Source organism: Elaeis guineensis, chromosome 13 (assembly GCF_000442705.2).
Source record: "Elaeis guineensis isolate ETL-2024a chromosome 13, EG11, whole genome shotgun sequence".
NCBI classification, from domain to species: domain Eukaryota; kingdom Viridiplantae; phylum Streptophyta; class Magnoliopsida; order Arecales; family Arecaceae; genus Elaeis; species Elaeis guineensis.
The window spans coordinates 9,973,925-10,046,013 of record NC_026005.2 but is presented as its reverse complement, the minus strand read 5'-3'; the positions used below and the strand labels follow the sequence as shown (position 1 = coordinate 10,046,013).

At 36.4% G+C, this 72,089-nt stretch overlaps 6 protein-coding genes across 13 annotated transcripts; 3 read left to right on the top strand and 3 right to left on the bottom strand.

Annotated features, from left to right (window-relative positions):
- The first annotated feature begins 13,686 nt into the window (after positions 1 to 13,686).
- LOC109506540 (mini zinc finger protein 2-like) lies at positions 13,687 to 14,850 on the top strand. The gene has a single exon (XM_019854469.2). It carries the CDS (start codon positions 14,260 to 14,262, stop codon positions 14,563 to 14,565), a length of 306 nt encoding a protein of 101 aa, XP_019710028.1. The 5' UTR covers positions 13,687 to 14,259; the 3' UTR covers positions 14,566 to 14,850.
- A 9,004-nt stretch (positions 14,851 to 23,854) lies between these two features.
- Positions 23,855 to 25,100, bottom strand: LOC105056583 (zinc-finger homeodomain protein 9). The gene has a single exon (XM_010938831.4). The coding sequence runs from the start codon at positions 24,956 to 24,958 to the stop codon at positions 24,035 to 24,037; it is 924 nt and encodes a 307-aa protein (XP_010937133.1). The 5' UTR covers positions 24,959 to 25,100; the 3' UTR covers positions 23,855 to 24,034.
- A 14,170-nt stretch (positions 25,101 to 39,270) lies between these two features.
- On the top strand, positions 39,271 to 40,707 carry LOC105056581 (gibberellin-regulated protein 6). Its single transcript, XM_010938828.4, has 4 exons — positions 39,271 to 39,427; positions 39,600 to 39,650; positions 39,765 to 39,798; positions 40,330 to 40,707. The coding sequence occupies exons 1-4, from the start codon at positions 39,353 to 39,355 to the stop codon at positions 40,509 to 40,511; spliced, it is 342 nt and encodes a 113-aa protein (XP_010937130.1). The 5' UTR covers positions 39,271 to 39,352; the 3' UTR covers positions 40,512 to 40,707.
- On the bottom strand, positions 40,669 to 44,220 carry LOC105056582 (pentatricopeptide repeat-containing protein At3g26782, mitochondrial-like). 2 transcript variants are annotated; one of them, XM_019854346.3, is made up of 2 exons: positions 41,398 to 44,220; positions 40,669 to 41,300 (listed from the first exon to the last, which is right to left on the bottom strand). In XM_019854346.3, exon 1 carries the CDS (start codon positions 44,125 to 44,127, stop codon positions 41,977 to 41,979), a length of 2,151 nt encoding a protein of 716 aa, XP_019709905.1. In that variant the 5' UTR covers positions 44,128 to 44,220; the 3' UTR covers positions 40,669 to 41,300; positions 41,398 to 41,976. The 2 variants fall into 2 exon arrangements, with proteins under 2 accessions (XP_019709905.1, XP_010937131.1); XM_010938829.4 differs by having other exon boundaries at positions 40,669 to 41,123.
- Positions 44,221 to 48,747: 4,527 nt separating this feature from the next.
- Positions 48,748 to 50,995, top strand: LOC105056580 (probable arabinosyltransferase ARAD1). Its single transcript, XM_010938826.4, has 2 exons — positions 48,748 to 49,994; positions 50,308 to 50,995. The coding sequence occupies exons 1-2, from the start codon at positions 49,047 to 49,049 to the stop codon at positions 50,818 to 50,820; spliced, it is 1,461 nt and encodes a 486-aa protein (XP_010937128.1). The 5' UTR covers positions 48,748 to 49,046; the 3' UTR covers positions 50,821 to 50,995.
- A 4,345-nt stretch (positions 50,996 to 55,340) lies between these two features.
- Positions 55,341 to 69,412, bottom strand: LOC105056579 (protease Do-like 8, chloroplastic). 7 transcript variants are annotated; one of them, XM_010938819.3, is made up of 14 exons: positions 69,087 to 69,412; positions 68,070 to 68,197; positions 67,189 to 67,271; positions 66,981 to 67,079; positions 66,686 to 66,752; positions 66,311 to 66,386; positions 66,163 to 66,229; positions 65,071 to 65,288; positions 63,395 to 63,462; positions 61,987 to 62,066; positions 59,664 to 59,750; positions 59,396 to 59,503; positions 59,082 to 59,270; positions 55,341 to 55,666 (listed from the first exon to the last, which is right to left on the bottom strand). In XM_010938819.3, exons 1-13 carry the CDS (start codon positions 69,257 to 69,259, stop codon positions 59,142 to 59,144), a joined length of 1,383 nt encoding a protein of 460 aa, XP_010937121.1. In that variant the 5' UTR covers positions 69,260 to 69,412; the 3' UTR covers positions 55,341 to 55,666; positions 59,082 to 59,141. The 7 variants fall into 7 exon arrangements, with proteins under 7 accessions (XP_010937121.1, XP_029123810.1, XP_029123811.1 ...); XM_029267977.2 differs by having other exon boundaries at positions 55,341 to 55,594; XM_029267978.2 differs by having other exon boundaries at positions 55,341 to 55,578.
- Between the last annotated feature and the right edge of the window lie 2,677 nt (positions 69,413 to 72,089).

Here is a 72,089-nt window from a genome sequence, read left to right as displayed (position 1 = left end):
TCCACTGGGTACAAATTTTTCCCTGTAGCAACTTATAAGTTACCTGTATCTGAACATGGCAAATCATGTATCCATGACACAATGGTGCTTTACTCACTAACAAAACCTGGAATTCCATGCAATGGGCCTGCTCTTGGATATAAATTTAGAAGAAGAAATTGGATTATATGTTACACTTATTTGTGGAGTTGGTATGAACGGCGGGAGAGGTTAGATCTTTGGTCTGAGGAGAAAGTATGTTGATCTGTCAATTGAGCTTAGGCTTTTCCCCTGCTCTCATTAAATTCCATCATAAAGAACTCTGGATCAATAAGGAGAGCATGTGGGAGATTGGCCATGATTGCGCCCTCGGCATCCTGTAATAGAAACAGCAATTACCATGTATAACAGCGATCAACATGTATGTTATCTTCTGAGATTGCATATATGTGCTGCATATGTAGTGGATAGGAGGTGAATTTATATTTGGTTGATCGATTTAATGGTTTGGGTAATCAGATTGTGGGGGGGCTTGTGTACCTGCCATTTATTGTTAGACATCTTGATCCATAAATATATGAACACATGCATGGGTTGCTACTACACATGATCATAGGAAATGGATGATTACAAGCACCTGACATGTCCTATGGGATGACAGGACATAATGGTAGAAGTTGCCTTGGATGCATGGATGGATGCTCTTATTTCAGGATACTGACATTGGAATAGATGGAAGGTTGTAATAGAGCTGATAACCAATTAAGCAAGCAAATTTTTAGTTGCTCTTGTCAGGAAGAGGAAATGTACTGCTATTCTGCTTATCCTTAATGACGGATACATCAGATTGTACCTCATCTCCTGAAATTTCAAAGCTTTCAGGTTTTCATGGACTGTATGCTGTTCCTTGTAGTTCAAACTTTTGTTTATCTTTTTTGGTTTATTCCATTGACAGGTGCATAACATAGGAAGTTTTTTATGTATGTTGAAAATGCGACAAAAGCTTGGCTACTTGATGCTGAGAAGAGCGTTGCTACCATCCTGCATCTTCTGCTACAAAATCTTTATTATTCCCTAATGAAGAATGCAATAGTGTGTGGTTAATGGGAATATTTAGTTCTTGTGCCTAGATGGGAACCATACACTGGCTATTGATGCCGTGGTCTATTCTTAGTCCGAACTGAGGTTTCAATACCAGGGCTGCAGAAGCTGTCTAGGAGTGACATCTCTATTGCTATTGTTAACGAGGAACTAGTCCTTATTTTTGTTTTGATCATCTGACTGAGATTTTGTAGGTCATACACAAGTTGCTTAATTGCTTGGAGAAAGCAAATTGAGCAGTTTAAAACATTGTTGAGGGACTTGGTGTCAAATTATGATACTAGCTGGTCTAGTGTTTCTTATCTAGACCTGATGCTTCTTCCTTAATCACGCAAAGCCTAAAGGAGTGACCTCTTTAAAAAGTAAACTTGGGTCTGTCTGAAAATGAAAAGTCTATGGAGTGACGTACTCTATGGTATGTGTTAGGTAACAATAGGACAAGTATGCTTGTAATTTGTGGGAAGGACCAGTGTTAGATTACTTTCAGTACGTTTTCTTTCTGCTGGCAGCACCTTACATTTCAATGGATGCACATAGACAATTTGTAAAATCTTGACCAAAAAAAAACTTGTAACATCTGGCCTGCAATTTATAAGTTAAGTTACTTGCAGATTTTCCTGGATAACATGATGCATATAACATAATGATATCCAATGATGTCAGTTTATGACCTAATAACTTTTCAGAAAATGGTCTTTTGTGCTATATAAGTTCTATTTGCTCATGTAAACAATACATTTTTTGTTACATTGCAGCTCATGTTGGTACATGTGAACGTTAGCTGTCTGCTTATGTTTCTGATCCTTGTGCCTTGATTTTTCTTACCCATGCTTGGTGTATTCTTTGCTCATGAATTCAGCAGTATCTTGCTCATTCCATTTTTTTTTACTTGTGGGTGATCATAACACATCATAGAGATCTTAAGCAACAGTGACTCTGTGCGCTACTACTATCAGCCTCTTAGCAATTGAAAATGATTAGTGTCACGTCCCAAATTCGGGATATAACATGGTCATGCTATCAAGAGATACAGCCCATGATAACACGAAGCCAACATTCATTTTCTTAAATATAATAACAGATGCATGATAAATAAAAGTAATAATAAAACTTAATTTAAATTCTTAATTAAATCGAAACTGATTCAGAGCATCTAAATTCAAAAATAAATATCAATCCGAGTCTCAAGATTCATAAATAAATAACTACAAGTCCATGATCATAAAATAAATTAAACCTCTAGTACAAAATTTGCAAGCTTGCTTCACAGATCCCCAAGCGTAGATTCTCTTCGTCGGTCTTAATCTTATCTTCTGTATAACAAAAAAAAATAAAAAGAATATGAGCTACACTAGTCCAGTAAATAGAACTTGCGCTTCCTTACCGGATCAAGTATAAGTTTTATTTTTTATGATAATGCAATATTTAGAAAGTAACAGATATTACAAAAATAAACATTTCATAGAGCATATAATAAAATAAGTTATAAACACATCATGCATGCATAAATCATATATATTTTATAATCATTAATCATAAATCATTCTTGTCATGTATTCGTATCATGTTTTAAAATATTGCTCACAAATATTCGTGTTAAGGTTACTATTATATCCGTGACAGAATTATATTTCTTAATCGATAGAGTTCTTGTTTTGTGTGCCAATTTTATATCAGTTGGTGGGGCCTATTTTGTGTGGATGCTAGCTCTGATGTCGACCTTCCTGAAGAAATTCGTTCATAGCTATCTGAGATCTTTTGAAATTTTTATATCTTTTTCTTAAAACATATATATACATAGATGGAAAAACAATAAAATTCATGCTTCATAATCATACTATTTTCATAAAACATATTCATAGAATCAATGCTCATAATAAAACATGATTTTTTATATCATATATGCTGATCTTTATTTCATGAAAAATACGATTTCATCAACAATAATTTTTTGCATGAAAAATATGATTATTTAAAAATAAATAAAGAGCGTAAGATCCACTTATCTTGATCATCCTAGATCTTTAGTCTTTCTTAAATGAATTAGATAACCTTATTTAAAATATTAAATCATGATTAATTTTTTATTTTATATATTCAATAAAATTAAATAATAAAAAAAATGATTGACTGGGTGATCAGTTCGATAGACCATCCGGATACTAAATCGATTAGGGGTCATCTCACCGAAGTCAACATGGATCCCTAAAAGAGGAAAGGATGGCCCAATACAAGATCTATAGATCTTTTTTAGAGAGAGAAAGGAGGAGAGAGAAATTTTAGAGAGAGAAAAAAAGAAAAAATCCTAGAGGGATTTTAAAAGAGAGAGCTTTTCTCTCTCTTCTTCTTCTTCTTCTTTCTTTTTCTTTTCTTTTCTTTTCTTTTTCTTTCTCTTTTCCCTTTCTTGGCCGATCAAAGGAGGAAGGCTTGGTGGTTTGGTGGTTTATGACTGGATGACTGGCAGCGGGTGGCGGGCGTCTAGCCAACGGCGATGGAGCAAGGGAGGGCCGGCGGCAGGCCAAAAGAAAATCAAAAATAATTGGAAAAATAGGGGACCGTCCCTTTCTTGAATTTTCTCCGATCATTGGCCGATCATCAACGGCCATGACCTTCGAAAAAGATAGGTAGGGAGGTGGGGTTCATGCTGCATGGGTGCAGCACCACGAATAGCAGCGCCGGCGATCGAAAACAAGGAAGAGATGGCTCAGTTGAATAGAGAAAAGCTCAGTTTTTATTTTTATGGGATTTTCGATGAACCCGACGACTGACGGGGGTGCGTGATGCCATAAGAAGGAGGGGAAGAAAGAGAGGAAGGAGGGTCGAGACTTACCTCCAACTCCGGTGAGGTCTCCGACGAGAATTTGAGCAGACAAGAATGAGGGCATCGACAGCTTCAATGAGAGAATCCGAGAGAAAGAAGAGGGAGAACTTGGTGCTCGTCATGGCCGGCCATGGAGGAGGAAAGAGGAATTTTATAGGGCTCTTCCTAAGGTTCTTATTGGCCCTAGGAGATCTTATCTTAATCGGGCACGAGGAAGAAGAAGACTCTCGTTGGGAGTCTTTGTTCCAGATTTTTTTTTTCATGTGAGCTTAGTGGGCCAAATCCTGATTGGGGGCTTGTTTATTAGGATCGATTATTACATTCTACCCCTCTTAAAAAAAAATTTTGTCCTCGAAACTTAGCATACCTTTATTATCAAATAAGTGAGGATATTTTGACTTCATATCATTTTCAAGCTCTTAAGTAGCCTCTCTCTTCATGATTGCTCCAATGGATCTTCACATATGGAATTATGCGCCGCCTCAAGACTTGCTCTTTTTTATTAATAATTCGGAAGGAAAACTCTTCATAGGTTAAGTCTTTATGAACTTGCAATGGCTCATACTTTACCACATTATTCGGATCAGGTACAAACTTCCTCAGCAATGAAATATAAAAGATATTTTGCACTTTGGATAATTCTGGTGACAAAGCTAGTTTGTAAGCAACATCTCCTACTCTACTCAAGACTTCAAAAAGTCTAATATAGCGCAGACTTAGCTTGGCATGCCTCCCAAACCTCATAACACCCTTCGTAGGTGATACTTTAAGAAAACATAATCGCTAACTTAAAATTCCAATTCTCTCCTCTTTCTATCAGCTCAACTCTTTTGTCTATCTTGTGCTGTCTTGAGTCTTCTCTTGATCAGATGAATTTTCTCTCTAGCATCTTAAACTAACTCAAAATCCAATAATTTATTTTCACCAACGTCATCCCAATGCAAAAGAGATCTACACTTTCTTCCATATAAGGCTTCATAGGATGCCATCTTGATACTAGAATGAAAACTATTATTATAAGAAAATTCTACTAGAGCCACATGATCATCCCAATGCCCTTCAAAATTGAAAGCACAAGCTCTTAACATATCTTCAAGAGTTTGGATTGTCCTTTCTGATTGGTCATCGGTCTGCGGATGGAAAGCAGTACTAAGCCTCAATTCGGTCCCCATAGCATCTTGAAAATTTTTTCAAAATCTAAATACGAATCATAGATTTTGATTAGACACAATGCTTACCGGAACACCATGCAGGTGCACTATTCTATCAATATACATCGGTGCTAACTTATCAAGTGGAGTACCGCTCGAAAAGATAAATAGTGGATTGATTTAGTAAGTCGATCAACAATCACCCACACTGCATCATTCTTTCTTGCTATCCTTGGAAGTCTTGTGACGAAATCCATCGTAATATGCTCTCATTTTCATTCTGGAATCTCTAATGGTTTTAACAAATCAGTTGGTTTTTGATGTTCGGCCTTCACTTGCTGGCATACTAAGCATCGAGATACAAATTGAGCTATCTCCTGCTTCATTTCGTTCCATCAAAAATATTGTTTTAAATCTCTGTATATCTTTGTACTGTTAGGATGAACAGAGAAGCGAGATTTATAAGCTTCCTCTAAAATTTTCTTCTTCAGTTTGGGATCTCTAAGTATGCATAATCTGTTCTCAAAATATAAAATACCATTTGAATGAATTCTAAGCTCAAGTTGCAACCCTTTCTCCATGTCTTCTTTGAACTGACATAAATGAATATCATTTTGTTGGGCCGCTTTTATCCGTTCAATCAATTTTGGTTGTACCATTAAATTGGCTAACATATTCTTAACATTAGTACTGATTACTTCAATTTGCAAATCTTCAAGATCCTTCAGAATTTGTCGTTGAGTAGAAAGCAAGGCCGTCATATTTGCTATGGATTTCCTACTAAGTGCATTTGCCACCACATTGGCTTTTCCAGAATGATATTTAATATTTAGATCATAATTTTTCAATAGTTCAAGCCACCTTTTTTGCCTCATATTAGCTCTTTTTGAGTAAAAAGTACTTTAAGCTCTTATGGTTGGTAAAACTTTCACATGATTTTTCATATAAATAATATCGCCAAATCTTTAAGGTAAATATTATAGCTGCTAACTCCAAATCGTGTGTTGGATAGTTTTGCTCATAGAATTTCAGTTGTCGAGAAGCATAAGCTACCACTTTATCATTCTGCATCAATACACAGCCTAACCCCTTCTTAAAAGTATCGCTATAAATGATAAATCCTTCATTACTAGAAGGTAAAGTAAGAATTGGGATAGATATCAATCGTTGCTTCAGATCTTGAAAACTCTGTTCACAATCACTGCTTCACTCAAATTTTACTCGTTTCTGGATCAAGTAGCTTAGAGGAATTGTAATTTGAGAAAATTTCTTGACAAATCTTCTATAATAACCAGCCAATCCTAAGAAGCTTCTAACTTCTATCACATTAGTCGGATGAGGCCAATTCACCACGGCTTCTATCTTCTTTGGATCGACTGAGATTTCTTTCTTAGATATTATGTTATCAAGAAAGACGACACTGCCTAACCAGAACTCACCTTTACTAAGCTTGGCAAAGAGCTTCTTTTCCCTTAAGGTTTGTAGCACAATCCTCAAGTGTCTCTTATGTTCCTCTTTACTTTTAGAATAAACTAGAATATCATCAATAAAAACAACAACGAATTGATCCAGAAACGGCTTGAAGATCTTGTTTCTCATATCTTTAAAAGTAGTCGATGCATTGGTTAGTCCAAAAGGCATTACTAAAAATTCATAATGGCCATACTTAGTCCTGAATGTAGTCTTAGGCACATCTTTATCTCTAATTCTTAGTTGATAATAATCTGATCGTAGATCAATTTTGAAGAAAACTTGAGCACCTTGTAGTTGATCAAATAAGTCATCTATTCGAAGAAGAGGATATTTATTCTTCATAGTTATTTTGTTCAACTCTTGATAGTCGATGCATAATCGCATGCTCCCGTCTTTCGTTTTTACAAATAACACAGGAGCTCCCTATGGTGATGTATTTGGTTGAAGAAACTTTTTATCCAAAAAATTCTTATAGTTTAACTTTTAATTCACGTAATTCCATAGGAGCCATCCGATAAGGAGGTTTTGATATAGGTCCGATCTTCAGTGTGATATCAATTTTAAATTCAACCTCATGATCTGGAGGCAGTCCAGATAGCTCATCTGAAAAAACATCAAGATATTCTTTGACAATTGGAATATCGTCCACCTTTATCTTTTTCTTTTGGGCATCCACTACATAGGCCAAAAATGCTTTTCATCTTTTTCTTAAAGCCTTCCTTGCATTCATAACTGAGGTGATACTCGAAGAAGGCTTAAATTATTTGGGTTCCGCATTATGAGCTTCGCCTTGAAAGAAGAACTGCGGCTCATCTAGAATTTAAAATACCACTCTTTTTCCAAAACAATCAATATGGGCATGGTATGAAGATAATCAGTTCATCCTAAGAATAATGTCAAAATCATGCATATTTAATTGAATCAGATCTACTGCTAATGCTCTTTTTTCTATTTGAATTATGCAATTCTTAAAAATAATGTTAGCAATAGCAATGCTCTTAAGAGGTGTGCTAACATATAACGGCTCAATCAATTCTTCAGGTATATAATTCAAAGAAGTAGCAAACTTGAAAGATATAAAAAAGTGAGAAGAATCGGAATCAAATAGCACATGAGCACCTATGAAATTGATTGGGATAGTACCTATCATCACTTGATCACTTGCGTTGGCCTTCTATTGGGTTAAAGCGAACACTCGTGCATTTTCTTTCTATTTTTGGTCGCTGGTCTGGTAGGTCTGGAGTCATCCTTTTTCTTATTTGGACAATCACGAGCCATATGTCCTTTCTCGCCACATGAAAAGCATGTTCCTATCTTCTTGAGATAAGATCCGCTATGATTTTTGCCGCAGTATGAACAGGATATAGATTTTTTCTTCTTATCAGAGTTATTATTTTTGGAATTTTTCTGCTGATCCTTTGAATTTCCTGTTGATCTTAACCTCTTTCTATCTCCTCTTTTCAGATTTGATCTTTTTAATTCTGACTCCACCTTCAAAGCTCGTTCCAGCATGTCTTTGTAATCATTGAAAATATGAGAAGACAGACAAGATTGAATTTCATATTTTAGACATTGTTCAAATCGGTTGGCTTTGCTCCTTTCGAACTCCATAAGCTAGAGGCAGAAGCGGTCTAACTCGTTAAATTTGTTGACATATTCTAATACTGTCATATCATCCTTTTGTTTCAAAATCAGAAACTCATTCTCTTTTACCAATCTTATTGTCTCAGAGAAGTACCGATCATAAAATATTTCTTTGAACTCTTCCCAAGTCAGTTGGTCATCATTATTCCCATAGGCAGCTTTTATTGTAGTCCACCAAAACTCAACGTTCTCTTTTAACATAGGCATGGCTAATCTGACCTTCAGGGTCTCGAGATACTGTAGGACATCGAATATCTTCTCCATCTCTCGAATCTATGTCTCTGCAACTAAAAGATCAGGTTCGCCTTCAAATAGTGGTGGGTTGAGCCTTCTGAATCTCTCATAGTATGACTCCATAAATGATGTAGGTCGAGGAGCAATTTGTGTCTGCTGCTACTGCTGGATAAGCTGGGCCACCATCTGACATACTCCAGCAATGTCTGCTTGAGCGGCCGGTGCATTAAGAGCTCGCTCAATCAGTTGGTTGGCAACTCCCCGCAACGTCATGCTGGCTCCTCTTATCCTAGCAGCCATATTTGCCAAGGTTTCATCCTCCTTATCACTCATCGTTTCCTATCCAAAATTTAACATTATTCCGTATCTATAACAAGGCAGTAGTATAGATAATAAAATTTATCCTTCTTTATTCTATTAAGTCAAAATCTAACTATACGTGATCTAACTATCCACTGCTAGATTTTAAGTTCTACCCATGATCAAACCTATAGCTCTGATACCATAAAATGTCATGTCCCAAATTCGAGATATAATACGGTCATGCTATTAAGGGATATAGCGCATGATAATATGAAGCCAACATTCATCTTTTTAAATATAATAACAGATGCATCATAAATAAAAGAAATAATAAAGTTCAATTCAAATTCTTAATTAAATCGAAACTGGTTCAGAGTATCTAAATTCAAAAGTAAATATCAACCCAAATCTCAAAATTTATAAATAAATAACTTCAAGTCTATGATCATAAAATAAACTAAATCTCTAGTACAAAATTTTCAAGCTTGCTTTACAAATCTCTAAGCTTAGATTTTTTTCATCGATCCTAACCTTATTCTTCTGTATAAGAAAAAAAAATAAAAAAATATGAGCTATACTAATCCAATAAGTAGAATTTGTGCTTCCTTACCGGATCAAGCATAAGTTTTATTTTTCATGATAATGCAATATTTAGAAAGTAACAGATATTATAAAAATAAGTATTTCATAGAGCATATAATAAAATAAGTTATAAACTCATCATGCATGCATAAATTATGTATATTTTATAATCATAAATCATTCTTATCATATATTCGTATCATGTTTCAAAATATTACTCATGGATATTCATGCTAAGATCACTATTATACCCGTAACAGGGTCATGTTTCTTAATTGATAGAGTTCTTATTTTGTGTGCCAATTTTATACCTGTTGGTGGGGTCATGTTTCGTGTGGATGCTAGCTCCGGATGTCGATCTTTCCGAAGAGATTCGTTCATAGCTATCTGAGAGCCTTGAAAATCTTTACATCTTTTTTTTAAAACATACATATACATAGATGAAAAAATAATAAAATTCATGCTTCGTAATCATGCTATTTTTATAAAACATATTCATGGAATCAATACTCACAATAAAACATGCTTTGTTATATCATATATGCTAATTTTTATTTTATAAAAGATATAATTTCATCAATAATAATTTTTTGTATGAAAAATATGATTATTTAAAAATAAATAAAGATTGTAAGATCCATTTATCTCGATCGTCCTAGATCTTTAGTCTTCCTTAAATGAATCAGGTAATCTTATTTAAAATATTAAATCATGATCAATTTTTTATTCCATATATTTAATAAAATTAAATAATAAAAAAATGATTGACTGGGTGATCAATTTGATAGACCATCCAGACACTAAATCGATTAGGGGTCATCTCACCGAGGTCAACATGGATCCCTAAAAGAGGAAAGGATGATCCGATATAAGATCTATAGATCTTTCTTAGAGAGAGAAAGGAGGAAAAAGAAATTCTAGAGAGAGAATCCTAGAGGGACTTTAAGAGAGAGACAGCTTTTCTCTCTTTTCTTCTTTCTTTTTCTTTTCTTTTCTTTTCTTTTTCTTTCTCTTTACCCTTTCTTGGCCGATCAAAGGAGGAAGGCTTGGTGGTTTGGTGGTTCACGGTCGGATGACCATGGCAGGCGTCTAGCTGATGGCGAACAGTAAGGGAGGGCCGGCTGCAGGCAATAGGCCAAAAGAAAATTGAAAATAATTGAAAAAATAGGGGACCGCTCCTTTCTTAAATTTTGTCTGGTCCTTAGCCGATCACCAGTGGCCATGACCTTCGAGAAAGATAGATGAGAGGTGGGGGTCATGCTGCATGGGTGGGGTACCACGAATAGCAGCGTCGGTGATCGAAAACAAGGAAGAGATGGCTCGGTCGAACAAAAAAAAATAGAGTTTTAGTTTTTATGGGATTTCCGACAAATCCGACGGCTCGCAGGGGTGCACGATGCCATAGGAAGGAGGAAAAGAAAGAGAGGAAGGAGGGTGGAGGCTTACCTCCGACTCCGATGAGGTCTCCGGTGAGAATTTGAGCAGACAAGAATAAGGGCATCAGCGGCTTCAATGGGAGAATCCGAGAGAAAGAAGAGGGAGAAATTGATGCTCATCGTGTTCGGCCATGGAGGAGGAAAGAGGGGTTTTATAGGGCTCTTCTTAAGATTTTTATTGATCCTAGGAGATCCTATCCTAATCGGGCACAGAGAAGAACAAGACTCCCGTTGGGAGTCTTTGTTTCATATATATATATATATATTTCATGTGGGTTTGGTGGGCCAAATCCTGATGGGCGGGCTTGTTTATTATGACCGGTTATTATAATTAGCATACTTGTGTTTCAATAGAAGTTCAATATATCCGGGTTCCTTGAAGGAGATTCAGCTACAGTGATTGGGTGGATTTAAAAACAATTTGGATCTACCATGGAATACCCTCTGTTTTTGGACATTTAGAAACAAGAAGACAATTACAACTCCTTTGTTACAACCCATGTCTACAGGGAAGTGAACAATGCAATGGATTTGGGGGCCTCATTTGTTGCTGAGCATAAGTCTTATGGACATCATATTCCAATTTTCTTGTACAATTTAGAGACATTTTATTTTCTAATTTTGTTGGACGTATTCATACTAAGTGAGTATGAGCCTTCTGGTTTATTTCTTTTTTTTTAAAAAAAAAATCCTTGATATATCCTTGAGCACAAAATGCTACTTCTAAATCTTCAGAATCTTGTACTTTTTCTTATACTAATAGCTGGGAATTTTCAGGGCTAAAATGCTAACAAAAAGATAGAAGAATAAATTCCCATGTGCTCTCAGTTACTAGAAGTTGTTCTTGTCAAAAGATTTTTGGACTATTTGCCCTTATTCTTATGTCTCTAATGGTAGGATTTTGTCATTTGATTGTAAGATCTGGCAGTTATCTATAAACATGGATCACCTTATCTATTTTTTGACAATGGATTCAAGGGTTTATACACAAAGCTACTGAAGATGATGCAAATATGCAAATAATTACATACCACCAAAGGCTCTGGAAATTAAGGACAGAAGCTACTGTAAGCTTGAAACAACAGACTTGCTGTGCTGCTTTCTTTAGGCTAGGTTGGCAAACAGCAAAAGGTTTCACCTTCCTTCATCCCTTCCAAAATTGTCCTCCCCTGTGGTCTCCATCAACACCCACCTTATTTTTGAAACTACAAACTCCAAATGGCATCTATTATCTTAGGATAGGACAGCATATGATTTACCTATATCTCTAACAGCTAGGAAAGGACTGTTGTTATTGGATCCTCAGCACATGTGGACGGTCTCATCACTGTCTGCAGCTCCTTTCATGTTCGGCGCAATTGTATGATTTTGGTAGGCTGGCTTAGGTCTTTGTTATGGTCAGTCTACATAATCCTCTCACTGTCTTTGTCGCATGCTCGATTGATCCAGAGACCTGAATCTTGGCATCATATATGGTCTGCCACCATCTGTTCTACATCACCAGTTTTAGTTGGATCGATCTCTGGATGTTTGTAAATGTTTGGATTGATCTCTGCATGTTTGCAAATGTTTCGTAACTTCTGGTATTTTGTTTTGAGTTGGAAGTTTTTTCTGAAGCGTTACAAAAGAGTCTCCCAGCGTGTAGCATTTTTTTCACATTGATCATGCTGAATTAATACATTGGTGAATGGGATTTGTCTGGTGGACGGTTCAATCAGCAATTTATCTCTCTGTTTCAAGCGCAGGTTGTTGCTCCTTAGAAGGGTTAGAAATGCATTGATCCTTGAGGGAGATTGCCAAAAGCCATGAGGTGATTGTACTACTTCAAATTTCCCACGGGCCTCATCTAAAAGTAGCTATTAATTATTATTTGAGTTGGAAGTAGATTGCTTTAGGTTGTCCCATAAAACACTTGCGAATGATGACGCAGCCAAAAAAATGGCGGGCATTAAATGGTTGGTTTCAACAAGGAATGCTTTCAATTATCATTTCTTTCATACTTTTCCAAATCCTGGAACATTCGACTTCACCTAAGAGATTTTGTTGAGCCTGATATACATCGTTAACTCTTTCTCTATGAGCATTAAGGGTTGGTTTCTTCCTCTTCTTCTTCTTCTTCTTCTTCTTCTTCTGCTTCTGCTTCTTTTGAAGGGTGGGTTGACACCTAGCTGTCTGGCCCGTCCTAAAGTTGGGTAGTGAGTGGCGTGGCTTGGGCGAAAGCCTAGATCACGCCACTCCTGAAGTGGAGGGGACCACATGAGGCTAGCTTCACATAGCAGCAAGCATCTCCCACTCTCAACAGTAGAAGGATGTCGGGCCGTTGCACCACACGCTTGGTACCGCCTGCAACCATACTTTGGCAAACAAGTTTCTGGGATCTTTCGGTTAGTTAACATTGTAGTAGAGCTTAGATTTGATTAAATCCCTCCAATTCAGTTATTCATAATTATAACTCTACTTTTTTGTCTATTATTGACTTGGTCGTCTCTCCATATGCATCATCCAAGCCGTTTGTCAAGGGATGTGACCCTTATTAAGCTTTTGGAGCCATTTAGTTAGTTGGAACATCTCTACATAGTAAGATACCAGCCTTTACAAGTTTATTTATTATCAACAATATTCAAATATATAATCCTAATCAATTATGATATGTTTATGGATTTTTTTTTTTTTCTTTCCTTTTTCCCTTTGAAAATGAGGGTGGGGGTGTCACCAATCATTTGATGGGATGATGAAAGGATTATCCATGACTTGGAGAACATTTTCGAGAATCAACATGAAATCTCTTTGAATGGAAGGTGGATGCTATCATTAGGCTATGAGAAAGGTTTGCAAATATCAGTTGGAATTGGGATAAAGCAAATGCCAAAGCCTAGGCGACACTGTAGCAGTTCAATGCACTCCACATTGATCAGTTAACTGAAAAAGACAAAATATTAAAGAGAGAGAGGTAGGGGCGGGGGAGCTCTGTCCCCTCCAACAATTTGGCTAACCAACCTATCGCTCCACATATTTATATCTCTAGACAGCCATTGTTGGTACCTTCCTTTTTCTTTTTTCGAGAGAGTTGGTACCATTTCTTTCAAGGAGCCCACAATGTAGGATAATTTAGGTTTTGGAGGGCCCTTAGCTAGTCATGCCATAACAAACCAATCAAAGTGGGAGGCAAAAGAAAAAGGCTCTCCCATCAATCTAGGGTTACCCTAATGGCCCAAGAATTGTTTCCTTCTGCACTAGTGAGGTGGAATTGGTTGGACCATCAATTCAGTGGCCTTGCCCTAACTCAAGGACATGCATGAAGGGTCATGTGACCCTCACCATAAAAAATAAAGACACTAAGCAAGGAAGAAGGAAAATGTCAATGCAAGCTTTATATATATTCAAGGAAGCCTCATCATTGGGTATAGAACGAGACTAAAAGCACATTTTCTAGCTTCCAAGGATAACCCAATACCACCCATTAGCCATAGGAGCAGCACAGTCCTTGCCAAGCACAAAAACCAGCCACTGAAGAAGTGGATCAAGGGAACTCACCATGAAGAAGCGACTTCTAGTGTTGAGAAGATATGAACCAGTCATTAGAGACCAAGTTGGGGTAGCATGCACAAGGGGAAAAGTAGTGAGATATGGTGAATGCCAAAAGAACCATGCAGCAAGTGTTGGAGGGTATGCTGTCGATGGCTGTAGGGAGTTCATGGCTGAAGGGGAGGAGGGAACCACCGGAGCGCTCAAGTGCGCGGCATGCGGCTGCCACAGGAGCTTCCACCGAAGAGTGCAGGAGTATGAGGGGTTGTGCGACTGCTCTTCCTCAGCCATGGCAAGGCAGTGGGAAGGATGCTGAAAGAGTTCATGTGGTGGAAGCTCACTTTGAAACTTTTCTGCTTTCCAATAGGTGTGTTTTATCTGATGGTTTGGAGATTGTTTGTGTTTGATGGTTGCATTTGATCAGGTTTCAACTATTGTATACTTCTGTTGTATGTGAACTTGTATGCCAAAGCTAGATGGATTCACGCCATCCTTGATACTTTAAGATCTGCAAGGAGTCAGACTTGATTGTTGAGTCTTCATCTCTTTAAAAATACATAGAATGATGGCTTTTGTCAAGTGAAAATGTATGCAATGTGACTGAATATATTAACCCTTTGCTTACCTCACTTCAATTACCAAAAAATAGAAAAGTTTATTCTGTATTTAATTTTTTTTGCACCATATAAAGGCTAGAAAAATCGGATCGTTGCGGATATATAACCAATAATTACCAGATCGCAATAAAATTCTGCTGTAATTTATTTATAATCAAGGTGATAAAATTACAAGATAAACTCTACTACAAAATTAATCTCTAATCAATCTCCTTCTTTAAGCAAAATTGATCGCTAATTGATCTCCTTCTTTAAGCAAAATGGTGGTAAATCTTTTTTCATCAAACAATTGAAATGTAACTAGAGGCCTAATCCCAAGACATATATCCTTGCTAGTCCTTGTGATGAGGGCCCGAGATGAAATAGATGCATACAATAAAAAATGTACTAGAAGATTTTATTTGTGAAAGCTGCTTACATCTTTCAGAGAGAGAATGTCATAACCAAATGTGTGTCTATTAGATTCTATACATAAGTAGATTATAGATACCTTCCTAGATGACCATAGGTATCATACAGGTGCTGACATAGTAGTACAAGTAGATTTATTTTTCAAGATGTCTCCTAATTACTATGCTTTTGTTTTAGTAAGTAACTCTTAATTTTTTTTTTTTTTTTTGACAAGAAGTAACTCTTAATTTGTCTCCCCCTATCTTGCATCTGATTGTTTTATGCCTAGGACAGTAATTGGCCAGTGATAAGTTGGAAAAGGTTAGCAAAAAGAAATGCCATCAAATTGAAGATATGACAAGCTAAGCCAGCATGCTAGAGGCACATCCTAATTAGGATACAAAGTGTTAGCTATTTTTGGTATCGAGAAGGGCATGAAGATTAAATGAAGTTTTCCTTATTATGGTAAATTGAAAGAATAGCCTTCCTACCTTGTTCAAAGGGTTGAAGTATCTTGTTGAGCATAATAAAAGAAGGATAATTAATCTCCACTTCTTTTTTTTTCGGCTCGAACTCAGTCAGTCTGTAGAAAAAGCACATGCAAAAAGGCATCAGATAATTCAATAGAGGGCCCATCTGAATTATGAATGTGAGCTGTCTGAATAATGAAAAGAGGATCAAAACACTGCCACTTTATAAGTACTCTCCATGCAGTGAAGATACTGTAATCAATTGATTTGAATCAGAGTGTCGAACATGCAGTGTGCAAGGCCAAGCAATAGCAAATGCTATTCTTACTGTGATGCTCTCATTACAAAAGAGGCAAGGCTGAGCACAATTTGGTGCAACAACAAATTCATGATGAATTGTTATCCAAGCATGACAATTTGATGAACACTACAATATTTGCACTGAAATGTGTCGAAGAAGAACATCTTTCCAATGATGCTATTGTGGTTCTGGATTGGAACTGAAACAATATTATTGTGCTTCTGGTTGCATCGAATTTTGTTTGACTTTACTTTAAGAAAGGCAAGAATAGAAGGAATAATGGGCCTAATGGGCCTATGGCAGAGGTCATGAGGACAGGGAATATCCTAATTCCAAATATAGTATAATTGATTGCTTTTCTTGTAAGACCACAACATCAAACTTGTACAGATCGGTGCGTGGGTGACGTTAACTTATGATGTTTATTGTTCATTTGTCAAGCTCTTTTAAGCATCGCCCATGGTCGATAAACCTGTGGTTGGAGTAAATGATGATTTCCCATGTTCCAATTGAAGAATGCTAAATAGATTCCTTAGTCTTATGACCATAGAACATTAAGTTACAGGAAAACTTAGGGAGACTAAAATTTATGTTATAGTTGATTGCCTTCTTAGTAACACCATAACATGAAATTTATACATACAACAGGGAGGGTGACATTAACTTACTGCGTTCATTGTTCATTTGTCAAGGACTTTTAAGCATCGCATGGTCATTAAACTTGTGGTTTGAGTAAATAATGACATCCAATGTCCTAGCTGAGGAAGGCTAAACAGCTGATTCTTGGTGTTAAGCCTATAAGTTATGGAAGAAGTTAGGGAGAACAAAATTTATCTTATAGTTGATTGCATTCCTAGTAACACCATAACATGAAATTTATGCAGACCAATGGGAGGGTGACATTAACTTATTAAGCTTATTGTCCATTTATCAAGGACTTCTAAGCATCACGTGGACACTAAACTTGTTGTTGGAGTGAATGATGATGTCCGATATTCTAGCTGAAGAAGAGAATAGATTCGTTGGAGTCAAGACCTTGGAACTTTTAAGTTGTTGGACAATTTAGGGAGACCAAACTTTATCTTGTAGTTGATTGCTTGCGTAGTAACACCACAACATGAAATTTATACAGACCAGTGGGAGGTTGACATTAACTTATTAAATTTATTGTTCATTTTTCAAGGACTTTTAAGCACTGCAATGGTCATTAAACTTGTTGTTGGAGTAAATGATGATGTCCCATGCTCTAGTTGAAGAATATTAAATACATTAATTTATGGGGAAAGTTAGGGAGACTAAAATTTATCCAAAAATCAAATCAAGGCAATCCAATTAAGGTCATGGTTTAGTTGTGAATTAGGTCTTTTACTCGAAAATTAAGAAATGACCTCGGGCTACTCAATGTGGTATGGTGACCAACAAAATGATCTAGAATCCAATCTAGGATTTTCTTGTTCAGCAACCTGCATGGGAGCTAGATCTAGACACATAATGTAGAAATTTGTGAACTGAGCCATAATCCAAATGAGCAAAAAAATATAGGACAAGCAGCAGGCCTAGGGATGGACTGAGGTTAGGAGAGGCCTTAAACTAACCCTCTCAGGTACCCACATTTATAACGGGCGCAACATTTAACTTAACCAAAGGGGCTCAATGCATTCAAACTTTGAAGGTTTGCCTAACCTTAGAGTCCTCAATGGGACAAACTACATGTCAATGTTAGAGCTTTCATGATTTCGATATTATCTTGATCAAGTCTCACTTTTTTTGTTGGACCAGTGATCCATTTGGTATACAGTAGCAAATATGCACTAAGTGTTTATTCCTCCCAAAATAACCTTGAGGTGAAGAATTATGAGAAGGTGAAAATGTGGGCAAGCAAGTACTCGACATGCTCATTGAAGGGAATAATCTATGAGGCTTGTCATATCTGTAATCCTTTATGGCAGGACCTATTGTGTTGCTGACAGACTCGGTGTGCAACCAAAAAAAATGTGCCTCATTCATAGCCTTCAAAGAGAGGACTACGTAGCAGACAATTGTGGGTAAGCTCACAAGCCATTATTGCAATGACATGAATGAGATGTGTTCTTGTTAAGCATCAGATGTTGGAATTGACAATGCTTCCTCCCAAAACCAAGAAATTTCAAGGTATAAGCTGCCAAGTATCACACGCAACCACTATTAAATCTTCAAGCTTATAAATCAAAATTTGTTGTCTTCATATACATCAAATTTGATCATTATTAGTTTTTCAAAGCCAGTATATTAAAATTAGATTAGTTACACTCCAAAAATAAGAATTTTCATATTACTGTAAAGCGTTGCAATTTTGAATTTTTGATGCCTCCGTGCTAGAACTTGGCGAAAAGGAGATTTTATGATTGTCTCATATGTCAAAGGATGAAAAGAAATAGATGAAAGAGAAGCAATCCGACCAACAATTGTGATTCCCTACAAATCATGCCATTAGCAGATGATGCCAAAACAGTAGCATGGAATTCCACTGCAGCCAACTGACAGTGACAAAGAAGTAATAGGTGTCCAATTATCAATCCAACATTGTCATCCTTTGATCACTCTCTCTAATTTGCATCTCCTTGTTCTCAAGGAGCGCTCGATTACCAGTGAGAATAAAGAGGAAAGGGATAGAAAGATAAGTGCACAACCACTTTCGGCATACTTCGATTGGTTTATGGGATAAGATCCTCTCACCTATGCCAATCCTTAGCTTCAATTTCCAGTCTTCATCATCCACCCTAGAAGGAATCTTTTTGCAAAGAGTGTCACTGCTTCAGGACCATGGTGACGAGTGCCACCAATCCATGACTGGAGGCATCAACAAGGAAGTGCACCACTTGTGTGGAATAGACTGTTTGAGATAGTTGTCTACTTGGTTTGATAGGCTCGACAAGGTATCATTGCCACTCTTCTTCACAAAGTGATACTGTCCTCCCATGTGTATGAACACCAACAAGATTCTCAGACTCTTAAAGAATTCTCACATCATTCATGATTTGCTCTTGACCAAATGACCCTAGGAATTAATCATGTGGTTATCAATAAAACCAAGAATTTGAAATAATTTATGAACTTTACAACATTTGGTGAACTTCTTATTATCTATTTCTTCTGAAAAAAAGAGTATGTTGGTAACCTGGCATTATTTAATTTGTTAGATTGTTTCCTAATTTTCAATGATTTAAATTATTTCTGAACTTGCATGCAATGGGTTCTCTGAATTTCCCAGACTTTCTCCAAGCCAAAATTTTCCTGAATGTCAAAATTTTGACTATGGTTTTGTGGGGAAGCAGAAAAGGAGACTGATAAATGTCATTACAAAGAATCAAACACAAATATTCTCAATACCATTTGACAAACCTCTACCTTTTAGTGGTACTCCTCGATTGGCCATTTATGTCCTAATAAATGGACCATGTCCTGTAACACTAAGGGAGCTTTTCATGGTTCACCAGGATGGAGCTCGTCCTCAAAATGGAGGTCCCCTACTTTTTCTACTGCACCGCCGATGTTGATATGAATAGACACTGAACGTGCTAACTTTTAGTCTAATGCTTCCACACATCATCTGAGGATATGTTCTCACTTGTTACTGATGGTTTAAATTGATCTTTTCCAGACAAGGCTTTAAATTGGATTGTTACAGACCTAAAGGCATCATTATGTACCAGCTCAGTATGCTGTCTGCACCACTATGTACTCTGCATTCAAAGGCCCTCTCACAAGGAATGAGGACTGTTAATCATAATAAAGTTAGACCAATGAGAAACATAGGGCCTATTTCATTGTGCTATCTATAATTTTCGATTATTAGAAACAGACACATAAACTAGGATATTATATGTTTGCTTTGTATTGTGCAAAGAGAATTAATTGATCTACTGATAGCCAAGCAAACAAAAAGAGAGGAGAACACATGGATTTATGTGATTTGGCCTATGGCCTAATGGCCTATATGTCCACATGCTGAGATGATCAACAAAGTTTCACTGATAGGAGAGAAGGTATAAACAAGAGAGGCGAAAAAGCCAATAGGAGAGTCCCCAAAACTTACAAGCACTTTAAAGACCCAAGATACAGGCCTAATAAATCCTAGGACAGGCGAATCTTATTTGCGTACCATCTAGCATATAGCGCACATGGGGCTTCTCCTTGTGCCCTTCGGCCGTAGTGTGGGCCTCTGGCCTCTATTATGGGCCTCTGTCCCTGCGCTGAGGGTCTCAAAGCGAGGTCTTTTGGCGGTTTATGCTTTAGGTACAAGACACCATAACAAATTAATCTCCCCACCGTCTTATATTTTAGCAAGCTCTATAGAAGCTCCATGCCCTAATCCATAAGCCCTAGAGGAAATAAATCAGCCACTGAATCACAAATTAAGTCCAACCAATGCTTGATCTTGGCAACAGAGACGGGCTTAATCAACATATATATCCATCGGATTCTCTACTTTAGAGATCTTCTTCACCGTCACATGTCTATTTTCCAAAAGTAATCCAATTAAGTGATATCTAACATTAATATGCTTGATTCTTTCATGATATATATAATTTTTAGTCATATATATGGCACTCTAGCTATAATATTAAACGATTGTCTTATCCTGCTATATATAAACCCAAGTCCCCAACTAAGCCACTCAACCAAATTACCGCCTTCAATTCTATCACTATCTTGTGTTCTAACTCTATAATGGATGCAATAACTATAGCTGTAGTGGCACCTTCTAATTGATAATAGAACCTAAGAGAGTGAAAAGACAGCCTATTAAAGATTTGCTGTCAAGATCACATCAAAATTAAAGCCTGAAACCAATAATTATTTGAGTAGTATCATTGTTCCTAAAATATACGTACATCTGCCATCTATCGAATAGCAAAAAATCCCCTTCATTGCATGCTAATATGCCTTTTCAAAATACTCCATGTACTATTGACTACAATAATTGCATGCAAGTTATTTGCACGGATACATATTGTAGTATACATAATACTTTCAATTGCACTAGCATAAAGAAGACTAAAAATATACCACCTTTCCTCTATCTGTGGTGACAAGTGTACTGAAATACTAAAGTGAGCATCAAGCGGAGAGTTCATAAGTTTTGATTTCTCCATGTCAAAGCATTTAGACGCTTGCCTAATATACTTCTTATATGATAAGTATCTCTTGCTTGCCTTCCTATCTTTAAGAACCACTAAACCTGAAATTTTCTTTCCTGCACCCAAATCCCTCATCCCAAATTCATTGCTATACTGATCCTTCAAACATCTTGAATTCAGGCATGTCCTTGGCTGCAATCAATATATGATTAAAATACAATGGCAAATAAATAAAAAAAAATGTTAATATCACCTACAATGTACTATTATTGGTGACAACCATGTTAATAGTGATTAATCGATAGAGCATTCCATTCAAAAAAGAATAAAAAGGGGAGATGTTGATGAGCGCACACGGACAGGAAGCTTAAACTTGCAATTGTCAACTTCTTCTCACTTAAAAGCTCTTTTAGACTTGTAAATCTATGTTTTGTTACTTGGATTAGCTTTTCTTTTCAGCTTGCAGTGCGGGTTGGATCCAATAGGATGTAGAAATGTTGTTTAAATATGAGAAATGGATGGATTTTTTTCGACCACTGCTTTCTCAAAATGGTAAAAGGAAACATAACTTTTAGTTTCGTGCAGGAACATAATCAATGTTTCCATTATTCTCCAACACCATGATCTTTCATGTTGGAAAATAAATAAAAAGCCCTAAGATCATGCCTTGCCAACCTTTTGTATGGCAAAGCACAGCCCCAAGATAACAATGAGCCGAAGAAAGCATTCAGTTGGGCTACTAATACTGTGGATGGCCATCACCATAACTAAACTTATCTTCTTCACATACAACCAAATTAGCTTGTTGTGGAGTCTAAGCTTCTTATGTCATCTCCTAGGTGAGATAGTTAAGGTGGTGCATAACAACAAAGAATTATTCATGCACACAAATATTCCAGTTCCTTCCCCTTTGGGGAAAGGTTTGGGCATCAAATAGGGGCTGACATCACCTGCCAACCTCCTCATCCCAACCCTAAAGAAGATAACCTTAGAAATAGTACCCCCAGCAATACAAAATAAGGATAAAGCAGAAAGGAACTAAAGCCAAATGCCCTAAACAAACCTTGACCAAAGGCAACCAAAACAGGTGGTGAAGGAAGGAAGAGACAGAAAGGGTAAGTACACCAAGTTTTTAATTAATTTAGCTGACATCACTGGATAACCTTTCTAATTATAGAAAGTTCTTAAATAATATTTTACTCTTCTTGGGCTAGGCAAAAATATTTATAGATACAACTGAGCACTTGGACATTGATTAGAGAGCTCCAAGATAAGCATCTATCTTCGAAGCTCTTATTAATAAACTTATCATGAGAAGAGATGTAATAAGAAAAGAGCAATTATTAAGGTCAAGATATCACATGAACCCCACAAGCCCGGCACAAAAATCGTAAAGAAATATTTTCGCACGCTATCATGAACCAAAGAGAACAGGAGAGACACGAAGCAGCAAAGCAAATGATTGAGCTCTAAAAGCCAAAAGAACCAGCTAAGCAAAGTGGCAGAAAGGATCAGTACCAACACCTACAAAGAAACAATAAAAGGCGATGGCCGATCTTTTTAACTCGATTAGATTACTAGATTAAAAGCAAGATGGTAATGATAGGAATTAGGGAGCCAAAACCATACAAAAGCATCAGAGAACATAAATGCACGGCAGCAGAGGCAAATAATTTAGAAACAAAGCACCACATGATGCTGCTGCGTCACAACAATCCCAACATCAAAAGCTTCAGCGCATGATTCCAGAAAATGTCTACAATAAAGCAAAACCAGCTTGGTACTCACATGAGTTACTCTGTCCTTTTGACGTCATACCAGGGATCCAAGGCAAAATACCCTGGCAAACTCTCCCCACAAAGCTCAACCCGATACACAAGACCCCAACCACATGGCTTCAGCATTCCAAGTTTTGTATGAATACCAATACCAATCAAATCCACTCAAAGGAATAACAGCAATGATCACAGAGAGAGAGAGAGAGAGAGAGAGAGAGAGCTAAGAAAGAATAAATAGTCCATAGAGCTTCCATTTTCTTTACTTTTTCTTTCTTTTTATTCTCTGTTTGAGTTCGATAGAGCTTGGATTTTGTATAGGTTTAAGAGCAAACATACAATGATAAGGATGCGGAAGGTCTAAAACCACCAGCAAAGACCATCATAGAAAAGCCAGAATTTGGGTTCAGTAGATAACTAGGTTCTAACATAACAATTTAAAGCATTACCTATCAACAACAGTAATTATGCTAGATTAATTGATTAAGAGATCAAGAAAAGGGGAATATATAAAACCCAGTAACCCAAGAAGTTAAAGCACCACACAAAACTGGTGTCATTACAATTAAGTACAGTGCCAAACAGCAAACAGATTGCATGAATATACTTAATTACTTGATTAATATTCCAGAGACGACAAGAACTCCAAATCATGACTGGACGTTTAAACTTTAAAGTCCCCAACTATATGTATATATAAAGCTTCATTGGCAACGCAGTGTTGGAATGTGCATGTGTGCTGGCATTAAGGTGTAAGCGAACTACTAAAACTACAGTGCATCTACAGCAGCATTAGACTCACCAAGGTCATCAAAAGACCTTTGAACCTTTCATGTCTAATCTCCTGATACTACGTCGCAATGTAACCGTACTTGGATTATTAAATCATAATCCAACCATATACCAAAAACCAACAATAACTTTATGTCTCATGATAAAAAGTTCCCTTCCAGTTTCCATCGTTTAAAAAGCAGCAGCTTAAAGGTAGTGTACCCATTCATCTCCATCAGGATTAGAAGTTTAATTAAGACCAAAAACACCAAATTAACCATCAACACCAACTGTGACAACTAATAACAACACCAACAACAAAATAATTCTTCTCGGCTCTCTCAAGAGGAAGGAGAAGAACCATTCACCACGTGGCTGTTGCCGCCACCACCGCTGCCAGCGCTGCCATTGCCGCTCCCCTCAATCCCGCCGCTATCTCCACCACCGCCACCACCGCCGCCGCCTCCTCCTCCTCCGCCGCCGCCATTCCTAATTTCCTCCTGTCCTCTCCTTGCCGAGCCCAAAAAGGTGTGCTTGTTGTTGTGCATCCACACCTTGAACACACCCCTTCCGACGCCGATCTCTCGGCAACGCTCCTCCACTAATCCTTCGTCCCTCTTCTGCATCCTCCAACCCAATCTCTCCGAGAGCTCGTGCATCCTCTCCTTCTGCTCCGGGCTGAACTTTGTCCGAAACCTCTTCCTTGGCAACACCGCCACCGTGGACGCCGCCGCCGGCCGCCCCGGAGAGGGCGCCCCGGGCAGCCCAGAGCTGAGGGCGAGCAGCATGTGTGGGACGGAGGAGAAGTAAGGCGGGGGAGAGGTGGAGCTCCGGCCGCGCCGATGGCCATCCGCGCTGCCGTCCTCCTCATCGTCCCGGCCCTCGCGATCCTCATCGCGGCCGCCGGCCATGTCCTCCTCGCCCTCCTGGCCACCGGCGCCGTTGTCGGAGTGGTAGTGGATGAGGAGGGGCTCCGGCAGGCGGCGGTGGAAGTTGCGGTGGCAGCCACAGGCGGCGCACTTGAGGGAGGTGGGGTCGGCCGGGTTGGCCGCCGGCGAGGGCATAAACTCGCCGCAACCATCGAGGGCGTGGCCTCCAAGGCTGGCGGCGTGGTTCTTGAGGCATTCCCGGTACAGGAAGTCCGCCGCGGCGGCGGGCTCCGCCGGCGACGACAGACCGCGGTGGTGGCGCTTCAGAGAGCCGTTGGGGAAGGAGAAGGATTTGGGCTTGGCGTCCGTGCCTAAGATTTTGGTGGAGGGGTCCATTCTTTAGAGGGCCAGGGGAAGGGCTCTTAGGTTGAGGGTTTTGGAGTTAGATTGAGCCATAGAGAGAGCAGCGGAGGGAGAGGGCTAGAAAAAAGAAGGGGTGGGCAGGTGAAGAAGAGTGATGTTGGTGATAATAAGAGGAGATAAAAAAAAAATAGAGAGAGAGAGAGGATTGGGATGAGAGAATGATGAAAGAGAGAGGGTGAAAGAGGGTAAGGGATGACACGTGTCAAAGGGCTCCAGACCACACGTTATGAACCAGGGATTGGGTAATCGCTAGCGTTAGGGTTTGGGAGGGAAGGTTAGAAAGAAGTGCAATAAATTTTTCTCAGCTACTCATTCCTGTCGTGTTCATGTGGTTAGAGGACGACAATTTTAGGGAGGGAAACACGCGCACCAAAACAAAATGGCTCCACCCTGAAAGAAAATTTCGATCATAGTGGCATTTTGTGTGAGTCGATACTGCAAAATCAGGCAAAGATCCTCTTTGCATGATTTATATCATAAAATATTATATAATATCCAATAGTTATCATCAGCAAATGGATGGTCATCAAACAAACAATTTATTTGATGGTTATCTATCACTTGATGGCGGCCATAAAGTACTACAAAGTAGCACAATGCAAACAACGCATCATAGAGGATCTCAAGTCATACATAACCATTACTAACTTTTCTTGTTCTTCTTGTGTGTTGATATAGAAGCTAATTTAATGTTATCATATTATGGATGTTGCTAAAGTTTTGTTTACCATCACCACCATCTATATGTGGCATGATGGTTATGATTAAGCCGATCCACTGTAGCATATGAATGATCAATTGTGTAGATGCTAGTTATTTTCAAGTATTGCACCAAACAAAAATGGTCATGATTGATGAACAAACTTTTTTCCTTTCTGATTTCAAAGACAACCTTCACATGGCAACACTAAGATAAAATGATAACCATAAGGATTGAAATAACATTGTCACAAAGCATCACTTTGAACTCACTCTCTCAATATTTTTAAGCTATACTTAATTAGAAATAAAAAATAATGTACTTTCAATGGCAGCAGGAAAGAGCTTTTGTATGCAATATACATTTCAATATATCGCCTTATCAATCTTACGGGTACTACAGGTATAAAAATTTAAGAAGAGTTCCATTTACAAGATAAATCAGATATATATGATCACTAGTAAGCAAAAGCAAACATTTAAGGATAGTTATAGTCAGCTAGTATATACCGATTAGATACATAAAAGCCAAGGAGGGTAACAGACATCTCTTCATTTACAAATTCTTTATGGCCATGAGGGCATATAACGTGTTGCTCTTGATTGATAACACTACAGCATGTCTGTTTACTCTCTCTTACACTGGTTTATATGTCCAGCTGACTCCGTCTACAAATATTGCACAGAGCTTCATTCCTAATGGTTTTTTGGGCTGGTTCAATTCTACTTATATGTCTATACTTAAATTCTACAGTTACAGCTCAAGCATAGTTGACAGTCTTCATGCTGACAGGCCTGGCGCACTACAGAGTCACACAGGGAAATTATTACAGATGCGGTGCACTAACAGAGTCTTTATACTTCAACTGTCTTTATACTTACAGGGAAATTATTACAGATATATAAATTCAACTGTCTTTGCCTCACATATTCCATTTTGGGAGGATTCATACAGCCATTCAACTAACTGTAGACTAAATACATCATTTTGGGAGATCTCTATTGTTGTTTTTAGTTGTATAGATCATCAGTGTGCACAGGTTTACAGGTTCCCAGTTCCTTGTTATATTTCCTTGAATCAGTCATTTTTGTGTTGGCCTGTATTTATGCAACTTCTTCACAGGCCACTCTTGTACATAAACTGTTTACCATCTGGCTGAGTTAATGGAGCTTACATCCTTCTACCCAAAAAAAAAAAAGAGGGTAAGAGCTTCGACTTTCCTTAATGATTTTGGCCGTTCAGGCATGTCAAATGTTGCACCTTAAGATATAGAGGATGCATATTATTAAACAAAAAGTTGCCATATACAGCCACATATTGCATTAACTAATTTTATTGTATTATGTCTAGCTCTTAATAATTTATTTTATGTACTGATAGAATTGATTCATGAAATATAAGGAACTACTAGTTATGGCTAAGCCATCCCGTTATTATTATTCGGCCAAAGAAATATTTTATAGAGTACTTTCAGATATGTTATTAGCATGATTATACTTCAAGAACCTATCTGTATTATTTATATAAAGATAATAATAGATAAAATATAGTTGAAATAACTATAAAAGATACTGATAGCTACGTTCTTGTGTTAACATCCCACCGAACACAAAACTATTATCTACGGACTTACAGAAAGATGATGAGATTAAATAAAGTTCATGAGAATATTGTGAGTAAACAATGCATATAAAATATCTATAAAAAATAAAAAAATTGCTAATAAATGGCATGCATATATTAATTACTAATAACATTAAAAACACTCCATGGGTATTCTTGAAAAAAATATATAATTATGGGGCACCTCACGTATTCTAGGATCCATGATAGATTGTATACCAAGTCCACAATTATTATTTGATCATGACAAAAATGTTCTATGTACTCTCTACTTAACCTCTCAGTATTTCGTGTGATAGCTTATAGTTTATCATAAGGAAAGATAGATATAAAAATATGCATATTAGTATTTGTGTTGCTTTTGAAAAATTACAGCAATATATTTTAAAAGTATCTCAAATCTAGGCTTGTAAGAATAAAATTCAAGTGGTGACAATTATTTTATTGGTGTGTGAGTTTACATTACAGCACAAAAGTTATTTCATCTGTAGTTATTTTATTTCTGGTTTCAACTAATTTTGTGTGTTCGGATAATAATTTGTCATCTTGTGTTCTTATTGTCTAGCACCATCATGCTATATTACATTTAAACATTATTCATTATATATTGAGACATATCCAAATAAAAGGATTATAATTGAATTACTATGTGAATTAAAGCTTAACAATATCCAAGCACATAATGATTAAATCATTAAGTATGTATAAACTTAAATTGTAACTAGTTGTCAAACAGATAAGGTAAATACAGAATTTCAAGTTTAAAAGGTGTTCAAAGTGCATATTGCTCATATAGTTTTCCTTAACTCTACATCTCAGTAGGAGTTTTATTTTTAATCACTCCAGCTAAGGAGACCGCATAAAGTTTATAATCATAAAAATATTATAATTAAATTCTTGTTTGTGTACAGTGAGAACCAAAACAACATGATTTGATATGCATCACTTCGGGATAGGAAAGAAGCAGATAGAAAAAGAAACTCTGAAAAAGCTCAGCTAGTGGTGATTGGAAGGAGACCAAACTGGATCTAAATTCTAAAACATAGAAACACTATCTTCATTTTACTTATGCTTTTATTTTTATTTAGTTGGCAAAGTCATAGTTTTGGATAGAGTTCTGGATTCTGTGTCGAAAAAAAAAAAAGGACTCCGGAGTTAATTTCAATCCTATCTTAACATAATATGAAGGGAAAAGAAAAACTATAACAAAACACCAAATTGAGGAGTTATTGATTAATTGTAACAGGAGTAAAAGAGAATTTCTCTTTATTCTCTGGGTATGAACAATCCGGATTATTGAGAGAGAAAGAGAGAGAGAGAGAGAGAGAGAGAGAGAGAGAGAGAGAGAGAATTTTTAAGGATGGATCGGATAGTGAAATGGACTGGATTTTGAAGAGGCACCATGTTTTCTGTCCCAAGTCATAAGTACTGTATTCCATTATTTCAAAGGGGGGCCAAAAAAAAAAGTCATTTAACTGTATGAATGTATAGCTTCTTATCATTGTTGATGGACCAGTATTGCACAAAGCCTAGCTATGGATTGTGGTCGAGGGTGAGTCCAAACTAGAGGCTATGCAACAAAGCAACAGTACATGGATTTGGCGAGGCCCTTTTCCAGCAGAATATTTGATGGGTCAAACCTGGCTAGCTTTAAGTTGGCCTATTTGCACATGATTTTTGGTTACATACATCTCCAAATAAAAATCCATATTGTTGATTTGGATTCATAATCTATGAATAAATGTACTTGTTAAATTTAAGTATATGATGATATAAGACTTTGTTAGATTTATTAAATATCTATTGATAATTCTTTGGGAGAAAAAGAGAGAGACTGATGCACTATAAATTGCTCAAGGTTGAAACGAGGCACCAAGAAAGACTAATACTCTAAATCTTCTGTCCATAAGGGGAGTGCAAAACCATTCGAGTTCACAATTTTTTGGAGATAAATTGTTATGTATTTATTAAGATATAGAAGATAGATGACATAAAATATTTTTATAAAGGAGATGAAACTAGAAGAAACTACGCAGGGTAATTTACTACTATTTATGAATTATATATATATATAATTTATTTATTTTTATTTTTTTTATTTACTTACAGGTGCATTGCGAGTCTAGTTAATTCGATCCAAAATCAAACTAATTTCGAAGTTAGCTGTTGACTTTGAAATCCCTCTCAAACTAATTAAGATTAGAAGTGAACTAAACCAAAGCAACCAAGACATGGTTGGTTCAAGTTGATTCTTAGATTACCTAGAATTTTTTTTTTTTAAGTATAATAATTTATCGATTTTATTCAATAAAATGCATTTAAATAAATAATAAAAAATAGATTAATAACTAATCTCTTAAATAATATTTTCAAATGACAAATTCATAAAATAAAATATAACTTTTCTTCTTACCAAGTCAAAAATAAATCACATGGTGATATGTACGTTGTTTTATAGATCCATATACAATATTAAATAATATGTTTTGGTTGGATTTCATTTGAATTACCTAGATGTTGATCTGCAACCAAACTGATCAAAATTGGGTTTTTGAACAGCCTAACCAATTTGTAATGTAACTCAAAACAAATGAAGTTAATTTGGTTCAGCTTTCAGGTTGACTTGAAATCATGTGTACTCTAACTACACTAAATTGCATTGCGTACCACTTCTATGCATACCAGTTTGTGATTCGTTCTTGATTTGCATGGGGAACGAGACAAGTAAAATTTTCATGATGTTGGCATGTTTAAGAAATAATAGAATTATAACTTATAAGGGTGTCAAGACCGAGTTTAGCCCCAGGTTCAGATGTAAGACTGAGCCTGGTCTGGAGCAAGCCAGCCCAAGGTTAGGGCCAGGTTCACTTTAATGCCATTCAGTTCTGAAATGCTGAAGCCCAGGCCTGTCCTAGAAAAGTTCAGGATCTCCCACTGAGCCCAGTACACTGATAGCCTAAATAGAAATCACTTGTCCTGAAATCCAAAAATGGACAATGCCTGATCAATTCATCTTTTCTAAGAAAATCCTTGATCAATTCATTCAAAACTCAAAGGTAATAGGTAATTAAAAAATAGAGAAATTCTTTGTGCACACCGGACGGTGTAGAAAATCCAACATGGAGTGCATCATCTGATCCGATTAGTCCACATAGTCACCGCTTTTCAACGTGCATTTAATGCCTGTAGGTCGACTTTTTCATTTAAAAATTTTGTATGACGAAAATACCTCTATTCTTTAAAAAAATTATGACATCCTATGACGTATTATAGTCCAAGATGTCATAATATGACTTAGGATATCATAATATAAAGGGATATTTTTATCCAATCACTTTCCAATACGTTTTTAATACCTGCAGATCGACTTTTTCATTTAAAAATTTTAAATGACGAAAATATCTACGTTATTTAAAAAAAATTATGACATCCTATACATATTATGACATCCTACGATATTATAACATTCTGTGGATAAAAATTATGACTTTCTGGATGCAGGATATCATAATATGAATATAGGATGTCTTAATTTCATCAAAAAATAGAGATATTTTCATCATATAAAATTTTTAAACGAAAAATTAACCTACAGGCATTAAATATATATTAAAAAATGATAACTACGTGGATCAATCAGATAAAATAATGTACTCTATGTCGGATTTCCTACACCGCCTGTGGTGCACAAAGAATTTGCCTAAGAAAATATAAGCTCATGAAGTAGCTAGATTATCCTGGATACTCTTGGGCCGTGTCTAGATCCAGCATATCCAAAAGCTGGGTACCATCAACACTATACCTTCTTGATTGCTTTAAGATATTCCGATTCCATTTTTCTTGAAAAATGCATGGAAGCTATCACCACTGTAGAGTTTGAGAAGAGACAGATGTACGCAGCCTTCGTCTCCAGGGAGACTATTTCCATATTTTAAACCTATAGCATCCAATTATCGGTGCCGGACCCCCATAATAGCTTGAGATATGTACATGCTTCCTTGAAATTTAATTAAAGGATGGCCAGGAAGGCACATTGAAAAAGGTCATGGAAAGATTAAATGTGTTGGCAGGCATATTGTCATGGTCACTGACATCATTTTGGTTGCTTATTTAGCACGAAAAGCATGTTAGGTGCATATTGACTATATGTTTAAGGACAAAAAGCCATCGAGCTTTCACCGGAACACCTAAGCACAATATGATGAGATGCTGTTAGAACAAAAATTCCATTAAGAACAAGCTGTAGAAAAGGTTATAAACAGTTTCCAATCATCACTACATCAAAAACATATCACCTGATGTCCCATTAGAAAGGAAAATGAGACAGTTAAAACAAGTCTAAGATTTCTTGTTTTCGAAAAGGAGTATGACTCTACTCGCAGAGTAGGATAAATTTTTATTGATTGCATGATTCTACCCAACATCCAATTTAGGCAGCTATTTCTAAGTACTCCTATGCATGCTCCATAAAAAATTATCACACAGTATATAACTAAAATGAAAATTTATATCTCTTTAATCTTTGCAACCGAGGAGCATATCCATTGAGCAAATGCCCCTTCACAATGAATAAACCACATGTTTCATGCTCGCCAAAAATTTGTAAAAGTTAAAGCCTAATCGAGAATCTAGCGGCCCCGGTTTCTCATCTAATCCCAACCTTCTTCTACTGGGCTGGACAAGATGCTTGTTTCATTGTACCAACCTCCTTTGAACCTAACCTGTCCTGTGACCGGCAATATGATTACTAGGTATTCCCATCTATCACCATCACCACTAGCTTCTTAGGACAGCCACAAGGTTGAGTCAGATTCGGTATAAGTTGAGTCCGATGCTGGTTAAGTTATAAATTTATCAACTCAAATGATTTATTTATTAAATAGATCAAAAATTTATTTTCGAACGTAAATTTTTTATGAAATAAATAATCTGATCCGATGTGTACTTTTTATTAAAAGATCAAATCAGATTAGATGTGTACTTAATAGATTTCAAATGAGTTAAATGGGCTTTGAACAAGTTAAGTGGATCTTAAATAAGTTAAATAGGTTAGGTTATGATTCAGATCATCTATTGAACTATCAAAATGAATTAAATGGATCATAGGACTAAACCTGATTCTGACTCTTTTAAAAAATGGGTTTTGACAAGTCAACCTGTTTATGCTAAATGTGAACTTAATGAAAGGTAGTCACAGGTCAGGTTGGTAGGTTGCTAAATCTGTACAATAAATTGCCACCCTTACTTGGCAACCAAGGTAAAATCTTTCAAAACCTCAATATCAATTAATAGATACATCATGTGTTTCTGTTGTAAAGGCAATCGCATTCTTTGGGTGATTTTGGAGTTCTAAGTTGGATAAAAGAGACATATTTCGACATTTTACATCTTTGAACTTATCCTCTATTTGATGTTTAAATAAATAGATTCAACAAAAACCACTGCTAAAAGGAATAGGAAAAATAAGTGCCAGGTTGTTATCGGATAGAAATATTGGTTGGATATAGTATGAAATCAAAAGTTAGATTCACAACAAGATCGACTAATTATAATACAATCTACAACTGAGTTTTTCATCTTAGCAATAAGAAAGTGTATAATCTGTATATATTTTTTGCTCTTCGAACATACGTGATTGATTTTAATAGATATTTTTATGTCCTTTTTAAATAATTAATTTTAGCTTACACAAACTATGAGCATATCAACAATTATAATTTTTATAAGATGCAGTCTTGTGATATCTAACAAAAAATTTTGTAAACATACAAGATATCTCAAATTGTTGTTTGCAAAGATGTTCCAAATACTAGGTTGTTTCAATTAAGCTATGAAGGTGTTGTGTTGCCCCGTTTATTATGGCTGGCATGAATTGTTTGAGGTTATAGGTTGACATGGAAGAGATGGATATTAATGTAAATCCAGTTGCGTGAGTGAATGGGTACACATGTGCTAACTGATACAATTTATTCTTGCTTCCATATAATCAAAATTTGAGGTAAGCCGGTCGCAAAGGGAGGTTGCTTTGATGAACTCAATGGAGCACTTTGAGATATGTGCATTGTGATCCAACGGTCAATATCATGAGAAAAAGATCAATCATTCTTTTATATGAAGTGTCTTTATGCTTCTTCTTTGCCCGAGAATTTTCTCGAACTAAACCCAAATCCAATCCAATCGATAACCAACTCAAGACCCCAGCCACTTACCAAACCAAAGCCCATCAGATCCGGGCCATATGAGCAATGAACCCATTACCCCTACTTAGCCCAATATAAAGCTAGATTAGATTTAGCATGATTTATTTACGTCGGCTCTTAGAAGAACAAACGACCTCAACCATTAGCCACCCAAACCTATTTCATTTTTACTCATTTCTCCTATTCACAAATGAATCCCATAGTTTTAAGCCTATGCTAGCTCTCTAGATTAATAAATAGATTAAAATTTATTCATGACCTAAATGGTCATTAGCATATGCGAAGCCGAATTTGAACAAATAATCTCCATGAGCTAATCTCAGGCTCTTGTTCAATTATTTGAACTTACTAGGTAAATTAACAAACTCTCACTACCTCTTTTCCTTAGTCATTTCAATGAATTCTATCCATTTGTGTCGTTCCCTCCGGTCCGATCTTGCCACTTAGAAAACATAAGCAATGCTTACCAACTCACAAATACTAAGCTTACCAAATATTAGTTTCTTAGCCTTCTTATAAGTAACCTCTTATCCAATATTATATATAAATCCCCCTATTCATGAAACAAGCACCAAGCAAGAAAGCCACCAATTCTAGTCTCAACTCTCTCTTAGCATCCTTCCTTTGTAGTTTTAAAAACCCTAAACTTTCTTCTCCAAAAATCCTTGGCCTTAAACTAATCATCTAAATCTTAGAGCCCTAGCATACCCAACTTCTCCATCACCTCTTATAAACTCAAAGATCCCAATGCATCCGGAAAGCATTTATGAAGGAGGAGACGCGGCCCACCTATTAAAGTCTGGCAGAAAGCTTTTCAGGTTGAGGCTTGGGATTTTCTCCAAGCTTGCTTCCAAGCCTAAGATGGATCTTACTTGCACACCAGAAACAAAAAAGAGGAGAAAAAACAAGAATTCCAACATCTCTTCCCTCTTCTTCTCTCTGCTTTTTTTTTTCCTTATTTACCCTTTAATTTTGCTTACTTGCTTGTTAACCTGGCCCACTAATTAACACGCTCACTTTACCAACTGTCTGATTTTGCTAACTTTTTATTTACTTCTTCTTTTTTCTTTTACTTGTTCATGTTATTTTTATCTTAATATTTTATTTATTTGCTTGCTTTCATTTTGTTTTTGCTATTTTGCATCTCAGTAGAGTTAGCATCATGTATATTTTTATTTTTAGTTTTATTTTGCTACAGATAACTCTCATTGCTATGTTAGGAAAAATTTTAACATGTTGATATGGTAATTTTGGGTGCGTTTGGTTACACTTTTTGATTTTTAATTTTTGATTTTTAAAAAATATTTTTTATTTTTTTTAATTTTTACTATTGAGTAAAAGCAAAAAAAGTATAAAGTATGTTTGGTAACTACGTTGCTATAAAGTAAAAAGCAACGTTTGGGGACCACAAGTGAAGAGCTCGATGGAGGAGAAAAATTTTGGAAGAGAGAGAAGAGGGTGGGGAGATGAAGAGCTCGACGAGGAAGGAGGATTTGAGCTCTTTACTTTTTGATTTGACGTTGTAGACGTGGGGAAACAAAAAAAGCAGAAAAGTAAGTTTTGAAAAGCAAAAAATTTTTGCTTTGCATATAAAGTAATTATTTTGATTTTTTTGATTTTTGCTTTTTGCTTTTCATGATGTTACCAAATATTATTTTTTGATTTTTATTTTTTAAAAATTCAAAAATAAAAAAAATATTTTTTTAATGACTAACCAAATGCATCCTTATTTTCCCACTCTACCTATATGCTTAGAAGTTCGACTCTACTTAATTGTCATTAATTTTATTTAATGGTTTATAAAATCAGTCTCCTTTACTTTTTCTCATTCTTTTGTAGGATTGGATCGATCCTGCTGGATAGGAATTTCTATTTCATATTTGGTAGCATGTCCCTCAATGACTCCTAGCTATTGTTGTATATTATAGAATTTATCTAAAATAAGAAGATGTCAGGGCAGAGACAACATAGGACCAAGGCTGCTAATAAGAACTCCTTTTTATGCTGGAATGAAACTTTTTTGATTCCTCAAAAGTTTTAAGAAATTGCTCTAACCAGCTTTTGCAAGCAAAGGGAAATGATTGTTAATGAGAGAACCCGAATTAGTATTCTTCATCTTTATGACTGAAGTTACTTTGCTGCTTCCTCCTCTACAAAATGGTGGACATGATATAAATATCTTCTACGATTGATGTGTATATGTATAATGAAAAGTTGTCGGTGAGCAAATAGTGAAGGAAGGCTTTCTTTAGTAGGGTTTGATGGGGTATCAAAAGATTTCCAACTAAGCATGGCTGATGAGAGATGAACCCATCAAACCAGCTTGGGGAAGCTTGAAGGAAGCTCCTACCTAGACTTTTCCATTCCAATGTTGAAAATTTGTTTGTAGTACAAGACTTAAATTGCTTCACCATTTTTATGATTGAAGACAAGGGTAAATTTGTTAGTAGTACAAGATGTTTATTAGATTCTCTGGCATGGAAGTCATTGTGAGAGTTTTAATACACTTATAAGAGAAACAAGGGTTAAAAGACAAATGTCCCTCAATAAGCATCTCAAATTGCTTGCCACCATGGTGGAAGCTCGGTAGAACGGGTCTTTGCTTTCCAACCAAATGATCCAGACTCGAGTCATGATGGATGCCGTAGTTTCGATTAAATGTTGAGATAATAATGAACAAAAACGAATTAGAAGGCGTACTCATCCGTTGAATTTGTCCATTTGTCCATATGATGGGGAGGGGGGATAATAACGAACGAAAGCGAATTAGAAAGCGTACTCATCCGTTGAGTTTGCCCATTTGTCCATATGATAGAGAGGATGCCTTCAACGGTGATCTGATCCGAGCTCGAGTCATGATGGATGTCGTAGTTTCGATTAAATATTGGGATAATAATGAACGAAAGCGAGTTAGGAGGCATACTCATCTGTTGAGTTTGCCCATATGATGGGGAGGAGGATGCCTTCAACGGGGTCCAGGGCCTTATGGTCACGCCCAGAAGGGTAGCTGAGATACTTATTGCTCAATCCAACGGCCGAATGATTTTTACTGCTTGATATATTTTGATCTGAGTGAAGTCATTAATTGAAAGAAGTATAGACAAGAAGGCATAAGTCATAATACCTACAACGTGAGCATGTTCTTGACGCATGTGGTGGTCTCAACAGCTCCCATATGCTATCTAAGAGACTGAAAGCAACACCTCATCTTTTTTGAGTAGTGCAGGCATCCTTGGACTCTTTTGATTCTCTCCCACATGGGCGCCCACAACCTTCACCATCTCATCCTATTGTAAAGGAAGCCGACCTCTCTTCATAAACAATATCATGTCACAAGTTGAATAGATTCTCTTGTAGGGTAATGTCTGCCAATCCTTTAGACCAGTTCACACTAAGATGCAACCAAGGGCCTGGCCAGCTAATAAAGGAAAAAGAAACCATTTAGCAAATATGGCTAAGTTCTTGCAGATCCTTGTTTGGAAAGCCTAGATATAGGTTCATGTTTCTTTGAGCCAATGTGACATATCAAGCTAATTATTGAACGAAGTTTAGCTTGCATGACCCAAATTTGCTAGCTTGGTTTCGCCAGAGGGCCTACTTTGTCTTTGTCGACCATTTCATTTCCTTTAGGGAAGTAGAATGAGCATTACATTTCTTCAATCAATGGTTGTAGAGTCTTCACCCCCTCAAAAAATTTTGAGGAAACCACCACCCTTCAGATTCAAGTTGTTTTTGCAAACAAGTTCAAATTCGACGCCAATTCAGCTCACTAGGTTTCAATATTAAGCTCAGTCTGGCACAGGTCATAGGTTTGGACTAAATCGGCTCATGTTAATCATAATCATAATCTAAGAAAAAGATAGATTTAGAGCTAACCATTCGATCAGATAATGCTTAGGATGTTTCTCCCCTCCTGCACCGTACCATGCCAAAAGAATGGGTCTAATTATGACCTAAACCTACTTTTTTTGATTCCTTGAGGAGGTGAGTTCTAGATCTAGAATAAGTGGATTTAATGATGTTTAAAGCTGACCCAACTTGTTAAAAGAATTTGTCCAAGTTAACTCTATTTTATTTGGACCCAAAAGTAATTTAAAGTAAGAACTTAAGCCGGCCCATTAGAACCCCTAATATATGATCCCATGGATCATCACTAATTCATATCTTGAATGAGTCCACCATCACCTTGGGTTCATCAACCCAATCAATTCAATGTGAAATGGGTCCCAATCCAAGAGGATAGTGATAAAAAAATCATATGGATTTGGATGGCATTGAGAACTTGGGATCACTTTTTCTGGTTAGGCCATGGCCCATGAATCCTGTGAGATTGCATCTTAGCCATGTTGGGATGACAGCGAAAACAAAGGAAAGGAAAGAAGGTGGAGCTTTTCTATATAATGGGCTGGGTCCACCATATAAGGTTATCATGCACCGGCACCGCACGCCGGTTGCGTGTCACGTGATGGATTGAAACCAGCACATGCACCGGCCTGCCATCTTCCTTGCAAGCCGCTTCCCTGGAGGCTGGACCCACCTTGGGCCCACACGAAATTACTCGTTAGCTAATACCATGCCTACAAATGCCCCTCAATTTTTCCAATAATTCTCATAAACTCAAGCTCATAGCAGACAACATATACACAGGGGCATTTAAATTATATGGATATAATTAAATATTAATATTGTTCTTATGGATCTAGTGCGTTAGTATTGGTATGATTCACCCTTAATCAAAATAACCATGATATAATTTTGCTTATTGTTCATCTAGTTCAACCGATAATTTTAGAAACGTCGATCCGATAAATAATATTTTCATTCTACAGAGAATAATGACTTAAATAATGCTATTCTTTTGCCACTGTTTATAGTTATTTCCATTACAACCTCTATACATAATGCAAAATATTCTAAAGTTGACATGCATACTTAGAATGATAAGAACTTATAATTGGTAATCTGTACAAAGAGAGGTCTAATTCATTTATCTTTTTTATGCCGTCTTTTGGCTCAAACCAAGATATTATGGCTCGCATTGTTATATGCACGATACTAGTAGTTGATAATGATCATTATAATTAGAAAATTTTTGTCTATTGAAAAATAAATAATATCTTGATTGGGCCTACATTGCCACTATTTCACTGTATCATAAGATAACTTCAAAACGTATTTGTGATTAAAAAAATAGTAAGTGGGAACCTTGCTTTCTACTCAAGCCACTCCTGTAAGTCCAGTATAGATCAGTTTGGATTTGAGATCCGGAGATTTATACGAGCAACTTACTTAATTGTAGAGACTGGTTCTATTTTTTTTTTTCTTCCCAGCTAACTCGAGTAGGTTTTATGTGATCTAGATGGTTGGGTTGGGTTAGGTTGGACTTAAATTTACTAAAGCATTAACCTACTTAAATTATAGTTTCAGCAGAAGGCACAAGATCACTAGACCCACAGGTCCACTTTATAAATTTTGCTCAATGTGCATCCATGATCCTAATTTATGTAACCCATTATTCCCCGAAAAACGTATTTAGCCCTCCCAGTTGACTGTCCCTGTTTGCTAGATTCTAGTCCTTTGTCAGGGTTTAATCTGGTTTATCTTGGGGGTATGAAAACTCCATTTCCTGGTAACGGGTTAATGGTGTAGTTTCACGGAAAGGCAAGGTTTAATCTTTTAACCATTTATGCCGTATTCTTTTACTTAGATTCTTCTTTTTACGGACTGCTGCCTGCCCATTTAGTCTATATATACGCATCTACTCTCCACCCCATCTCCCACCTCTCGTACCATCCCCTTAGACTCTCCCCCTTGTTCTCTCTCAGCTTGGGCAGCAGTGCTGCAATGGCCATGGCAAAGCTACTTGTTCTGTTAGCCATTGCCCTCCTTGCCATTTTGATGGCTGACTCCAACTCTAAGGTGAGGATCTCTGTAGAAAGAGACACCAGGCTAGTGTACTAACAAATGCTTATAGCTCAAGCTTGAACAATGGTGCCCTTATCCAATATTGCTTCTATTTGCTTTAGTTAGTTATCTGATTAATATATTACAAGTATAGCTCATGCTTAGCTTCTCTCCTTTTGTGTTGCAGGTATTGGCCAAAGGACCTGATCATGCTGGAGGAGAATACCTCTTGGACAAGGTGTGAATCTTGTTTCTTCCACCGTATCATTAGCTTTCTAACTATATATGTCCAAATACTTCAAGGATTTTTCTATGAACTTGCTCTTATTTTCTTGTAATTGTCTTATTTCAGGCTTCAAACGGACCCGGAAGCCTCAAAAGCTCCCGTGAGTAGTGCCCACTTTTTTTTTCATGCTCGTCCAAATTCTCTGCAATGCTCGTCTAATTGTAAGTTATTTGGTTAAAAATAGCATAACCATAAGCCACAACCACCAAAGCCTTGTCCCAACTATCAAGAACCAGCATTATGGGTCCTCATCCTCCAAACTGAAATACTGCCTTTATTAATCCAGCAACCGTAACAAAATGAATAGTTATGCATGGTAAAGTTCACTTTATGGCTCATATACAGTACCTAAACCACTTGCTGTACTTTATGGCTTATATACGGTACCTAAACCACTTGCTGAGAACCATAAATATATAGGTTGAGTTATTTAAAGCACAAAAGGAGCCCATCAAATTCATGGCCAATAAATGGGGCCATCTTATTGCCATGATCGATCTGCAAAGTAGGCCATCTGACTTGGGACCAGCAGTAAACTTGCTAAAATTTAGCTATTGGATCAGTTGTACTGAAAAACTGTAGGTTTTCCTTTTTTTTAAACCTTGTGTAACTTCTGAGTTCCTGTGATCAGAATGCCCCTCTCAATGCTCAAGGAGATGCTCGAAGACCCAATACCGCAAGCCATGCATGTTCTTCTGCCAGAAATGCTGCATGAAGTGCCTCTGCGTGCCCCCAGGTTTCTATGGGAACAAAAGTGTCTGCCCCTGCTACAACAACTGGAAGACCAAGCGTGGAGGACCCAAGTGCCCCTGAATTATAACCTTTGTTTCACAACAACCTATTTATATTGATGCTTGTTTTGTTTTCTGTATTAGATGTGGCATCTACTGCCCTTAATTACCCAACCAACCTTGAAACTGGCTGCAAGGCTTGGTAGGAGGCACTCTATTATTTGTTTTGAATCAAGTGGTTATTCCAATATATAATCTAATTCATACTATGAACATAATTGGCATCTCAGCTACTTGAAATGCAATACATCACGAACTTTAAGACATACTTCAGAGCAAAGATAATCATGGATCCAGGCCCTTGTGCTCCAAGGTGATTTTGCGATGATTCTCATCAGATGTCACCTAGATGTCCTGATGCACTGCTTCATGGCGAGATCTTCAGTATTATGGCAATTAGTAACTTGATGGCAGTAGATCTTGTTGAATATCTTGCTGAAAGGGACATGTAGTGATGCATTTGCCATCTCCCAGTGGGTGCCTTGCACTTGAAGCAAATAAAGTTTGCTTCTTGCTTTGGTTTGACATTGGATGTCATAGAGATTCAGCATTGCAACTGCTTCAAAATCGATCATCAGTGGAAATACACGTGTTATCCTCTGTCTTACTTGACATCCGATCAATGATGAGAAATCTGCAACCAAGAAATCACCTTTATGATTTTTTCCAGTTTTCCTGAAACAGTTCAGCTATGGCACCCAATCTTTACTTTGAGGTTAACTCAAGAATTGGTAAGAATTTCCAGCAGCTGCAGGACCAAAACGAAGTAGGACATAAATACTTTATGTCCTTTCACCAAACCTTCTTCCATCTACCATCATAAATACAGTGTTCCAGGTATTTAGAATGTATGCCATATGTTGAATAGTGGTAACTGGACCAAAGCATTACGGCAAAGATAAACTCACCTAATGAGCCAATTTCCACATAAGCATCCATGAGTGACATGAGGAAGATGCTCAACAGATCTTCCTCCATTGAAACAATAACATTCTGATGTAAAGAAGTCACCCAGGAACACAATTTGTGAAATAGCCCAGCTGCAAATCATAGCTTTAGATGTTTCTACTGGATCACATTTTAAAGAGAAGATATACCTGCTGATGAGAGATGTATAGAAATATGATTCCAGATTCATCTCCTTAATCCCATCATTCATGAAAAAGATTCATCAATCACCACTTGACACACCAATTGATATACTCAGGGATGGATTGAGGTTCAGAAACCATGAGTGCACACTGCAATTTAAATCAAAAGCTTCCAATTGGATTAATTTGTGACCTTTCTTACCATGCTCTTTACTTCAGGTGTGTATCTCTTTAGTGGCAGCTTGCTTCAATTTATCAGTCCCTGTGACCATTCGTTGAACTTCTAAGTTGGAAAAGAAATTTGAAATTCTGCATTCTGTCTCTTCACATCAAAATTTGATGCTGCAATATAGTTCTCCACCTAGGGCAAGATAATTACAGCACATACAGGATTCTTCACCAATAATCCCCACAAGAACAAACCCCATCACTGAAATGGTGAAACCTATGAGAATCTCTAACCACAATTTCCCTCCCTGTGATTTTAGAGATGAACTTGGTGGCAGTATGACAGTCCCCACAAACCCTCAGATTCTTATGGATCTGAATCACACATCCAGGTCCTGAGTTCAAAAGCCCAAAAACAATTGCAAGTTTCTCACTGTGCACATATAGTGACTTCTCTTTTGTCTCTTCTTCCACATCATGCAATGCAAAGTTGGTATTTGGCACATACCCTATCATGCGAATCCTATCCATCAATTTTTCTAGCTCTTTATAAATCAAATCCGATTGTGGATTCATCCGATCCCCAACAAGGAACTTGTAAACCTTGTTCTTCACTACTATAATAGTGTAGCCAGCTATTTTCCTCACTCCTCTCCATCTCATCAGAGCTCTGATTCGATGAGCTTCTTCAATCTTTCCCAATGAAGTGTAGATATTCGACAATAAAATGTAACGGCCTGAGTTCTCTGGCTCCAATTTAAAAAGAGATTTTGCTGCCAATTCTGCAATCTCTGCATTTGGATGTATCCTACATGCACCGAGCAAGGATCCCCACACACTGGAATCTGGCTTTATTGGCATACGCTCTATAAACTCTCGAGCCTCTTTCAGCTGCCCAGCTCGGCCCAAGAGATCAACCATACATGCATAGTGCTCAGCTCGAGGAACGATGCCAAATTCTGTCATCATGGAATTAAAGCATTGCCATCCTTTGTCAATTAATCCTGCATGGCTGCATGCTGAGAGAACCGAGACAAACACAATATGGTCTGGTTTAACAGACCCCTTCATACAGCTAAAGAGTCTGAGCGCATCCTCTCCCCTCCCATGCATTCCATACCCAGAGATCATTGTACTCCATGAGACCAAATTTTTCTCTTGCATCTGATCAAATATTCTACGAGCATTTCTTAGGCTCCCATGCTTCACATATAGATCAATCAAAGCTGTTTGCACCATCAAATTTTGATCCAACAAGTTCCTGACAACAAATCCATGAATAAATCGAGCATGCTGAAGAGAAGCCAACAATGAATTCGAACAAGCACGAATGATGCCAAGAAGAATCACATGGTCCAGAAGAATTCCACCTAGCTTCATTTTTCTAAATAGCTTCAAAGCTTCATCGAACATATCAGCTCGAGCATAACCTTCAATCATTGAGCTCCATGATGCCAAATCCTTCTCAACGATCCCATCAAACAAATGCCGAGCAAATTCAATCTTTCCACACCTCGAGTACATTCCAACCATTGCATTCTGAACAAACACATCAGAGTGCAGACCCTGTCTGGCAATAAGCTTATACAAGTCATCAGCCTCTTCAGCTTTAGAGACACAGGACATCACGTTCAAGAACGTTGCTCTGTTGGGCCTAACTCTCCCATCCAGCATTGAATGAAATAAAGATAAAGCCTCTTCAGTATGCCCATTTTGGGCTAACGCCCCGATCATCGCAGTCCAAGTGACGACATTTCTCTCGGGCATTTCATCAAATATTCGTCTTGCGGTTTCTAAGGCGCCACCTTTTCCATACATGGCAATGAGAGAGTTCCCAACAAAGACATCATAATGGTATCCGAGCTCAACGGCGTCGCGATGGACCTCAGCCCCGGCCTCCAGATTGCGGAGGTGGCCGCAGGCCTTGAGGACGGGGGGAAAGGTGAAGCGGTCGGGGCGGGCACCACCGCCGCCGCCCGGGTCGCGCATCCGGTGGTAGACGGCGAGGGTGCGTTCGGCGGCGCCGGCATCGGCGAAGGCGCGGAGGAGAATGTTCCAGAGAAAGGGGTCGCTGGCGCAGGGAGGGGGAGGGGGGGCGGAAGAGAGGACGGAGAGGGCGTGGCGGGAGAAGCCAAGGAAAGCGTAGCGGGAGGCGAGGGTGGCGGAGAGGAAGAGGTCGTCGGGGTGGCGGCGAAGGACAGAGGCGTGGAGGAGTTTCAGGGCACAGAGGGAAGTGCAGGTATTGAGGAGGGAGGCGGAGGACCGGGGCCCCCGCCACCACAGGAGCGGCGCCGAAGCCGCCACCAGCGGTGGCTCGTTTGGGATGGGGTGGACGGAGTGGAGGGCGCGCCGGGAGGCGATGGCGTTCCGGAGGGTCATAGTAAAGTTGGTCGTCGGGAGCGGTGGTCGGGGCGACGGGGAGCGGCCGACTTTGGAGTATGTTGAGGTAAAATTATCACGACGTCCCTACATTGACACGGTGTTGTTTATCGGTTCCTGTTTATAAGTTACACTAAATAAAATAATTAAATAAATAAAAAGTTTGGAATAAATACAGGAGTGTTTGGTTCGAACTTAGATAGAGATGGGTCTGAAATGATAGTGCGAATAGATGGCTCTTATTCTAGTTGTTTGATTGGGATAGAATAAGATGGTTTAATCCCTCTAAAACTCCATTCTAATTCTTTCCTAGGGATTCAATTCAATTCGATCTCTATTCTAATCACAAACCAACCGTTTCAAAAGATATGGTCATTCCGATTTTGATTGTAAATGAAATACCCTCGTGATATTATCTATAGATTTTTGATCCTATGTTGAATTTAGAAATATTTGTTTAGAGTTTGCTAATAAGGTGGGAGAGCTCACTTTCTCTCCACTATTCTCAAATAAGGAAGAAAAGGATGAGTTAAAAAAATAATATTTATTACAGTGGTACCACAAATATTTTGGATCGACATATTATCATAGAATACCTCAGGCTAGCGAGTTATCGTCATGATTGCCGATCTAAGCTCGGGTATGTAGAGCTGAGCTATTTGCACCCAATCTGCTGTGCGGCCTGTCTGTCATATGAGCTTCCTCCATTATCTCGGCCTATCAGTTTCCTGATACGTACAGTAGCTATCCACCCCAAATGGATAAGTTTGGGTGTAATCAACTCCTCGTATCTCACGAGAGCAAATAAATGATAGAATATCTCGTTCACTAACAGCACGTCCAACAAGTCGACAACCTCGAAACCACACGTTTACACGATTGTTGAATCATGTTCGCTATAAATAACCTAAAACTCCGAGGATCCAAATAAGTACCCCTCTCAGAGAATCAGTTGCTACTCCCATTGTTTTTTGATTGCTGACTTGAATGTCGAAGAATCTTCACTGAAGCAAAAATCTCCGGTCCGAATTTTATTTTGCAAGTCATTCTAGTATTACTGTATAAGGCTCAGTCGCACACTTTCCGATCTCAACTGAAACAAACAGCAACAGTATTGTTTAATAAAAATGGATGATATTGTAACCAAGAAAAAAAAATGGATGGCATGATTTTCTATCTATGAAATATTTTTTAAGTAAAGATGGTTATTATTTATGGGGCACATTCACTGGCTCAAGAAAAAATTATGAAAAGCTCCCTTAATATATATGATATTATTTAATAATTTCTAATTTGTAAATGATATATTTATTTTTTTCTCTATAACAATCAAAATTGATCTCTCCATAACCTAAAATTTTTAGTTAGATCATATCTATCACTGGGCTAGTGGGTCAGTCCAACCATGAATCAACATGCATAAAAGAAAATCATAATTTTCTTTATCTGATCCTATCTATAGCTTAAAAGGAAGGACAAGCAATATGCGCAAATGAGCCCAAATTAAAAAAATTATAGTTTTTTTTTTTTCTTCTCATCCCATGAAAATAGTTATTATGATGAAGATAGAAAGGCAAATGGAGAAAAAGATTTTAATGTTTTTAATTAGAGACCTCCTTCAAACTATGGTGTGAAGTTACCCTCAAAAGTTTTGCCCATTATTTATCAGGAGTAGATAAAAGAAGAGCTACGAGCCATAGAAAGGATACTCAAAAGCTATCCAAGACAAGCCAATGCCTGGCCCAATACGACTAAACCATTTAAAGACAAAAAAGAAATCAAGGATTCAGACATCCGCCACTCAAGAAAGCACTCTCTCCCCGCAAAGTCCGCCGTCTACTTTGTCCACTCTGTCCATCACTTTAGAAAGTGTGAATAAAAAAAAATACCGAAACTATCACCATGAGCTGTAATCATGGAGTCTCTGAAAGGGAATCCCACCGTGCCTCTCGCCTCCAAGATAGATAGGGGAAGCATAATCTTCTTGACTCGACTGTCAAATCTAATTCTAAGTTGATGCAACCCGTTGTCTTGGGAATGTGTTGAGAAAAATTGATAGAAGTTTCCTTGGATTGCTGTCTATCTGCATGTCCTGAAAACTTTGGAAATGATATTTGTTTTATTTAATTCATAATTTATTCCACACGAAGTCAGCTTACTCCTTACTTTGCCTAATTTATGGATACGAAGCTGAAGTGAGTAGTTTTTTTGTAAGTTACTTTTTTTTTATATAAAATTGGTAAACGGACCAATAATGAAATATGTTGTACTCATAGTGAGATAGATTGGGATGCTTTCTTAGAACACTTAGCTCCATATCTCTGTACCTATTAAATGGAAATATATTCTTGCACTTAAAAATTTCTTAGTTATTTAAAAAAATATAGAAAATCTTATTCCTTATTTTAGAAAATACAGAAACCCTTCTTAATTATTTTTACTGAACCTTATTTACAAGCAAAAAAAATGCTCAAAAAAATATATACTAGTTGGGTAAAAAAAAATTTTAATCATTTTAGGAAACACACAGATACACTTATTAACTATTTTAGGAAATGGATAAAGTCTTTTTATTTTTTTGTTTTTGGTTGAGTTCTATTTAATTTGACATGCTAAAAAATGTTTTAGCCATCGAAGCGATTGGAAGTGTTAAAATGCCGGTCGGTGTCACAGAATGCTCGTTAATTATTAAATATATCTAATTTATTATTTATTTTTCATTCTATTTTTTAAAAAATTTTTTATTCTTCTATTTAATGAATTTATATTTATATTTTTAATATCTCCTTCCGCATCGCATCGTGTGAAGAGGTATCATTCTTGTTCCTAACTAAAAACAATGGCGGACTTCTTAAAATAGAATGGGCGTTGCTGATAATGAACTGAGAAATGTAAAATACCAACAGAGTAAATTTTGTTTATTCTGAAAGTCTCTTGCCCTTAGATTAAGCTAGCAATAAATGAATGGTGCGAAATAGGTTATGAGAAAAAATATAATATAAATTATATAATTTGCAATTTCAAATCATTGATTTTGATCAAATATTTTAAAATATAAACAAATCAACTTTCAACTAATTTGAATATGTCTAAACTATGGCCCAAACTAAAAAATGATATTATATCATCAAAATGATCAATTTAAATGATATAGATTATAATTAATAGTGTTGATTTTCATTTTCAGAGGTCCTTCATAATTTTTGACTTGAAAAAAAATTTACATGCATATATATTATATATTTATTTTTCTATAGAGTGTCAAATATTATTTTTGTTTAAACAAGTTTTTCGATAAGGCTCCATGATTAATAAAAGAAAAGGTTGTACACATGAGAAGCAGCAGAATACAAGCACAAATTGTTGTGATCAATTGTTAGATTAAAATCGATCTATTTTATCAGTTTATAAAACAATTTTTTGCTTTTTGGTTTAGGCATTTGCCATATTTCAATCCCTTGTGGAGAGTAAAATCTAAACCAAGAGAAATATATTTATTTATGATGAGTATATATATATATATAACTAATGGATGGAATTCAAGGAGTCTGGAACATTTATATTATTTCACCATCATTTGCAAGGTTCTTTGACAGATATGTGTTTTCCTCGGTAAAGGCTGTGAAGGAGTTGTAGGTACCATGTATGAATATAAGAAGCTCGTAAGTCATGCATGGACTTATGAATTAGTTTGACATATAATAGGATATAGAATTGATTGTGTTACCATTTGTTATATTTCCATGACTTCTTGAATGAGATGAATAGATGATGGGAGAAAAAATTTTGGACACACATTACTATTGTGTACCATTTATTGACACTGGATCAAAGATATTAGAATTGGATTTGTCACTTGATCAGAGATATTTTGGTGGATTCTTTTCAGGTTTCCCATCATTTTCTCAAAAAATAAAAACGAAAACTTTCAGACTCCACCTGTATATATTCAAACCCCCTTTATAAGAATACACCATGGATCTATCAACTAAAAAAACTAAATACATATATATATATATATATAAAGAGAGAGAACAAATATATTATTATTATTATTATATTCTCTCACATCTCATATTAAATCACTTCTCTCATTTGATATATTTGCTCTCTCTCTCTCTCTTTATATATATATATATATATATATATAAATTATTGCATAGAGCTGGTTTTCGGTACAGCATAGTTTATAGAACGTCTGCATGCTGCTTAAAGAGTATGGAAATTTTTCTACCAAACAATTGGGAAAGTGCCAGTGGTGGCCGGTGGGACCCTTGATTTGCCGAGATTCTCAGGGATCCACCCCAAACGCCCCTCCAAACTACCCCTTATCATTCCAAAATCGCCTTCTCATTTCAAGTATTATTACTTAAAACTATTGTAATGTGTGATATCGACAAAAATAATCAAATATTGATCCAAGAGGTCATGACCCGTTGGTGACAAATACTGCAGCCCCCATCCTTTGGGTGTTCATCTACCGGCTTCGCCTTGGAAGCCTGACAATGTTCTCAAACAATATGGCTGTAACCCTACTCTCTCCATCAGGAATTATCACCCACCATCCCTTGTTGCTGACTCCATAGGAAGTCCCACCAAAGATCAGAATCACACCAACCTCCCAAGTTCCCCATCAATTCCTTAACTTCAGATATCTCATGTGTTTCTTCCCCTGAAAGTATATTTAGAGAGCTATGAGTTTATGAAAAAGAGCTTGTGGGAGATGTGGGAAATCTGAGGTTTTAAGTCTTACCCTCCACAAAATCCTAAGGATTTTGCTACTTTCTACTTTAAGTTAAATTTACTAATAGATCACTGATTGTGGGCGGCACTGCAAGTGATTCATTCACCAATAGATCTAAAACTCTTCTTTCATTAATTCATCATATCTCAATAAAGTGCTCTGTTTTGATGTCAAGATGCATCCCTTGTCCTTTATGACCAAAAGGTTCCTTTTCTATGTTGTCTTTCTGTCCATCTTCCTCTTGGTTTTCTCTTGCTTCACTCTTCTAAGGTCCAGCAGTAGTTACCTCATACCTGAATCAGTTCTTATGTTAGTGCTTGCCAATAAGACATCAGAGCTCAGTACCCAATTCAGGGATCATAACACTCATCATCTTGACTTATTGCCTCCTCCTCCTCCTACGATATCCCGAATAAGTGTTCGACGAAATTCCAATTCCAAGAAGGATGCAAGGTGCTTAGGTGAAGGAAGAAGGAAACTATGCGACTCCAATCAGGCTTTGCTCAAGGTTTATATGTATGACTTGCCTTCTCAGTTTCATTTTGGACTGTTGGGTTGGAAGGGGAAGAAGGATCAGATATGGCCGGATGTTCGTCGTCATATCCCAAGCTACCCGGGTGGCTTAAATTTGCAGCACAGTGTTGAATACTGGCTTACATTAGATCTTCTCTCGTCGAATTCTCCGGGTGTCGTCAGGCCTTGCTCGGCAATTAGAGTGACGAATTCAAGTCATGCAGATGTGATCTTTGTGCCATTCTTCTCATCTTTGAGCTACAACCGGCATTCGAAGCTTCATGGGAAGGAAAAGATTGGTCAGAATAAGGTTTTGCAGAATGAATTGGTGGACTACTTGATGCGCCGAGAGGAGTGGAGGAGAGGGGGTGGAAAGGATCATGTGATTGTAGCCCATCATCCAAACAGCATGTTGGAGGCTCGGAGGAAGCTCGGGTCGGCTATGTTTCTGCTCGCAGATTTCGGGAGATACCCGGTTGAGATTGCTAATCTCAAGAAGGATGTCATTGCTCCTTACATGCATGTAGTGCCTTCGGTTGGTAATGATTCAGCTCCATTTGAAGACCGCCCTATATTGGCCTATTTCCAGGGTGCAATCCATAGGAAGGATGTAAGTTTCTTTTGAAATGAATTACTTGCTGCTCTATAAATTTTCAGAGACTGTTTTGATCTCTTCAGCTGCTCTTTATTGGTGTTCATTAGGAATGATCAAACTTGAGCTTTTCTGATTGATATACAGTAAGAGTAATATAAGATTACTGATTGAAATGATAAATTAGGTTTGCTAGGCTAGCTCTTTTCTAGCCTCAATATAACTGCAACACCATTCATTTTCTTCATGCTTATTATGTTTGGTTATTGGCTCTTGTTTATATCATTTCATGCCAATTGAGTAAATAATTTCATTTGGATGGGTGTTGCAGGGTGGCATGATTCGCCATAAACTTTACAGACTTCTAAAAGATGAGAAAGATGTGCACTTTGCCTATGGAAGCGTTCGGGAGAATGGAATCAGACATGCAGGTCGGGGAATGGCTTCGTCGAGATTCTGTCTAAATATAGCAGGAGACACCCCTTCATCGAATCGCCTCTTTGATGCTATTGTGAGTCACTGTGTCCCTGTGGTTATAAGCGATGACATCGAGCTGCCTTTCGAGGATGTCCTAGACTACTCGGAGTTCTGCGTCTTCGTACGGGCTTCAGATGCTGTCAAGAAAGGTTTTTTGTTGAATCTACTTAGGGGAATCAAACGAGATGAATGGACTAAAATGTGGGAAAGGTTAAAGCAAATTGCGCATCATTTTGAGTATCAGTATCCATCGAAGCAGGGAGATGCTGTTCAGATGATCTGGGAGGCAGTTGCTCGCAAGATCTCATCTGTTCATTTGAAACTTCACAAGGAGAACAGATTCCATCGAGCAGAGCTCATAGGATGAAATTCAGAAGTCTTATACCTTAGCCTTAGAAGTCTTTAGAAGGAAAATATACTGATTGGAACCCTCTTGCTGTGGAACTTTGTCTGACTTGGTCAATAAAGACCTGTAAGAATTTGTGGATAGTTTATATGGTTATCTATTATAAATTTCAATGCATACCATGGGAACTTACCAAGTTGAATTTTTCAACATTCTGGTGAAAATATATCTTAGATAATCAAAAATGGAATCTTATTAAAAATGTTAACTTGATGGGACAGTGTAATTATTGCCTAGGCAATTAGCTAAAGAATTTTTGGTGGTGAGAATTTCAGTTGCCTCAACAGAGCTAGCTGAAAAACTTGCAAAAGAAAGGAATCAATCACTAAACAAATACCCTATAATGATGAACTTCAATTCACATTTAATATATAAACCAAATAATCATTCATGAAAGATAACTACAGATAAGCAAAATAATAAATCATCATACTATCAAATTCTTTCAAGGCCAACTCTGAAACTGATTGACATCTGGTTTTAGCATTGTATGTCCAAAGAAAATCAGAGAAGATGCATGAAAGGATTTTCAGAAATTCACTATGATTTGTAAAAGTAAAGCTGTAATTTTTTGACATGGTAAAAGTCTTTTTTCATGTTTGTTTCTAAAGAAAATAATCCGCTGGATGGGTAGGATTCAATATCATTGCCCGTAACCTTCTCTTTAATTTGCTTGGACCTCAATAGCAAAACAGAGATGTTGGCTTACTATGGTCCTTGAGCATCCTTTCCTTTAATAGCTCTGTACAAATATCTTTATAATAAAACCATTGAATTATTTAACAAGATAGCGAAGACTGACCGAACCAAATGAGAAATGAAAACACACTCTGAATGCGATAAAACCTAGCAGTTTCTTCACATCACGGATGCTTCCAAGCTGTCGTTGCTTTGTCCATGGAACTCACTCCTTCAGGGCTCTGCTATCCGACAAGAAAGAGCTCAAATTGTCAACACCTGTTGTGGATGGGATCAGATCCTCTTCGAACTCTTCTTTTGCTGGTTTGATTAGGATCGAACGAAAAAGGTGGAGTTGCAGATTTCTTCTCGGCATCAAGGTTAACAACACCAATGTTGGCAAGGATGCGTGGCTTCTTTCCTGCTAGCCAATGTTCTTCACTCCACCTGAGGAAAAGATCTGTTTTTCTCATACCATAGACCATCTCTACTTGGCAAGCTAAGAAACCAACACAAAAGAGGAGAATGAGAAGCTTTTGAGTGTGACAGCCCATTGTTGCACCACTTAACCACAGAGATGAAGTATTTCTTCTTAAACTCGAAAAAATATACACCACTCTGAGACTCTGATCCTTGTCTTGGCATGCTCCATTCCCTGTAGATATAGGCCTAGTGTTTATCACCTATTGGATTCTAAGTCTAAAAGCATAAAGCAAAGTGACTTAAAAACACCTAGAGAATTTTGATTCACTTCAATCATATGCCTGCAAGCCAAGCAAAATTTAAGGCTGTTTTAGAAGGTTCTGACAGGCATGAATAAAGAGATTGGAACACAATTCTTGGGAAGCTAAGTATCTTTCCACTGGTTCCCTTGTCTCCCTCTCTCCCTCTCTAAGAAAAGCCTTAAAGGAGAGATGTGGGGAGTAGGAACCCAGCAAACGAAACACTTGCTTTATGCCTCCCTCCCTTTGATCTTCCTATGCTTTAGAAAATTCCCCTTTGAACCAAGCAGCACTCGTATCCATGCAGCGAAAAACATTAGTACTTAGTTTCTTGTGCTAAATGAGTTTCTTTATGCTTTTCTTTGCTAATCTTGCAACCAAAACTACCTCCTTTTCCTCGTTTGCTGGCTCTCAGGCCCCCATTCAAAGTTTCAAAGAGAACCACAGCAAGCTTTACTGTAATTTTTCCATGTAATTCCCTTGCTCTTTAATTTTCTCCTTTATCTATGCAGATCATATTCCCCTTTAACCGTTTCTTTATATTTATATTTGTTACACGTAATCGCATGCAGCTTGAAGGATTCTTAAAGCGCAAGTTCCCTAACTTTATCAAAAAAAAAATAAGGAGCTTCCATAGCGCCAAAATGGACTGGTCGTGGTCCAAACCAAGGAAGCCCAACTCAGATACTACCACCAATGGGTAGGCTTGTACTCTTTAACTTTGTATCAAAGCAAAAGAACAACAGAGGCTGTTGCTGCTTTCCAAGGCTTGTTCTTTGAACCTAGACCTTATCTGGGAAGGTATGCTTGTTCCATTGGAGATACATGTAGTAAAGATTGCCAAAAAAAAAAAAAAAATACAATGCTTTTAGCTATTCTTTGAAAATATATCGCCTTAATGAAATCTTAGGCTTGCACCAAAAAACTTAGGGCTTGACAAAAATTTTATACATTGTGCATATCTAAGTAAAGTTTATGTCTGTGCTCGACCTTTGAATGCAAGCATGTTATAATGCACCAGATCTAATTGAGTTGGATGAGTAAGATTATCTGCAAAGAGAGTAATTGGAAGGACTGCATGTACAAAATTCGCATCCATGCTTGATGTTCGGTATGCACAGCACCTATGCTTTTCATAAATTCTCTGATAGAAGGTAACAATACTTGGACAAGCATGCAGATTTCCAGAAATTAAGTAGAACAAGGTATTTATCACCTACCAAGGCATATTAGCATATGCAGATCCAAATCCTAAGTGGCTTCTACCTGCAGGTGCACATAGGTGAGAGAGAGGGATAGATTTTAAGAAAAAAGGGGACAGCATAAGGCTACTTTACTTTTTATGAGTTTTGGTGCTTAACATTTGCTCCTCTTCTATTAAGGTTCGAGATAAACCTACGAGATTGTGATCATTGTAGGAGGGTTAGTAAAATAAAGATGAGTGAAGGAAAAGAAAAATAAAACAAAAGGGCTGCCAAGGAATTTTCATGATTCCGCCTTCTCTTTGGAGTAGCTCCTTTTGAATTAGGAGGCATGTTTCTAGTACTACAAAGCAATCTCCTTCCCCTTTGGACCAGGCTAGCAAAGAACTTTAGGGCTCCAGTTCAATATTTTTGAATTAAAACCTGAAGGAAAAGAAGTGAACAACCCAAATTAAGTTGATGTAAAGCAAACCAGTCTAGAGGTGGTTGAAACTTGGGGAACAGAATAGTCCAGACTTTTAGAAAAAGCGGGCGTTGGAATTTGAGGTTTTGCCCATATGTAAATCACCAAAATCACGTCTTTGAATTTAAAAAACTCGTAAGACTTGCAATAAAAGAATATAAAATAAAGTGTAAAAATCATCCTCCAAACTTTCGATTGCTTTCAACTCATGCAACACAATAAAAAAAGGGTACAAAAGTCGTTATTCTGAAACTACAAGGGCAACTCCTGAGAGCCATATTAATTAGGATCTGCGAAGCCATGCAATTTGCCCAGATTGCATTGAACCATGTAACTTCCCTAGAGTTAATATTCCATAACCTCATATGTTACAACTGTTTGTCCAACCTCCTGTGCAAGGTTGGGAAGTTCCTTCTGAAGAAATATGCGCACCTCTCCCCTTTCACCAATTTGATCCATCTCCCTTTTCACCAATTTGATCCATCTGCTACTAAGCACATAAGCATACATTACTATAGAAAATATTGAAAGATCAGAAATACTACTTATTAAATGCCATTCAAATGCCCGGTATTCCATCTGTAAACTCTGCTTGTAAATTGTCATCCATACAAGTAACCACCCAAATCATGAAGACCGAGCAATAATAATTCATGAAGAGAGGAACATGATAGAGTTAGAGCATAAGAACTGAGCTTTGTTGCTCCTCCTTTCATCATAAAAAGGTATTTTAAAAAAAAAAAGATTTGGAGTACAAGAGCTCCAGAAAAGACTGAAAATGGACAAGAGTTTAACAAGCCAATGCCTTTGTTAATTACTCAAGTTACAGTGTTATCAGCAGATTCACTTCTCAATGGTATCAGGCATTTCCTTTCAACAAATGAAGTTCTTAATGAATACATAAATTAAAAAGAAAACAGAGATAATAGCAACAAAAATTCCTGTGAATTTTTTAAGCAAATCTCAAAAGCAGCTCCCATATCAACGAAGATCACAATTCCTGCCCACTCCAGATCAAATTCATTGCTGCAACTTCTCGTGGATAAAATACACAAATGGAATGCAACTGCTGTTTTAAGTAATATCTCCCGTCCCATACAGAATGTTGAGAATGCCCGCGTGGGTCATGATACCTTGCCCAAGGAATGTCTACTTTCAGAATTCAGAGCTGAAGCATTGTTCATCAGAGCCACCGCAAGATTTAACTTCACAATAGAGCTCTAGATCCCCTGCTAAGAGTATCTCAGATATCCAAGAGGATGCAATTGAGACCCACTGAACACATGTTCGTGCATCTTGCATAAAAAGCTATGGTGACAGATCTTTGCACATTACTTTTTTTTTTTCTGGAAACTTTGTCACTCATAATAGGATGTTCTCATGTTCATGCTATGTGCTACAAACTAACAAACAATCTTGCCCAAAAAGAATTTCATTTTTAATCAAGTTGGAACTCCCACATCAACAAAGATCAACACTGCTTATCGACATATTTACAAGTGAGAAGTACAGAAAAGAAAAGCTGACATGCAAAAACAAGATCCTTATCATATTTGCGGTGCAATAGAAATTGAACTTTTCAGTATACTTGTTGTCCCCGCTTTGTTTGCTCCAATCAGCCTTCCCACCAGCAACATATCGTCCTGCTTCCCTGCTACAGCAAAAGCATCCTAAATGAATGCTTCCATGTGTAATGTTTCAGATTTCTGCCTGCTAAACAGAAACAGGCTTTTCTTTTTGGCCTGTTAAGGACAGAAGAGGTTGATAAAGTTTGTTTTAGATAAAAGTTATGTATATGATTTTTTGTTTCAGATAAAAGTTATGCATATGGAATGCACACAATCAAATCCATAGTTACAGGTGAGATATTATAACATGGGAGGTTTTTTTGGTTAAACATCAATTCTAACTCCATACATTATCATTTGTTATTTTCTTTTAGTTTATTGTTTAATTTCAGCAGTTATTAATGTATATTATAAGAAACCTTTGGTACATTGGTAGGAGCAGACTAAATATTCATAAATGCATACACATTACAACTTGCATTGAAAATTTTCTTCTGTATCCCACATTTTTGTATTCATTATGAAACATTTTCATGATACCCTCTCCTTTTCTCTCATTAAATCTAAATTATTAGTTTTCAGATTTTGACCAGATCAGCCAACAAAATGAAACAAAATAGCCAGAAAAGTCAATTTGTGACTATCTGAAGTAAATGTATTAGACTCGGTTAGAGTCAGAAGACAAAAAACTTCAAGATCACAAAGACTCCTCCAGCTCCATATACCTACCAGAGAACTGCCTTAAGCCTGATCCTCCCTTGAACTCTACAAGCAACCACAAGCATCCTCCAAACCACTAGACTGGGTTTCAAAGGCATTTTATACATTAAGGCCTTTTCTCTGGCAAAACTCCATATGTAGATTTAATATGATCAATCTCCAGATTGACAATATAATTGCATTGCATCATTCCATACATCGTCTACCCACATCAAACAAACTAGTTAAACAAAATATGATCTAGTCTAAAATAAAGGGAGCAAATCCACAAGATTTCTAAAGCTTACCTTCCCCGATAACTAACGGCTTGCCCAGAAATCACTGGAGTTCAAAAATAGCATCTACTATACACATTTCAAATATGCTTTGGCTCTATCCAAACACCTGGTTCCATATATATTTCTACATAACAGCATCGACCAACAATTATTCCAAGGTTCTTTCTTTCAAATGCTGCAATACAAAATGGTAATTAAAGGTCATATTCCTACTAACATTCTCCAAAACCAACCACGCCACATTTTAGAGAAATTTGGAAGCCCATTTTGCTACGCAGAGACAGAATGCTGGGTCAGAGGCTTCTAAGTAAATTCAAAAACAATGACTGGTGAAGTCACAAGGTTTGAGAAAAGCATATAACAGTGGGATAAAATAGAGAGATTGGGAACCTTGAAAAAACAAAAACCCCAAAAATAAATGGATACAATTAGACCATTTCTGACAATCAGCATAAGTCACCTTTCAAGTTGATTATGGCATCACATACATGGATGAGAATGGTTGCTACATTTAGCCTAAACAATTTGCCACCCCATGTATTATCAGATACCCTGTCATACTCATACAGCACAACAGGTATATATAAATATCATCGCATCCAGATTCTTTATCCAACTGCTAGCTAGAAACACGTTGATCAGATCACTTTGTCAGCCTCAGACTTTTTGCTTTCTAAATGACTTTATGCTGCCGCACATAGAAAGGGTGAGAGAAAGGAAGACCCCTGTGCATCACAAATGACTGACAGATGCTGCTTTAAGATGCACATCCATAAAACAAGGACATGATGCATGGAGATGACCAATTTCTCGATACTATCAAACATCAGAGTTAAATGGTCCTGCAGTGATATTTTGGAAAAGAAATGGCAGATGTTTAGGAATAATTATTTGTCATCACAGAATCTAGTCATAATGAGCTGCCAGCTTAGTAGCAGGAATCTTATGTTTAGGTGTGCATCTGCTTCTGAATCTCCCCAGAAACTTGTCGTGCACCTGGAACCTAAGTGTTTTCTTACTAAAAATATTCTCAAGAGACCCAATTCCTCATACCTGCACCTCAATCTGCTCCGGAACCAGCAACCACTCCTGGTAAATACGGATAAAAGTGGTTCGGAGGTGTTACTGTATATGAAAGAAGCATCCTTATAGAGAACATCAACTGATCTCTGCTTTAAGAATAATTAATCAAGTTCACTGATATGATTAATTCTAACAATCTCTAGTTGTTCCCTCGAACTAAAGTTAATGAAAGGACTTCTTTTGAGAAAACAAGTTTCACAAGGCCCAACGCACATTTATAAAGTAAATGAAAGGAAAGTACAAAGAGAAGCCCAACACCAAGAAAAAAGAAAAAAGAAAATAAAAAAAAAAAACATTAGAAACTAAGGAGAGCACTAATATGAAGAATACAGGGAGAAGTTGAACGAATAATTCTGAGAAAGGCCATCTTAGTCTAGCCAAAAATGCAAAACCTAATATTATCAACACCTTAAAACATTACATCCATTTGTTGGAAAGGACTAGATTTCTAAGCCTGGTGATCAAAGAGACCACAATCAGAGCAATGTCCAAACCTGAAAGCCAGTCTTTTATGATTACAACAGTCTCGAAGAAGTCCAAGCTTCATCGAAGAGCTTGGGAGAGGCAGGAGTTTAAAAGGAAGACAGAATGTTTCCAGACTGACTGAAAAAGGACAAGGAACAAATGGTTGGTAGTCTCATCTTGGAGAGAGAAACACAGGCAAGATGAAGGTTTCATTTCTGCAGGTAGCAGTGCGAATCTTGTTATAATGGGTAACCACAATATGACCTTCATTTCCTCTGGGACAATGCAGCCTACAGAGTACAGAGCCTTGGCAAAGAGGAAAAGAAACCCCATTGGAACTGAAATTATAAACGCAATTAACAAACAAGCTGGAACAGATAAGGACTTTATATTGCATGATCCTACAAATTATTTGAACATAATTGTTTCCAAGCTCTATTATTTTTGATTGAAATATCATTTTAAATATCTATACATCAGTTCTTGGAACAATTATATTCAATTGTTTGCAATGTGTGACAAGGTACATGGAATTATATATATGCTTGGACAGATGCACAGAGAATCACAATGGTAACATCAACGCATTTCATTAGCATCATAAGGTGCATTGAACTTAGCCTTCCCAATAAAAAATCAATGGGGAAGAGATATCCAGCAAACTGCTGGACAGAACAGTCTCCAGATTTTTCCCCTCCAGTCATAGAGAAACTATGTTGTGCAAGTTGGTGTCATCTAAACTGTAGCCATTGTCTTCACAGTGGTATTCATGGCTGAACCCTGCCTATTAAGAGCCATCATGAGTATCATAGTCAAGAGAGGATAAAACAGTATATAATCAAGTTCTTAAGCGAGGAAAAGGAACAGACTGAAGAATAATAGACAATATGAATCAATGTGGAAATATTAAAAACCAATAGCCAATGTCCAATAATATCAACCAAGCAATTTGGAAGCCATACTTGGCACATTTTATTCTTTTCCCTTTTCAAAGGAAACAAATAGTGAAAGAAAAGAGGGAAAATAGTGAAAGAATGAATTACCTATTAATTTCACAAGCTTGGATATGCACAATTAGACAGATGGAGGATTTTGGGTGCTCATCAAATGCTTGTCTCCTCTAAGACCAAAGGCAGTTCCAAGCTCCGGTTACCTCTTTGAACCTTCAGAACAACTTTATCTCCAACATTATAGTCATCCAGAATCTTTGATAGGTCTGCTTTACTTCTAATCTGCCCGGGTGAACATTGTTAAGTTTTTGTTAGAAGGTTATATCCCATCTTTTCTGATATCTGAAAGATAGTACTACTGCCATAAATTCCCTGAAAAAGGCTGATCTGGAAGAACAAATACTTACAGGCTTATCATCCACCGCAACAATGACATCCCCCAGAATTATGTTCCCAGCAAAACCTCTAGTAGTAGGAAGTAAACCTGCTTTGGCTGCAACACTGTTCCCCATAACCTAGCATACAGTAGTGAAATGGTGCAACAGAATGACTATCTAATTCAACAAAGTAGAATGATTATCTAATTAAGAAACTTGTTAATTTCTCCTTTCAGATTATTAATGGTATCTCAGGACATGTCAGTGAAACAGCATAAAGCCATTCAAATCACTGTACCTGCAACACAAGGGCTCCTTTCCGAACATTTAGCTGATTAGTGACAAGATCTGAAGCTATTTCCACATTCAAACCAGCACGCACAACCTTAAAAGAAAAGGAAGTGAATAAAGCACGAGAAAATAGTAAATCATAATGTCCTTGATATCAGATTTAATACAATAAATTATGAACCCCCAAAAACCAGTGTGTTAGTTAAGTGAACGGTGCTTCCTGGAGAGATAGTCCTATCCTTCTCAGGTAAGTCTTTTTCTTACTTCATCACTGGTTCTTAAATAAAAACAACAATTACAAACCGGAAAGCATCTTTGAGATTTTTTACTACATCACTATCAAAGAATCCTTCAGTTCCTCCCTCCTCTTTTCCAGCTTCGAGCTGAATCAAAGGCCCTCATCAGTATGTTGACTCCTCACCTAGTTAAACCATCATAAAAATTCTTCTCTTTCCTATCATCAACCACTGCCACTCTTGCACTTCCTCTGACATAATCACATTCTTAGACAGTTATACAACACTTCAGACAAATGGTTGATGTTATCAAAAGAAAAAAGAATGAGTGAATAAATGAAAGAAACATATGCTTGTAAATCTGAGCCTGAAAGGATCAGGAGTTGGTTAACAATAAAGGGTTCAAGATTTCAGCTAAATTTTTCCCACATAAAGTCATCTTGGATTTTCGAACTGACTGCTCAAAACAGAGTACCAAGCATGTATAAGCAACTGATATGAAATTTATGTTTCACTGAAAGCTTTGTTTGAATTCTAAATTCTCTGAGCCGTTCAAGTTGGCATATCCCAAAATTCTGTCAAATCAAGTTGATCCTCATTAACAGATAGTTGGATGTTTCTTAGATGGACGAAGTTTGCCACATGTATGACCATATTCCTCTAAGAAAGAAAGTGTATCTACCCCTCTTTAGTCCAAAGTCAATAATGGCACATCCAAATCAAAGATCCACACCATTAATCATGACCTATACTAATCATATAAGTCAAATGTTATACGTTTTGATAGTCTCTAACCTATGCATCATGTGGATACAAAAATGGACAGTCCTCATCATGCTACAGTGCTAAAATATGTAATAAAAACCTTTAAATTGGAAATCCATCTTATTGATATGATCTACTCATGATAAAATATATAGATTGAAAATCAATAGATTTTAATGCTTAGATCATAGAGAAACAAGATATCACATCATTTTAACCATCCATTTTTGCACCCAATTTTATGCATAGATTAGAGATACACGTGTTTTGTCTCTATGCATTTTTAAGATCAACAGTGTGGATCTTTCATTTAGATGCCCTATTGATTTTGGACTCGAGAGAAGTGGACACCCTCTCTTCCAAAGAGGAGCAAAATCCATCTCTCTCTATCTATATATGCACACAGTATAATATATATACATACAGAGCGAGAGAGAGAGAGAGAGAGAGAGAGAGAGAGAGAGAGAGTTAGTCCAAGATACAATCAAGTGCATTTGGGCCCAAATGCTTCCCAGTGGAAATCAATGATTGACCTTTCAAAATAAAAATTGACATCATTGAACATGATCTATGGTGCATAAAATGGCTAGAAACAAACAAACACACACACACACACACCAAGTTTTGGTATCTTTTACCCAAGAATTCAATGAAAAATGAACAATTTTACCATGCTTTATTTGATCTATAGTCTAAAAGCATCCAAATCAGCTGAAATTGATCTACATATATTTTAAAGTATTTAGATAACAACCAATGATTTAGATTTGTAAATAGTGTATAACATACTTTAGCTCACTAGCTATATTGCTATTATGCTTGTTTGATGCGTAGGCAAGAGACCTCCAAAATAAATGATTTTTAATCTCTAGACAAAATTATACCATGTACCATGATCAAAGATGTCAATTTTTATTTTGAGAGGTGCTCATTGATTTCTATTAGGAAATATTTGAGGCCAAATACAGTCCAGTACATCCTAGCCTAACTCCAGGCATACATATACATATATAGATATATATACACATATATGCATATACATATATGTATCTAAGAATGTTGTAAAAAACCAAGGTGTCAAATTCTCCCTATAATCATGCACTGTTCTCAAACAGGTGTGGTCTGAGACATTGTATGCCCCACATAACTACTCATCATTAGCCAAGCCAGATAATACACCCAAGCTGATATGGGTTGATAGTGTGTGATACAGGGTCTGTACTATGGTATGTTCAAAATTTGATAGCTTGTGAGATTCAATAGTAGACACAAAAGGATAGGAAATTAATTGAGAAAAAAAAAATGATAAGATACATAAGTTAAACATACTTTGCCAAACTGAATTAACTGAGGTACTATCTTAAGGACAGTTGAAGATGGGATAGCAAAGCCAACACCAGCAGATGTGCCTGTAACAATAAAGTAATTTTATTATGATAATCTTTAGCAAGTTGACAAAATAATGGTTAGAGGCAAATCTGTAAATGTATGACAAAAGGTATTTTTTTCAAATAAGATCAAGCATGCACTATATTTGAATATTTTTGCTGAAAACTCCTCATATGTCCTTATATTACATATAAAGCTTTTATGCTAACAAAACAGACAAAATCTCTAAACCTTGAAAATGAAGAGATCGGGGTACAATCAAGTACTTGGGAATAAATAAATAAGAGAACATACACATAGAAAACTATATAGCAGGTGAAGTTCTAAACCATACTCTTTCTATTAAATATGCAGGCAAACTACTTTTATTACTGATCCTTTTTTGGAAGAAAAAAAAAACAAATATTAAGTCAGCCAGGACCAGTTTCCCCCAAGTGCAAACCATATAGATATCTACAATTGTTCAAAGTGGTTACAAAATGCTTATATCTGATGACAACTGCTGAAAGTTTCAAGGAGAAAAGATGATCTAGGCAAAAAAATTAAAAATACAGGGTGCAGCAAGCCATGGATGTGACTGACTACTTTAAGATGAAAAGAAAATAGTCGACCAAACCTAATAAAAAACAAAACTGAGGATAATGTTTTATGGACATTACGAAGATGAAAGCAAATGCATTTTCATGCAATTCATATTGAACAAAAAAGAGAAACAATAATTTTGTTACTAAACTAGCACATCTGATGGTGGAGTTGTTTGCTTTTCTGGATGCATTCAATGCACTAGTAAATAACAAAAGTACTCTTTAGCCTTTTCCGTGATATGTGGACAAGGTTGAAAGTTGAAACTGCTCTCATCATACACCTCCATGTGTGGAACTCAAAATACACCAAATGTGCATGTGTGCTTGCATGCATGTGCATCATATGTTTGTGTATGTGCCTGCACATCTGTGTGAGAAAAAGAAAGTTGCTTAGGTTTCTAAACGGAACTCCATAAAAGGCATTTGGGACTTCAGACAACATAAGAAGATAGCCAGATCTGTGAAAACATTGCCCCAGCCATCTGACCATTCTGTACAGGTTCGTACTACTAATATCTTCAGGAGACCTTTTCCTTACCATGCAGATCGCACACAATGAATTTTCTGCTTGAAAATTTCCATTTTATGTAAACTGAGAAGTTTCAAGGTATATTTACAATTACTCATAAAGACAATATGATTAATTATAGTTCTCACAGCTTAAAATGACCAGCAAGCAACACATAATCTTAAATGCAGGATGCACTGTTTGCCTTTTTATAAATGAAGTCACATAAAAACAATGCAAAAATAATGAAGGTTACCTGTCTGCGTAAATATTGCTGTGTTAATCCCAATCAGATTTCCTTTGGAGTTTAGCAAAGGACCACCACTGCCAAATGTCCAATTCAATATAAGAAAGTGTTTTCGATGGCATAAGTATCTATATTTCTTCTTCAAAATATAAAGGTATCTGATCTTCTTGTAAATATCTGATCTTTCCAATCCGTCTTTGTTAGTTTTGAAATACCTTTATCATGCCTCCTACAGATGTTTCCTTTTTCCACAAAAAAAAAAAGAAAAGAAAAGAAAAAAAAGACACGGATGTCTTTTCTAGAAAGGAAAAAAATGGTACATTTCTTTTTTTAAGAAAGTCTGCAATCAGATAATAGTTCGAGATCAAGCATCTCATCATGACTATGAGGGTCATAGAAAGCAATCATGTCACACTTTTTGACACTACATGCAGTCTGATTAGCATGTTCCATGGAGATGCCACTGATTTTTAAAAACAAATAAAATTGCATGATTTCTTATTTTGCAAAGGAGTTTTTGAATGGACTAAGGCGAATATTAAAAGAGTTGTTCACTGGATATATAAATTCATAGGCATTATCATTCTTAAGAGGTTAATCATGACTTGCACTATTACTCAGTGCGCCTATTCAGAAGGCTTTTAGGACGACACACCAATAGGGTCCATAGTGACACTTCATTTTTTCTGAGTGAAAATAGTAACACATTGTTAGTCCATGTAGCACATGCATGACAAGCCACATCAGTTATTTATTGCACTAAATAATGGTCACAAGTTTCTGTTAAAATTTTTTAAGATAGAAGAAGATTAATGATGATAATGACAGTCTAGGAATTATATTTAAGAAACCAGATGGCATGTGAAGCCAGATTTGCACAACACTTAAATGGAAAGAAGCATGTGAATTCTAATTCACACACAGTCATTCACTCATGTAAAACAATTCCACTAAAACTGTCATGAAAAAAGGAACATTTAAGGTACCAGATCATATCCTTTGCTTAAACTCGTTTACTAGGTTTACCATACAGATGGTGATTTAAAAATCCAAAATGGTCACATGGTAGCTATTTGAAAACTCACTCCATAACGAATCCAGATCTCACAAAATTAAAAAAAAAAAAATTAATAAATAGTAAACTGCAGTTGATATCTTAAAAGCCCATTGCTGGAATTGATGGGTAGCACTACACTTTGATGATCATTCCATGATTCAATGAAAACTTTGGACCTTTAGTTTCCTGGGATATTTCCAACAAATTCAAAACCATTGAACAGTGCAAATTGGTCCAAGCACACCACTCCAATGTAGCGCAATACTCATTCAAACCAATGAACCTTTAATCCAATCCTGGATACCTGCTATGATGATGAGAGATCTATGACTCGATCAAATGACAAACAAAATGAGATTTTTCCTAAATACAGTACCAGACATGTAAAAAGTGGATCTAGTTGAGCAACATCAACAATCAGATTTCACAAACGTAAAAGAAGCAATTGACAATTAATTAGTACTATTAAAAAAAGTTGCAAAATGTAGCTTTGTCTCAGTATTTTAACTAATAAGGATCAGAAATCTAAGTAAAAATCTACAGAATCTTTCTTGGCAATAAATTCTTACAAATGTAGTCCACAATAAGACAACTTTACTGTAAGGACTGAGAAAGCTGGTGAACAAACCTATTCCCAGGATTAATCGCTGCATCAGTCTGAATACCACCTCCAATTGTTACTCCAGTTTGACTGAAAATATCTCGATCTAATCCACTAATAACCCCAACAGTTAAAGTATGGTCAAAGCCAAAGGGATTTCCAATTGCTAAACATTGCTGGCCAACTTTTAGAGCAGATGATTGCCCTACTTTAATTGGCTTCAGAAGGTCTGCAGAAGCTTCCACCTATTAAATAATTATAGCATCACATGATAGACAAATTATGTCAATCAAAGATGTTACCCTTATTGCCAAAGAAGGAAGTGGGAAAAAAGGGCTGGATTTTACTTAGATGATTACAAAGTAACACAAGTAAAGGCCATGAGAATCATCATTTTTAATAGTAAGAAGAATAAGAATTTTTCTGACTTTGGAACAGAACATGGCTAACATTAACTGAAACTACAGTGAAGAAAAAATCTCATAAATGTCATTATTTGGATGCTTTACAAGTTTATTGCTGTTAGTAATGACTATCTAGATTGTGTATGCATCGCAGAAGGCTACACGTACCATATGGAGCCTGCAAGGCATATTGGTCATCTTGTAACTACTAGATCAAAATTGTTTAATTCCTACCAAATAATATGGACAAGTACTACTGCACTGTTGACCATACAGACGCACAAGTCATACTTATTTCAGAAAATCGTTTATATCCTTTCAAGTGATATGAATGAATTAAAAAATTCATTATGGAACATAATGCACAAGTCATACAGAATATTGCAATATTTTTTATATCCTATCAAGTGGTACAAATGAATAACAATTTCGTTATTGAACATATGGATGAGCATAAGCCACCAGCAGCAAAGATAACATCCGTAAACCCAAAGCCAAACAAATTGTTACAGTAGTATGGAAGGTAAAATTTGGTGAAAACACATGAGCAAGATAACATGAATTATGCAGGAAGCTAGTGTTTTTTGGATGAATCAATAGACTAGGATATTTGCAATCCTGAAGTCTTGACAATAAACAAAGCCCACAAAACTTAGATTAGCATCAAATTGTCAGGCAAAAAAAAAAAAAGGATGACTGGGAAAAAAATTTCTACCTTCAGCACAGCAAGATCCTTAGCACGGTCTGCACCGATCAACTTACCCTCAAAATTTTTTTGTACCCTTTCAAATATCATAAACCATGAGAAAACAGAAGTCACATTTTAATATTACATGCACACAATAACTTGAGATGATAATCACCCATCAGAAGCCAGGATGTTCACACGTGCAACCACTTGACCAGGGCTTGGATTCCTCGAAAGAGCATTTCCAACCACTGGAAAGAAAATGATAACAAGCAGAATTAAGCTAACAGATTCAGCATTTCCAACTTGTTTTGGAAGAAGTTATAATAAAATTAACCATTTGACATAATATAAGATGTCAATTCCAAAATAACCCACTCATCCACATGCATCAAATGCAAGAACTAGCTTAAAAATGAAATATGGAATCACTCAGATATATATATATATATGGTAACAAGTTAGATATATTTCATAAGGCCAAGCACTCAGGTAACAAGTTAGATATATTTCATAAGGCCAAGCACTCACGTAACCTGTCAGTTCTTACCATGGTAATTTGTCACAATGTGTCCATCATTATCCCAAACTACACCAGAACCATTTCCTTCAGGAACCTGGTATTATATGTTCAGAGAATAATTTCCATCATAAAAAGAACTGAACATAAGAATATGGAAAATTATGTCTCCACTCGATGATTAAAAATGCATTCATGTGTCAACACTGTCAATGAAGCCCTAAGCATCTATCAATTTATATAAATTTATATTTATTCTGCTGATGCATTTTTCCATAGTTCATTAAATATTCAACAAGTAATATGAGAAAATCGTATCACAAACCTCAACAACACCAGTTACGTTAAGTTGAGGGCGTAATGTTACGTCAAAGATGTTGACAACAGAATAAGTGTTTGTCTCAAAAAGTTCTACAATCCTTTCCTGCCAAGTGGGCATTGAGCAATATTATTGCTAAATAGATGCAAAGCAAGAACACAGCAAACTGCTCATTGAACACAAAGCCACCTAGGGAGATATGAATGGTACAAACCTCAGAAGGAAAGAGTGGCCCAGAGGGGAAAATGCGAGGAGTCACATCGTCAACTGTGACCGATGAGTCACCCAATGCAACAGCTGTAATAGCAAAATTTTTGAAAATGATCAAAAACAGTGTTACAAGCACTGAATTAAACTTCAGTGTGCAATGCTCATGGCTTCAAACTCTTGCATGTTCCATGAAACTACATGGTAAGATTTACCACATTAGGTGGATTAGCATGCAAAGGTAAAATCAAATATTGAGACAACAGTGCAAAGAAGAAGAATTCAAGTATTAATTTTACCATAACCAAATAATCTAGAGTACCATGCTTAATAAACAAAAGTATGATCCAGCAAAGTGCAAGGAAGATTTTTAATAATGAAGTTACTGAAGTTAAAGAAATGCAACTCATAATTATATTATCGCTTACAACCCCACACTGCACAGATTACCCAACCACTGAGAAAGATGGAAAAATCATCAAACAACAAGAAAGGCAAATGCTGGATAATAGCTTGAAGGAAGATATATTTGACACTGTCATTACAAAATGGAGTTAACATGATGAATAGGCAATGATGAATGAAGAGATTCCCGCTTTAATTAAGACTGCACTGGAACTTAATAAAACCAAGTACACATGCATATGCATACATGCAACTTCTTTTCGCATGCGTGTCTGTGTCTTCTTTTTTTTTTGGCGGGGGTTTGGGGGCATGGGGGGTGGCGTGTATGACCCCAACCGCTACACAAAAAGAGTTATGAAAAGGAATGGCAGAACAGTTATTGAAAGATAACATGGGTTACAGACCTTAGGACATTGAACAAGTAAATTAGTTTCTTTCCTACAAAAATTTCATTGGTTTAAAAAAGTGCCAAACAGTCCGAACCTGTGAAGTACCTTGAAGAATGGAAGCAGAGACATATGGCTGGAGTAACAAACAGCATACGCCGTGTTGTGCAAGGAATGATCCGGCTCATCATTTTTCCTAAGTTAATAGTCTGGTTACCAACTGGCCTAGCACATACAAAAATTTGTATCTCACTAAACATATCAATAAGTACATAGAATGGGTAAAAAATAGAAAACTCTTACCTTTGGAAGTGCCAACCAGACAAGCAATTAGACAGACTTTGATATGTGCATGAACATGCTTGCATTTGTGAAATTTTAACTGCTTACTCCTGCCATTACTTACATGGGTAACCATAAATCTAAGAAGACCTTAAAAATCTTCAATTTTTTTTGCAATATTATCAATATTAGATGGCATAATGAGAAGCCTGTTTAAATTGTGACTATGTTGTATAATTATGATGCTATTGCACGGAACTGCATTTTGACAAGATAAGATTGTGATAGATTTCCAATAATCCACTGGCTTTATTTGCTCTTAGCTGACCCAAGTCAAACAAGATAAACCTTGTTGTCTGCGGAATTTATTTCTCCGAACTGATCTTAAATATTGTTGGTAGGTGAAAGTTGAAACCCATGAACAATCGAAGAGACTGAAAATCTCAGAGTGTGTGAGCAATCCAGAGCCTTGATTTGTCGACCAACAAGACTCATGTGAGTATCCAGTATCTGAGAACAGGCTCATTTGTGAACCAATCATCCAATTGAAATGAGAGGTGCAGCATGCTAAAATAATCAATTTAGCTCCTTATTTTCCAAGACGAACTCAATTTTTACAACAATTTATATGTTATATTTACTAATCTATCGTCTGCTTCTTGTCTAATCTAAGAGAAAGATGATATTTGCACCGAAGGGCGAGCATTAACGGGAGGGAACAACAATGGATAAAAAATTCAAATCATCTTTAAGTTACTCTGGCGCAGAACTCAAGACCGAAAGATTAAAAGCAAATTCAAATCTAATTTCTCAAAGTTGGAAAAGAGATGACCTTGGAAGTGATTGGGAGTCGCGAGAAGTTTCATCGACACTGGAATCAAATGAAGTGCTTCTCTGGGAGCAGATTGACGAGATGCTATCCGCGAAGATCCTTCGGCGGCCGAAACGCCTCGGAGCCCCGAAGCCCTGGGGTTGCGGCGAAGGATTACAAGCTAAGATGTGCATTTCTTGAGGAGATCCAGCTCGGTTTCAAAAGCGGAGAGAAGAGGAAGAATCGGAGATATGGATCAGGGTTTCGAGAGGATCCGAAGAGGGATTGGAGGGGAAGCTCCCGGCGCGGGAGAGTGAGCGTACGTGTGGCCTCGGAGAGACTGGTGGGGAATAAGATATTTGAGGGCTTTTTCGTATAAATAATTATCCAGGGACGTCTTGTTAATTTGCTCAGTTAGACTCCTGACTCGCGCAGGCAAATAGACATTGTTAAGGGCTTTTCATGTAAACCAACTAGCAAGGCCCGAGGGACGCTTGTCCAAAAAAATAATAAATAATAAAATTAGTTAAAAAAAAAATTTATATTATTTTTATGTTTGATTGGGATGAGAGGAAGATTAGAAGAATGGATGATTTTCATCCATCGTTTATTTCAAAAACTTAGAGAATAGATAAAAAAAAAAGAGTTTGTCCATTTACTCTAACCTATCAATTTAAAGGAAGAATAGATAGAGCATTGAAAAATAAATTTTTACATTGATAAAATTATTTTTTATTAATTTTTTAATAAAAATATAATACTTCTATATTTTTTATTCATATTATTTATATATATTTTTATATATACTATTAAATTTTATTAATCATTATTTTAATTTTAATATATAATTTCATAATTATAATTAAATAATTAAATTATTTTTTATTTTCTATTTATATTTATTATTTTTAATTAACTATTTACATAATATTAATTAACTATTTAAATTATTATAAATTAATTATTTATTTATATAATTAGTTATTTTTATAATTAATTTATTAATAAATAATTTATAAAATTATATATTAAATTAAATATTTATATAATTTTTATATGATTATAGATTATGAAGATTATAAGTTGATACATTGTTTATTTGCTCAGTATAAATAAGTATTATAAATTGATAATAATAATATTTTTATTTAAAAATAGTTTAGTAAAAATATTATACAAATATCATCCAATTTTTTTCTCATTCATCCTATATCAAATAAAGAAAAAAATTATTTTCACTCATCCTTTCATATTTCACAAAACATATAAAAAGATTCATCCATCCTTTTTTTTTCAATCCATCTTTCATACCAAAGGGATGGTTAGCCTCCAAAAAAAATAGCATTGGAAAATAAACCCATCCCCTTCTATTTTTTAATTTGGTGCGGTCCCCAATCCCTATGATTACTTAAGCAAAATTTTGCATCCACTGTGTACTTAGGAATAAATAGTGAACTAAAAAACTAATATGCAATTAAATATTGATTTTGCATTGCATTGCATAGCAACCAGCAATAGTCACCCAGCATGAAGACTGAATTATTTATATTAATATCAGCTAATAATTCCGTACAATGCATGAGATACAGTTATTTTTTAAAAATATATTTTATTTTATTTATCTATTTTATTATATATATTCTATATATATTTTTTAAAAATAATTAAAATAATAGAAAAAAAAACTGTATTTTTAGCCTAGCATGGATTACAAGCTAGTTGTTTTTTTCCTAAATTTGAGGTTCTCCCAAGTTTTTTTTCCTTCCACACATTTGTTTTGTCAAGGATGACAAATATTATTTTCAATTATTATTTATTTAAAAAATTTAAATACTTTTGTATATTATTATTGGAGTGATATTCAACCTCAACCATTTTGCATTGGACTCATTCAGATTCACATTTGTCTTTTCTTATTTTTCTTTTCGTTCATCTTTTTTTCTAAAAAAAGAGTATATCCAAGATGATTGATTTATTTGGTTGGCCACCACATATACACATTTTTTTCATATGAAGTTAGCCTAAATCTTTAAAAAACTTCATCAACATATTTAATGAACATAAAAATGAAACTAGTAGTGAAAATGATGTTCACCATGTTAGCACATTAATCATATTTATTCTTATAAAATATCATAATATGTTTACTATAGCCTCACCAAATTTGATAAGTTCAAAATCTTACTTAGTCTAATGTTAACATTTTTAGATTCTAATTCTTAACATATTGATGTTGGTTTTAATAGGAAAAAAATCATGGTATTTGATGCTAATGAGTAGCTATAAATGCTAATGCTTTGCCAAAGGCATATATACATGCTCTTTTGAATTTTTCTCCATCCAAAAAAAATTTAATATGCAATTACATGCTTTATATATGCATGACATATGTTTATACATATATATATATATATATAGTAGATAGAAAGATTGGGCCTACTTTCCTTCCCAAGGAGTTCTAACGATACTGACATTTGGTTGTAACAAAAATATTTGTACTATTTATGATTTTGACATCCATAGAATAATATTTAAGTTGGCATTACTTTCTTTTCTATTTTATATTCTCCAGAGCTAATAAATAAAGAGCACTCATCTAATCATGCTATATTAGGATATCAAAAGAAAAGCTGCTATGATAATACATACTTACTATATTTAGAAATGATTATCCCCTTAGATTGTGAAACCATGGTCTGCGGCAAAAAGAGAGCTTGCTAATATAAAACCTCCATTTTAATATAATAGGCACTAACTTTATTTTGGAAATAATTATATATACAGATGATGAAAATATAGTTTCTACGGATAGTAAAAAAAGAGCGTGCCAATACAAAGCCTTCATTTTAACATAGATATATTAGAATTAAAACTAATGTTAATACCACATATTCCTAAGAGCAGTTACCCTCAGGTATTGATATTAATCCTCTATAATTTATCAAATAGTATATTACCCGTGCAATGCGTGGGATGTATCTTTTTTTTAAAAAATATATCATATTTAAAATATTATTTTTATCA

Excerpts from the sequence above, each read along its gene's own strand:
- LOC105056579 (XM_010938819.3), bottom strand. The coding sequence starts at position 69,259 with ATGCACATCTTAGCTTGTAATCCTTCGCCGCAACCCCAGGGCTTCGGG. Across the intron at positions 67,080-67,188 it reads GGCCACTCTTTCCTTCTGAG|GAAAGGATTGTAGAACTTTT; the intron begins GTTTGTACCATT and ends CCCACTTGGCAG. Across the intron at positions 59,504-59,663 it reads AAGGAGCCCTTGTGTTGCAG|GTTATGGGGAACAGTGTTGC; the intron begins GTACAGTGATTT and ends ACTGTATGCTAG.
- LOC105056583 (XM_010938831.4), bottom strand. The coding sequence starts at position 24,958 with ATGGACCCCTCCACCAAAATCTTAGGCACGGACGCCAAGCCCAAATCC.
- LOC105056581 (XM_010938828.4), top strand. The coding sequence starts at position 39,353 with ATGGCCATGGCAAAGCTACTTGTTCTGTTAGCCATTGCCCTCCTTGCC. Across the intron at positions 39,428-39,599 it reads TGGCTGACTCCAACTCTAAG|GTATTGGCCAAAGGACCTGA; the intron begins GTGAGGATCTCT and ends TTTGTGTTGCAG. Across the intron at positions 39,799-40,329 it reads CGGAAGCCTCAAAAGCTCCC|AATGCCCCTCTCAATGCTCA; the intron begins GTGAGTAGTGCC and ends TCCTGTGATCAG.
- LOC105056580 (XM_010938826.4), top strand. The coding sequence starts at position 49,047 with ATGCATCCCTTGTCCTTTATGACCAAAAGGTTCCTTTTCTATGTTGTC. Across the intron at positions 49,995-50,307 it reads GTGCAATCCATAGGAAGGAT|GGTGGCATGATTCGCCATAA; the intron begins GTAAGTTTCTTT and ends TGGGTGTTGCAG.
- LOC109506540 (XM_019854469.2), top strand. The coding sequence starts at position 14,260 with ATGAAGAAGCGACTTCTAGTGTTGAGAAGATATGAACCAGTCATTAGA.
- LOC105056582 (XM_019854346.3), bottom strand. The coding sequence starts at position 44,127 with ATGACCCTCCGGAACGCCATCGCCTCCCGGCGCGCCCTCCACTCCGTC.